The sequence below is a fragment of the Nycticebus coucang genome, chromosome 15 (assembly GCF_027406575.1).
Source record: "Nycticebus coucang isolate mNycCou1 chromosome 15, mNycCou1.pri, whole genome shotgun sequence".
NCBI classification, from domain to species: Eukaryota; Metazoa; Chordata; class Mammalia; order Primates; family Lorisidae; genus Nycticebus; species Nycticebus coucang.
In genome coordinates this window covers 31,955,635-32,027,723 of record NC_069794.1, presented here as the reverse complement: position 1 = coordinate 32,027,723, position 72,089 = coordinate 31,955,635, and positions in this window count along the sequence as shown.

The following is a 72,089-nucleotide window of genomic DNA, read 5'->3' as shown; positions in this document are numbered from 1 at the left end:
CTTTACATTATATCAGAAGACATATAATGTATGGTTTTTATCACTTGCAGTGCTTGTAAACATTATATTGGTTCTTGCCAGCCTGGCCCATACATCGCAAATTTCTTCATTGTCCAAATGCAGAGGATGCCAAAAATATATACATAAATTTTAAGAAAGAAAAAACTGTACTAAATTTGTAATACTCAATATATACCAATAACAAAAGATAAATATGAGTCAAGTTTAAGCACCTAGTATAACTGCAGAAGTCAAACATGACTTGAGTATTACAATTTTAACACTTTTTTCCTTCCTTAAAATATCTGTACATTTTTTGGTACTCTCTGTATGAATTTTGGTAGTCGTCGATTACTAATGCCATCATACATTACTTCATTAGGAGTTCCAAAATGGTGCATTTGTAATTCTATCATTCCTTCTGCTTTTATTAGTCAAAATTCTTCAATATAGAATAATTTTATTTTGTTAGGTCTTTGTTTACTATAAAATATAGTTTATATAGGAGCATTAGTACAAATGCTCAATTCTTCTTCCCACTGCAACTTTTTCTTAACCACTTTTTAGAATAATAAGCTAGTACCCTAGCAACCTCTAGTGGTCATCAATGAGGTTTTTTTTTTTTTTTTAGATAATTATGAACTTGTAAATTTTAAAATATTTGACATTTTTAATTCATTGTAGATATTATTCTTTTTGATGCTTCAGTTGCCTCATGTATGACTAGTGAGAGCTTCTCAAATAGGCTCTTGCCTTCCTTGACATGTCCCAAGTAGTCTTACATCTTCTTCCCTTTCTGACATAATAAGATGTCTCAGATTCATTTTGTATCTATCTCATCTCAGACCTTCCAAGAATCCCTCTTGTATGGGAATTGGTCATTAGATATCTTGGTCAAACCCCCCTTTTGAGTGTTTCTCCATTTTTGACTGGAACCAATAATGGCAGAACTAGTTTTTGGCTCTTCATGTATCAATATGCTATCGGCATCAACTAGTGGATGTTTTGTGTAAAGGGCCAGAAAATCAGCTTTAATTGTCATTTGGCAAATCCTACCAAAGTGCATTAAGTAGGTATGGTAGTTTATGTTTCAATAACTAGTTAACCCTGGTATCCCAGTGAATACTAGCACACTAACAGTTTATCTCATGTTCATGTTATAATAATCCTTTATGGATTTAAGGAGTGTCAGCTCCATATAATCTCCCAAGGCCTAGGCTGACACATGCACTTTCATATTTCACTGCACCCTTGAAATGGATAGCCTTCTTGATTACTTACATAGAGGACAGAGTACTTCACTGACGATTGAATGGTTTAGTACGGAATTAACTCACATCACTCCATTTCACAATGCTGTTACGTGGCTCCACCTAACTGCAACAATTCACAATATTGAATCCTCCCACAGGCTCAAAAGAGAATTGGATATGGGTGAGCACTAGAAGTTTTCATCATAGAAAGGTAGTTTAAGCTGGGCTTTGAAGCATTTTTGATGACACTGAAAAATCATATTAGAAGAACTGGGAATATATTCAATGTATGCCCCCTTGAAATGCGTAAAAATAAGGTTAGAAATCTTATATATGACCCCGATTAACAAAGAAGATATATGTATATCCGCTCTAGGTGAAATGTGAAGAACGAAGATGCGATACTCCAAATAGTCCTCCCTTTTCTTCTCCACATCCTTTAGTGGCTCTTGAGGCAGTACCACTAAAATAACTAATTTCTCATATACTGGGACTTACATTTCTTGATATCTTGACTTCTAATGCTTAATGATCACTATTAGGGTATCTGAGACACATGTTTTTAAGACTTCATGGCAAAAACTCAAATCACTATTAGCTAGAAATGGAGAGTAGAATATAGAAAATTCATTCTGTAACTATAAAATGATTTGAATACTTCCTTCTGAGACCCTATTGAATCATGCTTACTTGTACTCTAATAATCCAGCATGTTATACATCTATATGTGGTTTTGTGTGGACACATCCATAAATAGTTAACATAGTGGCAGTGGGGCTGTTCTTAGAAGTTTGGGAACTTAGTCTTGAAAGAGCAGAGAAATTATTATAAAGCACATTCTCACCCTAATAGTTATCATGTGATACCAAACTGGTACCTGTTGGTTGCAAACTACCCTTCTGCCATAGAATGATACAAGAGTGAAGAATTTTCCTGATCTGTAGAACTACAAAGTTTGAATGATTTGAGGGAGCACACAATAACTGCATTTGCACAACTTCATCTCCTATCAGAATGCTGACATCACATAAGAGATTTCTTACAAATTAAATATTTTTAAGTCTTCAAACTATTTTTAGTTTGTCTAAAACTTTATCTCTTGATTTATGTCCTCATATTTTTACTCATTCTCTAAATATATCTTCACAAATTTACAGAGTTCCGAGGATTATACAAGTAGTCTTTTTCTAAATTATTCTTTATTAGTATTAGGTTATGTCCTTACAAATTTATCTTTCAATCATATATCTAATTTCATTCCAAAGTACTTTAGGTTTCATTTTTCTTTGCTATATTTAAAATCTCTAGTCTCGTTCAATAAAATAACCATAGGGATTTTATTCACTTTAAAAACAATTCCATAGGACTACATTACCACATTTAAGTAAATGAGATTTACACTTTCTCATTCTTTCAAAGGAAAATAAGAAAATTCCTTTAAATTATTAAGTCTTTTGTCAAAATGCTTTAAAATTCTCTGTGTTTTACTTATCAGATATTTTTAATTAAAGCTGTTTCTTAGAAAATGAATTCCTTATGAAGAAAACATTGAATTCTCCTTTTATCTATACATTAAACAGCTTATGCATTTTTTATTCCTTTAATTTTAGATGCCAATATTTTACCTCTTGGGTACTTTCTGTGTAGAAGTCTCATAACAAGAACAATGCTCTTTCTGCAATTTTTCATAAAAAGGTAACTATTCAAAAAATGATTACAAGCAGCCAAAGTCTAATAGGAATTGTGCTACAAAGTGTGTAATGACATACTTTGGCATGCCATGCCTGGCCAAGTCTTTTTGCAATTTAAATGATGCGATGAATAAGAATACAAAAGTGTGTAGTTGTGGCATAGAACTGGCACATACAATAAAGCTAGACCTTTGGGTGGCACCTGTGGCTCAGTTGGTAGGGTGCCGGCCCCATATACCAAAGGTGGTGGGTTCCAACCCACCCCGGGCAAACTGCAACAAAAAAATAGCCGGGTATTGTGGCGGTGCCTATGGTCCCAGCTACTCCAGAGGCTGAGGCCAGAGAATCACTTAAGCCCAGGAATTGGAGGTTGCTGTGAGCTGCGATGTCACAGGACACTACTGAGGGCGATACAGTGAGACTCTGTTTCTAAAAAAAAAAAAAAATAGCGCTAGACCTTTATATATAAAGAAGCCTATTTTGTAATCTAATAGAGATAATGCAGTACTCCATGTGGTTGACCATCTAAATTCTGGAAACTATCAAGAGATATGTCTTCTCTTTCATTCCTATCATTCTCATGTAGTTCTTACATTAGTAAAAAAAAAAAAAAATCAAATTAAAACCACCTTAAGCCAAGTTGGAATCTTATTATACCAATTTTTGAACCCACACAAGAATTTAAAATGTAGCCTAGCTCCCATATGTAATAAAGTATCACAGTAAACAACATTTAATAATTTATTTGTTCTCAAAAATGAAGGAAATTGGGACAAGATTACCACCATACAGTGTGAATTGCTTTGTGGGTATGTACCCACATGGTGTGCCTAAGATAGCAGGGTCTATGGCAGTTATTTTATCAATGGTACCTTTTTGCCTGCTGAATAGTCATTTCTATACCATAGAATATCGAACTATACAATATACTATACCAGTAGTATATTGATTTTTAAGAATATGTCTCTATTTAGATGGACTAAGCAGTGTAGCCAAAATTTATTGAGGACCAAAAATGTCCTTAATATTCTAGCATCCTGATATATATTGAGGGGATAAAATATATAGTTTTTTTTTTCTTTCTAGGAGCTTTTAATCTAATTTTAAAAAGTAAAACATTCTCATAAAACAGTTGAATAACAAGTTATGATAATATAAAATTAAGTAAGATAGAGATTTTTTCTTTTTTTATTAAATCATAGCTGTATACAATAATGCAATCATGAGGTACATTGTGCTTGTTTTATGTACAGTTTGAAATATTTTCACCAAACTGGTTAGCATAGTCTTCATGGCATTTTCTGAATTATTGTAAGATAGAGATTTTTAATAAACATCCTGAACTTATGGAAAAGTTACATCTATGAGATCTGGGGTGGCCAAGACAGGAGAGGACTTTTGAGCTTAGATTTTTAGAATAGGAAAGATTTAAATGTGCAAATAAAAGAGAAGACAAACCCCAAAACACAGCTAGCAGCTTATAAAGGAGTCTGAACAAATACTTTTATTGAAAAAAGTAATACAGCAGGAGGCAGAAGGAGGATGCTGTCTAAAATTAGTCAACGTAGTTGAACAGTTCTCAGAGCTTCAGGCCCTGATCTTAACACAGCTGAGTCTTAACATAGCAGATCAAATTCAGATTTAAATGCCAGGGCAATCGTAAGGGCATTGTGTATTTAGGAAGGTCTCTGAACCCTCCAAATGATGACAAAGGTTTGTCATCAGCTCTTCTTATAGAATAAGAGTGACAAGCACATTAGTACATTTGGGGAGGCAACATGAAGATGTCGTGGGAGTTGGTGAAAAGAATTTTCCAATTTTACACTGTTAACATTACTCATTAACTTAATCCATTTCTGGCTCTCAATTGGGAGTACCTCCTGGCAATGAACTTGACACTATCTTGAGTAGTTTATACATGAAACTCTTAGAATCTATGTTTCTGACTTGGTTGGTAGTAATAGAAATTCAATAATATAAGTTTTTCCCATCACCTTAGTAAATAATATCATTTTTGCAAACAATGGCATGAAGATAATTTTCCAATTTAGTAGAAATTTGCAAGAAATTGAAACAATCAAAATTAGTTTCTTTCTCTATAAAATGAAGTGGTTGGAAAAGTGATTTCCAAGGTCCCTTTTTGCTTTATTAAGATGCTGTGACTCTAGGATTTTATTCTGTGAATAAACAAGATCACTAATTTGAACTTACAGCATTTATTTTAAAATATGCATGCTAACGTTTGCATATTTTAGATTTTTTTCAGATTCCTGTAGTTTGTATTATGCTATTTCACCCACTTGCATTACTGATGTAGCTGAACACTAGAATAATTTTAGTTTACCAATTCTCTGGACTATCTCATGATTAAATATGGTATATAAACATAAGATGGATTATTACTACCTATGATTATTGTGAATGAACAACTCAGCACTCATATTCTTAATCAAAATATAGACTTCACAAAATGGTTTTGACCTCTTACTTCACCCTAATACTGGAGACATTCTGAATTAATAACTGCAATCAACATGGTCAACCCATTATATGGGTCAGTTACCAATGTAATGAATATATTGTAAAACACATTTTAATGTTAAGACCTCTGTTCTCATCTGATTGGTATTTTCTTTCTCCTATTTCCTGAAGTGAAATACCTAATGCATATAATCAGCAAATATAGAAATAAATTTAAATATATTTTCCAGTATCTAATTATATGAATCTCCATAGTTGTTGTATTTCTTTCATTCCGTTATTTCATAACAATAAATAAAACACATTTTGAAATGAATGTGATGAAATAGTTTCTGATACTTATATATAGAAGAAAACTAAAATTTATTGGCCAAATAGTTAATTCCTTTCACAGTCTACATGCAGGATGTGTTTTAAGCTTGAATTTATACATCTACTACATATTCCTCACTATGTTCAAACCACAATGGATGTTACTTGTATGCCATTTAGAATTACATAACTCGTGCTGTTTCCTTCCTCTCTCTCTAAATTAGCTCTGTTTTCTTTGTTTCCATTTTATTTTAGTTATGCTCCTATGATTGCATTTACTAGTGTGTGACACATTGGAGTTAATTGTGCCATCAGTATTATTCAGACTTTGCCCCAGACAGCTCTCAAAACTCCCAACTCTTTGGGTGAACTAATAAGAAATGCCTCACATGTGATTATGGACCCAGTGCTTTCAGGTTTTTGCACTACTTTTTATGACCTGCTATAAATTGTTGACAAAGTGATTATATTTAGAATGATAAATATTTATTTCTATGCTTAATAGTCAAATTTTTGGTCATCTATAGAATACAGCCACATTCCTTAGTATGGCATTCCATTATCTAGCTTCTATTTAATTTTCTAGTTTTATATTTAAGCATTCCAGACCTTAAAATTTATACTTTAGAAATATCTATCTACTTATCTTTTCTCCTACACAGCATATACTTTAATCCTTTGTGTCACCATTCGTGTTGTTTCCAGTGCCTGGAATGCCCTTTCTACTCTTTTTTAACTGGTTTGTCTCCTGCTCATTCTTTGCAATTCAGAATACAGATAACCTCTTCCAAGAAGTCTTATGATAAATCTTCAAATGATCTCCATTCCTTGCCTAAGTGATAAAATTTTTTTTTTAAATAATTTTGGTACCAGTGGCTAGAACTTACTAAAACTTAGTTCTAGGTATTGTTCTAAATTATTTACCAGTATACTATTATTTCATCTACACTTGTCAATGTCCATATCAGTTGACTACTACTGCTTTTCTCATTTTCTAAATAAGAAGAGGGAGCTCATATAACTTTTCCAAGACTTATAGATAATGAGTAGAAGGACCTGCTGCAACCTGTTTTCATCTTTAAATGGCACTAATCAAAGAGGGGAAAGATGGCTGACTGGAAGCAGCCTGCAACAGAAGCTCCTTTTCAGAGAGAAGGATAACATCCAGAAAGTACCCAATTAAGCTGAAGACTGGGAACCGAGCTGAGAGAGAAGTGAGATAACTGCAGGCCACCTCTGCTGAGGCAAGCTGCGACTCCAAGAAAGCAATCTTCAGCTAAGACTTCACCAGAGTCACTGATCTACCAGGATGAGATAAGACCCAGCTGAATACAAGACAGAGCCACCTAACCCCACCATACAAAGCAGGTTTACTCAGCCTCAGACTGTAATACTTTACAGGTCCTTTGCAAAACTAAAAAGGAAAAAAGCTGCAGTCATCAGTCCCACATCCTTAACAAAGGGCTGGTTAACCACAACTCCAGGAAACCCCAATCCAATCTCACCTTACCTGACCACCTAGCCTATACTGAAAAACAATCATGAGGTGGAATCAGCAGAAAAACTCTGGCAACATGAAAAATCAGAGTAGATCAACTTCCCCAAGAAACAATAAAGCAGACACAGCATAAGATCCCATCACAAACAAATAGCTGAGATGTCAGAAATTGAGTTCAGAGTTTGGATAGCAAATAAGACCAACAGAATGGAGGAAATGATGGAATTAGAATTCAAAGCAGAAATTCAAAAGATTTCTCAAGAATTCAACAAATTTAAAGACAAAATAACCAAAGATTTTGACACATTGAAGCAAGATTTTGCAGCCCTCAAAGATCTAAAAAAAATACAGTAGAATTCCTCAGTAACAGAATGGAGCAGGCAGAAGAAAGGATCTCTGACATTGAAGACAAAGCTTTTGAACACTCCCAAATGCTCAACGAGGAAAAAAAGTGGAGAACAAAAATGGATCATTCTCTCAGAGAGCACTAGGATAATTCAAAGAGATCTAATATTTGCCTTATTGGAATACCTGAAAGTGATGAGGTTTCTGCAAAGGATACAGATGCTTTGCTTCATGAAATAATTAAAGAGAACTTTCCAGACATGCCAAGAGATTCTGAAATTCAGATAGCAGACAGTTTTAGAACACTGGCATGACTCAACCCAAATAAAAATTCTCATAGACACATTATAATTAACTTCGCCAAAGTTAACATGAAGGAGAAGATTCTGCAAGCTGTAAGATGTAAGAAAACCATAACATACAAGGGGAAGAACATTATAATGACTGCAGATCTCTCTGCTGAAAATTTTCAAGCCAGAAGAGGGTGGTCATCAACCTTTAATCTCCTTAAACAAAATAACTTTCAAGCCAGGATCCTGTATCTAGCTAAACTGAGTTTCATCTATGATGGAGAAATTAAATACTTTAATTACATTCACATGTTGAAGAAACTTGTCATAACTAAACCAGCTCTTCAGGATATTCTCAGACCTATCCTCTATAATGAACAACACAATCCTCCACCACCAAAGTAAACTCACTCAAAAATGTTTGATCAAATTCCAACTTCCATAGTGGCGAAAGGATTAAAAATGTCCACTGGACTTTTGAAAAATTCGATACCCAAAACTCTATCTGGCTTAACGTTACTCTCAATTAATGTGAATGGCTTAAATTGCCCTCTAAAGAGACACAGGTTGGCTGCCTGGATACAAAAACTCAGGCCAGACATCTGCTACATTCAAGAATCAAACCTTACCTTAAAAGATAAACATAGACTTGGGGTGAAAGGATGGTCATCTATAATTCAGGCAAATGGAAATCAGAAAAAAGCAGGTGTTGCAATTTTATTCACAGATACAATAGGCTTAAACCAATTAAAGTAAGAAAAGATAATGATGGTCACTTCTTATTTGTTAAGGGCCACATTCAACATGATGAGATTTCAATTATCAACATTTATGCACCCAACCAGAATGAGCCTCAATTTATAAGAGAAACTCTAACTGACATGAGCAACTTGATTTCCCCCAGCACCATAATTGTTGGAGACCTTACCACTCCTCTGGCAGTGTTGGATAGATCCTCAAAAAAGAAGCTAAGCAAAGAAATTTCAGAACTAAACTTAACTATTCAAAATTTACATCTAATAGACAGCTACAGAACATTTCATCCCAATAAAACTGAATACACATTCTTCTCATCAGCCCATGGATCATCCTCCAAAATTGATCACATCTTAGGTCACAAGTCTAACGTCAGCAAATTTAAAAGAATAGAAATCATTCCTTGTATTTTCTCGGACCATCAAGGAATAAAAGTTGAACTCAGTAACAACAGGAATCTCTACATGCATATAAAAACATGGAAACTAAATAACTTCATGCTGAATGATAGCTGGGTCATAGATGATATGAAGAAGGAAATTACCAAATTTTTGGAACAAAACAATAATGAAGAAATGAACTACCCTGTTTCCCCGAAAATAAGACATCCTCCAAAAATAAGACCTAGTTACAGGAAAGATAAGACGTCCTCTGAAAATAAGATCTAGCACCTCTTTGGGAGCACACCTTATTTTCGGGGAAACAGGGTATCAGAACCTCTGGGATACTGCAAAGGCAGTCCTAAGAGGAAAATTTATAGCATTGTAAGCCTTCCTCAAGAGAATGGAAAGAGAGGAAGTTAATAACTTAATGGGGCATCTCAAGTGACTGGAAAAGAAAGAACTTTCCAACCCTAAACCCAGCTAAAGAAAACAGATAACTAAAATTAGAGCAGAACTAAATGGAATTGAAAACAAAAGAATCATACAACAGTTCAACCAATCAAAGAGTTGGTTTTTGAAAAGGTCAATAAAATAGATAAATGTTTGGTTAACCTAACCAGAAATAGAAAGTAAAATTCCTAATTTCATCAATTAGAAATGATTAAAGGCCAAATAACAACAGACTCCTCAGAAATTCAAAAAAATCCTTAATGAATACTACATAAAATTCTACTCTCAGAAGTATGAAAATCTGAAGGAAATAGATCAATACTTGGAAACATGCCACCCTCCTAGACTTAGCCAGAAAGAAGTGGAAATGGTGAACAAGCCTATAACAAGCTCTGAAATAGCCTCAACTACAAGAGATCTCCCCCAAAAGAAAATCCTCATACTATACTATAAATCGATAGTGATCAAAACAGCATAGTACTGGCACAAAAACAGAGAATTAGATGTCTGGAACAGAATAGAGAACCAAGAGATGAATCTAGTTACTTACCATTATTTGATCTTTGACAAGCCAATTAAAAACATTCAGTGGGGAAAAATTCCCTATTTAACAAATGGTGCTGGGTGAACTGGCTTGGCAACCTGTAGAAGACTGAAACTGGACCCACACCTTTCACCATTAACTAAGATAGACTCTCACTGGATTAAAGATTTAAACTTAAGACACAAAACTATAAAAATACTGAAGAGAGTGCAGGGAAAAACCATTGAAGAAATCAGTCTGGGTGAGTATTTTATGAGGAGGACCACCCCAGGCAATGAAGCAGCTTCAAAAATACACTACTGGGACCTGATCAAACTAAAAAGCTTCTGTACAGCCAAGAACACAGTAAGTAAAGCAAGCAAACAACTGTCAGAATGGGAGAAGATATTTGCAGATTATGTCTCCGACAAAGGTTTAATAACCAGAATCCACAGAGAACTCGAATGTATAAGCAAGAAAAGAACAAGTGATCCCATCACAGGCTGGGCAAGGGACTTGAAGAGAAACTTCTCTGAAGAAGACAGGTGCATGGCCTACAGACATATGAAAAAATGCTCATCATCTTTAATCATCAGAGAAATGCAAATCAAAATTACTTTGAGATATCATCTAACTCCAGTAAGATTAGTCCATATCACAAAATCCCAAGACCAAAGATGTTGGCATGGATGTGGAGAAAAGGGAACACTTCTACACTGCTGGTGGAAATGCAAATTAATACATTCCTTTTGGAAAGATGTTTGGAGAACACTTAGAGATCTAAAAATAGATCTGCCATTCAATCCTATAATTCCTCTACTAGGCATATACCCAGAAGATCAAAAATCACATTATAACAAAGATATTTGTACCAGAATATTTATTGCAGCCCAATTCATAATTGCTAAGTCATGGAAAAAGCCCAAGTGCCCATCGATCCACGAATGGATGAATAAATTGTGGTATATGTACACCATGGAATATTATGCAGCCTTAAAGAAAGATGGAGATTTTACCTCTTTCATGTTTACATGGATGAAGCTGGAACATATTCTTCTTAGTAAAGTATCTCAAGAATGGAAGAAAAAGTTTCATTAGTATGAAACTAATTTATGGCTTTCACATGAAAGCTATAACCCAGTTACAACCTAAGAATAGGGGGAAGGGGGAAAGGGAGGGGAGGGAGGGGGGAGGTGGGTGGAGGGAGGGTGTTTGGTGGGATTACACCTGCAGTGCATCTTACAAGGATATATGTAAAACTTAGTAAATGTAGAATGTAAATGTCTTAACACAATAACTAAGAAAATGCCAGGAAGGCTATGTTAACCGGTGTGATGAAAATGTGTCAAACGGTCTATAAAACCAGTGTATGGTGCCCCATGATCACATTAATGTACACAGCTATGATTTAATAATAATAAAAAAAAGTTGTAAAAAAAAAAAAAGAAAGAAAGAAAGAAAGAAAAGTCCAGGACCAGATGGCATCACATCAGAATTCTACCAAACCTTTAAAGAGGAACTAGTACCTATATTACTTAATCTTTTCCAAAACATAGAAAAAGAAGGAATACTTCCCAACACATTCTATAAAGCAAATGTCACCCTGATACCCAAACCAGGAAAAGACCCCAAAAGAAAAGAAAGTTATAGACCAATATCTCTAATGAATATTTATACAAAAATATTCAATAAGATCCTAGCAAACAGAATCCAACAACACATCAAACAAATCATACACCACAACCAGGTGGGTTTCATCCTAGGGTCCCAAGGATGGTTCAGTATACGTAAATCCCTAAATATAATACCTCACATAAATAAATTAAAAAACAAAGACCATATGATTCTCTCAATTGATGCAGAAAAAACTTTTGACAATATCCAGCATCCTTTCCTAATCAGAATGCTTAAGAAAATAGGTATAGAAGGAACATTTCTTAAACTGATAGAGGCCATCTATAGCAAACCCACAGCCAATATCATAATGAATGCAGTAAAATTGAAATTATTTCCACTCAGATCAGGAACCAGGCAAGGATGCCCATTGTCTCCACTGCTTTTTAACATTGTAATGGAAGTCTTAGCCACTGCAAGCAGGCAAGAGAAGATAATCAAGGGGATCCAAATAGGACCAGAGGAGATCAAACTGTCACTCTTTGCAGACAATATGATTATATATCTGGAAAACCCAGGGAATCAACTACAATACTCTTAGAAGTGATCAAGGAATATAGTAACGTCTCACCATACAAAATTAACACTCGTAAATCTGTAGCCTTTATATACACCAACAATAGTCAAGGGGAAAAAACAATCAAAGATTCTATTCCCTTTACAATAGTGCCAAAGAAGACGAAATATCTGGGAGTGTAACTAAGGACGTGAAAGATCTCTATAAAGAGAACTATGAAACTCTGAGAAAAGAAATAGCTGAACATGTTAACAAATGAAAAAATATACTATGCTCATGGCTGGGAAGAATCAACATTGTTAAAATGTCTATACTACCTAAAGCAATTTACAGATTTAACGCAATCCCTATTAAAGAACCTCTCTCATATTTTAAAGACCTGGAAAAATTAGTACTTCGTTTTATATGGAAACAGAAAAAACCTTGAGTAGCCAAGACATTACTCAGAAATAAAAATAAATTGGGAGGAATCATGCTTCCAGACCTCAGACTATATTATAAATTGATAGTGATTAAAACAGCATGGTACTGGCACAAAAATAGAGAGGTAGATATATGGCACAGAATCGAAGACCAGGAGGTGAACCCAGACACTTATCATCATTTGATTTTCAATAAGCCTATTAAAAATATGAATTGGGAGAAAGATTCCCTATTCAATAAATGGTGCTGGATGAATTGGCTGGCAACTTGTAGAAGACTAAAGCTGGACCCACACCTTTCTCCCCTAAAAAAAAATTGACTCTTACTGGTTAAAAAACATAAACTTAAGACAGGGAACTATAAATATTCTTAGACAGAGTGCAGAGGAAATGCTTGAAAAAAAATTGGCCTGGGAGAACACTTCATGAGGAAGACACCCCAGGCAATTGAAGCAACATCAAAAATACGTTACTGGGATCTGATCAAATTAAAGAGCTTCTGCATTGCCAAGAACACACTAACTAAAGCAAATAGCCCTCAGAATGGGAGAGGATTTTTGCAAGTTATACTTCTGACAAAGGTCGAATAACCAGAATCCACAGAGAACTCAAACTTATTACTAAGCAAAAACAAGTGATCTCATTTCATTGTGGGCAAGAGACATGAACAGAAGCTTCTTTGAAGAAGACAGGCGCATGGCTTACAGACACATGAAAAAATACTCATCATCTTTAATCATCAGAGAAATGCAAACCAAAACTACTCTGAAATACCATCTAACTCAGTAAGAGTAGCCCAAATCACAAAATCCCAAAACAACAGATGTGGGTGTGGATGTGGAGAAAAAGGAACACTTCTGCACTGCTGGTGGGAATGCAAGCTAGAACGTTCTTTTTGGAAGGAAGTTTGGAGAAAACTCAGGGATCTAAATGTAGACCTGCCGTTTGATCCTGCAATTCCTCTTCTAGGTGTATATCTAAAGGACCAAAAATCATTTGGCAATAAAGATATTTGCACCAGATTGTTCATTGCAGCTGAATTCATAATTACCAAGTCATGGAAGAAGCCCAAGTGCCCATCGACTCATGAATGGATTAATAAATTGTGCTATATGTATACCATGGAATACTATGCAGCAGTAAAAAAAAATGGAGACTTTACCTTTTTTATGTTTACATGGATGGAGCTGGAAAATATTCTTCTTAGTAAAGTATCTTCAGGAATGGGAAAAAAAGGATCCAATGTATTCAGTACTACTGTGAAACCAATTTATAATAACTCACACTTGCATATGAAAAATGAAACACAACTTTAACCTAAGATGAAGGAGGGGGTGGGAGGGATAATGAGGGACCACAACTATGGAGCACATTGCAAGTACAAGTTGGATCTATCATGTGTAGAACACAAATGTCTTAATGCTATAATTGGCTAAATGAAGTGAAAGCTATGTTGATTAGTATGATATAAGCACTCCAATTTGTACAAATAATCAACACAGTGAAATGGCATAGATGTATTTATGATCTATGTACAAAAAACTTAATAAAAATAATAAAACAGTAAATGTAAAATTATGCCATTAGCCATTTGATAAACTTGAAAAGGGAGAAAAAAATAAATGGCACTAATCATATTTTATGAAGTGATCAGTGAATGTTTGTGTCCTCTGTACACATTCTTCTTCCTCAATAGTACACTTGTTAGAAATACAATACTAGAATTCAAAAAAAAAGCTCCCGATGGCAGGCATAAAATTAAACGTGGTGCTAGGCACTGTCATAGGCACTGGGGATATAGCAGTGGTCAAAAGTGACAGAACCTCCTGTCTTCATAAATCTTGCACTCTGGTGTAGTTTCTAGTACGAGGAAAACACACAATAAAACACCAAGTACAATCATACATGAAATGATTATTTCTCATGTTATTGAGAAAAGTAAAGCAATCAAAGAAGAGAGAAAATATGGAGGTGGGGACCAAAATTTTTAAAAAGGTGGTCAGGGTAGCCTCAATAAAGAAGGTGACAATTAAGGAAAGTCTTTGAGGAGAAGTGGGGATGGAGGTAGCTGCATGGGTCCTTCAGAGCAATAGTGCTGCAGACCATGCAAATAGCAGATGCAAAGGCCCTTTAATGGATGAGTGCCTTGGGGATTTGTCTGCCTCTTTCTGGATCTTGTGGACCTTAGACTTTTTTAAGCCTATTCATCATATCTCCTTCTCAGCTGACCAGAATTTGCCTTATTGCATGTAAATGGTCTCTTAAGCTTTCCAGGTTGTACTTAGCCAGGTCTCCAGAGCCTGACCTTTTCCCCCAAAGGGCAAGATCACGCCAGCCTGAAGCTCTGTTGAGCTCAGGGCCTTGGCAGAGCAGCATGTGCTGGACAGCAACAGGAGCCAAAGGGAGGTAGGTAGCGGATGACATGTTTTCTGAAGTCCACCACTTCAAAATGAAGAGAACCTACCCTTGTTCTTGATTTACAGCTCAGTCAAGGGCAAATGGGGGGAAAAAATTAAGGAAATTGTGAAGTATATCCTGAGTAGGGTTTGAGGTTAAGGAATAATTTTCTAAATGAGATAGAGGACATTTTGCTACTTTCCTAATTATAAGGTGATTGTGCAGAAGCTAAAACCGGGACTCTGCTGATCACTGTGCAAGGGTAGCACAAGTCCAGGAGAATTTTCCTGGCACTGTCCTTCATTTTGTTTCTGGAATCTTCAGTAACAGAGTTATCCTATGAGCAGCGCCTGGTATCAGCTGGTTTGCTACCGTCCAGACATTTATTCTACCAACTACCTTGAAGAAAGGAGCCATTGTTTGTTTTTACTCAAGGAACATCCAACATGATACTTCATTCAGGAAGAAGAAACTCCAGAACCTTTGTGATAATGCCTTTTGTCTTTTGCATCAATATTCTAGATCAAGTTCTGGGTGTGACTCCGTAAACAGCTTCCTATCTGAATCATATGAGAAAACCAGTTTCAGATGAAAATAATGCTACCTCTTACAACTTAAGCCCCTGAAAGGAATCTACCCTTAAATACCCAGGACAGGAGGAGAAATGGATAAAGTGAGAGTTTTGTTTTATAAAATAAGGGCTTCCCCACAATGGCACCTGCATATATATTGAGTAACTTCTACGTGATGTAGCTAAATATTAAATCTTAAGATAAAAGATTTTAGATTAATTTTCTAACATCTGAAAAAGAAGCTTAAATTTATATCCCATTAATTTTTTCTTCAAAATGTTTTTAAAAATGTAAGCTGATGCTATAATGTGGTTACTTACACTCTTCTGGAAAATATTTACATTGTAATCTCTGACATATCCAATCAAGTTCATTATAAAATTTTCTGATGTCTCATATCTATGATATTGCTTTAAAGAACAAATTACACATTGCTAAAAAAGTTAAAGAGCAAATTGATAGGCAATATATCATCCTTTTAAAAATAGTCAGGTAGCTGATGCTGGTTGTGAATTACCGATAAGCCTTTTTTCCTTATGAAAAAAATCAAGATGCAATGCACAATGGGTCTAGAGAGAGTTTTTGACACATTTCTGCTGTGAAGTGGTTTACTATAATATTAACATTCCATGTACTGGAAGAGTTGGTGGACAATTTTTATCCAGAAGTCTATTCTAGTTACAGTTGGAACTTTAAAACCCAAATCGAGGTGGCATAGATGTGATTCAATACCTCACACAGCTTTACCTCTTCTCTGAATATCTGTGAATATTCAGGTGTTACTCTATTAAAGCAGAAAACAACAACTTAAAAAAAGCCTAACTGTGAGGAATGCAGCCAAAGACTGGGACCAGGGTAGGGAAAGTGACGGAGTAAGGCAGCTTTCTGCCAGGGCTTTGGAGAGAGACACTGCAAGAAGCAGCCAGCCACACAGCTGGCAGCTCAGGGGGAAGGGGCAGGGGGAGGCCTGCAAGAGGTGGATGATTAAGTGAAACTAAGCTCTCCTTGGGTTAGCAGATGGATCACCATCACGGGTATTGAGAAAATATGTACACATATTGAGCATACTGGGGGCCAAATTTCTCATTCTCACAGAAGGGAGTTACAAATATGACAAAGAAAAAACTGGAATGAACCGTACGGTGTTATCTTGGAATTTGAGACATTATATGAGGTGATTATTTTCAATACACAGAAAAAGATGTACAAATAGATATAAGTTGTGTTATGTACATAAAAATGTTTCCTAGCTCTGTATACTGAATAGACCTGAATAGAACTTTCTGTCTCCTGGATGGAACAGCAAAACCCCAGTGGAAATGAATACACATGGTGCACACATCTTGGTTTTTAAATATCATCCTTGAATAAAGGGACCTAGGGAATTCTTGGAGAAATTCCTGATTTCAAGACCTGGCAGGAAATGTACAAAGTTAACCATAACATTATTTTGTGACAGAAAGTAAAGAAGTAATAAATGAATTACAGTGATGTGTCTAAAGCTTGTAGTGGGTTCACTAAAGAAATATGGGAAAATCGGAGTGTCAAAATTAATAATGATAGGAATAGGTTATGTCTCTTTAAGTAAAATAGTCCACAATTCTACATGCTTATAAATAGACAAGTGAAAGGAAAAATAAAGTAGAAGAGAAAACGCTTCTTATAGTAGAATGTTAGGAAAAGGAAGGGAAAGAATGATGGTATAGGTTTCCATTGGGCTAAAACCAGTGGGTGAGATTGGGTGAAAAAGGGGATAGTCACATAGTCTCAACTTACTTCCTCACAAAATATTTATTTAATCACCAAAGGACAGATACTAACCTTTTCAGTGAAGAAACTAGGCAAAGCCATCTTCACTCAAGTGATCAAATTCAACATCACCAGTGATGGGACAAATTGACACTGTGTATCACCCAATGGAAAGCAGTGAGGAGGGCTCTAAATCACTTCTGTGCTATCCCTCTCAAAATGTGCACTTAATAATCAAGTTTGGGGACATTCTTGTTTAGTTATTCATTTTCATATGTTTAAATGTGCATTTAAAAATACATTTATCCTTCTTGGAATTCATTTGAATTTTTGAACCTGAGTATTGGTGTCTTTCCTTAGTTTTGAAAATTATCAGTTACTATATTGCTTCCGCTCCATTTTTAAATGTTATTTTCACTTTCCTTTTACATATTCACTGCGATCACACACACACACATTATATATATATATAAAGTCCACCCAACTTAAAGTAAACTTTATGGGATATAAATTTAAAGTTTTTTAAAAAAAATTTGCAAAGTTTTGCAATCATAACCATACTTTTATTGCAGAACTTTTTTAGCACACACAAGAAAACTTTTACCTATTAGCAGTTACCCTCCTCCCCTCAAGGTTGTCTTTCCCCTTCACCCCGCTTCAGCCCTAGGCAATCACTAGTCTACTTTCTATTTCTATAGATTTGCCTGTTCTCGAAATTTCACATAAATGGTATATCATATATAGACGTTTGTGACTGGCTTCTTTCAGTTACCATAATGTTTACAAGGTTCATGCTATAAGGTTGTAGCATGTTCAGTACTTCTTTGCCAAATAAAATTTCATTATATGCATATGTCACGTTTTGTTTATCCACTAACCTGTTAATGGACATTCGGGTGTCCTTTTTGTTATTATGGATATGGTTCTGTGAACATTTATGTAGCCTGTGTTTTTATTTCTGTTGGATACATACCTACAGCTGGAATTGCTGGATGATAACAATAAATCCATGCTTAACATTTGGAGGAAATTACAAATTGTTTTCCAAAGTTCTACCCTGTTCCTTATTTTTCCTCTCTTGAAACCAATACAAGAGACACAAGACCTCACTCTTTTCTCTGTGTCTTAACTCTTTTTCTTGTTTTCCAAACTTTTAGCTCTCTTCGATGACTACAGGGAAATTCCTTCACATCTACTGCCTACTTCTTTTATTCTTTCTTTAATGGTGTCTAATTAATGTCGTCCATTGAACATCCAAGTGGAATTACTCAATTTTGCAACTTTATTGCCCCATTTGTAGACTTCTATTTTCATTTCACAACTTAATTTTGAAACACATTAAGTTCGCTTATTTTACATATTGAATATTTTTATCTTAGGACTGGCAGTTTTTTCAGGTCTGATTCAGCAGTTTCTTGCTTTGTTGACTTATTCATAGCAATTCGGTTCTTAGAGAGTTCTGTCATTTTTATTGTGAGATCATATTCTCTCAAGCTTTATTTGTGGAAATTCTCTAAGTCCTATATTTAAAGTTTAGTTCTCTAAAGATGAGAGTTGTTGATTTCTGTCCAGTGCCTACTGTTTTAAACATAATTTTCTTCCAGGGCATTCTCAAACTACACAAATAGAGTGAATATTTTTGCCAGAAACCTCAGGATGTGTGTATCTCTTTAGTTCTAGGAAATTTTTGGATATTATGAACTTAAATATTTTCCGTTCCTTCCCTCAATTCTTCCCTCTAGCATTTTAAATGTTGGGCCTTTTAATTACCTCTTACATGTGTCCATATTTTTCTTTCATATTTCACCTATCATTACTTTTTGTCTTGTGATTTCATTACACTTAATTGTAATCTTATAGTTTAAGTATTTTATTAAATCTATGTACTGCATGCTATTTCAATGAGCATATATATTACATGTACATAAAACATTATGTTCTCATTTTTCATGATTATTCTCATTTTATAGTTGTGATTAACTTCTTTATCTTTCTGATCATCTGAAATATACTTGTTCAAAGTTCCTTCTAATTGTTCCATTAATACCATGCAGTATGTGCTAGGTCCCCCATATTTTTGTGGGGATTTTTATCCTTCTCTCCCTGTATTAGCCTTCCTGGAAGATTAACTGATTCCTCATTACACATATACCTTCTGTGCCAAATATGTTGTTTAAGCCTCAGATTTTGCCATATATTTGTTGGGAAAAGGCCCTTTGTACCTGCGGTTGTACCCTTAGTTTATTGCCAGCACTTCATATCTGCTTCCTTCTTTTAGGTGTATATTAATCCCTTAATTCTTCAGCAGGAGTTTTCCTTATTGTTTTCAAGTATAGTTGTATGTTTATTTGTTCAATTTTACAGACATAATTTGTGAATTGTGGGAGAATAGACTTAATTTACTATAAACTCAATATGTGGTCCCAAAATCAAAAGTTTCAACAGGTGTTGAAGTTTGATAGCTAATGACTTTTCATTAGGAATTGGTGGAATTTAATTTGGAGGAGTCTCAAATGCTTTCTATTTTTAAGGAGACTCCCCTTTCTCCCCTCCTGTTTTCCATGAGAACACATTTTCTCCAGTCTTTCTTGGCCTCCTTTCATGTCCTCTCTGACCCTGCATCTGGAGACACATAGTATCTATTCACTGATAAATTTTGCCCTTGCATTTCCCATCTACGTTCAGAGTGAGCCTATATCCAGAAAGAATGACTTCTTTTCTGTTCCTTCAGTTTCTAAGTCTGATTTATTTTGTGGAGTGAGACCTGTCCAAGACTTGCTTAGAAATGAGGTGTGCTGTTTACAAATCCCTTTCAGAAATTGCAAAAGTATGATTAGGTGATAGCATTTCTTTTTGAATATTGTTGGGAGCAACTAGTTTGGTGTTTTAGATCTACATATAGTAAGGACATTACCACCTAAGATAAAATCAATCTCTAGGACTCGACAGCATTCTCAGGAACTATAATTAGCTTTCATTTTGCCCTGATACATAGCTCAGAGTCTAAATTACTACAAGATCATAAATATTTGTCTCACGGATGGATGGGTGGATGGATGGATGGATGGATTATTCACTATCACTCTCATTTTACTGAATAGAGCTCCAGAAGAAACAATAGAATCAGAACAACTGTTTGTGTATTTACACAGAATCTTATTGTCCTTATTTATTGTTAATTTTCCTCCTGGGAACTGTTCTCCACATTGCTGTTGAACTAAATGCCAGACAAGCCATCTCTCTCTTCCAAATTGTTTTATTTAAATAGAACAAAGTGGAGAGTTGCCTTTTAAGAATAACAGTCAAAAGAAGCTTCTTTATTGATATTAATACACAGTTCATAGTGTCTATATAACATGAATGTGCCAAGCCCAACCCTGGATACTTATCATACACATCTTATTTAGTTCTGGCAATAAAACCTATATAATATTTTTCAGTATAGACCAGAAAAATTGAGATTCAGAGAAGGTAAGGAACTTTCCCAAGGGCACACAGAAATGCCAATTTATAAGACAAGCACATTTTAATTTAGGCAAATGATACTGAAAGGGGAGTGGAAAAAATGGCTTTTCCTCTCCTTTCCTAGACACAACATTCCCAGGGCAAGTCACATTGTGCAAAACCATTGTAGATTTCTAATAACCAAATGTTCCTTGTTTCCACTGTCTGGTGTTGCCTGCACAGGTGGTCAGCAGAATAGAAGAAATAGGAGTGTCTTCTCTGGGTTCAGTTTCCTAGAAGCAGCCTGTGCTACTATGATCTTTCTACCATGAAACTATTTTTTTTTTTTTTTTTACCTGAACTCCAAATAAGGTCCTCACTGGGCTGACTTGGAGAGCTTCCAAGATGTTTTCTTTTAAAAAGTACACACAAAATGGTGGGAAAGATACCCTCAAACCCTTCAGAGGAACATATCCTAGAGTTTAGAAGTCAGTCAGATCCCCAACCTTCTTTTCAGATGGTGCAAATAAATGAATCTCTGTCTAATTTCAATTACTACCCATGGCATACATCCACATGAGTGATTGGACAGGAGAAAATACTGTGTTCTGATGCCAGGAGCTGCCTGCTACCCAAATAATGTTTCTTTCTTACACTCTGTGCACTCAACATGTACTAAGAAACCACAGTATTAGTTAACTCCTTCGAAGGTGTTTAAATTATTCAACTATTTCCTGAGAGTTTTTTTTTAATTTTGAGATTAAAATGGTCAACTTTTTGGAGAGCCATTTGTGATAAGAAAAATCTGGGAAATCAAGATTCAAAAAGTACATTCAGTGTTGGATCCTCCCTCCATAATATCTTTCCACCTCCTCTCTTGTCCTCCTACCCCCACCTCCAAGAAAGAAAGCGAGGTAACTGCAATGTGCAGACCTCCTCATTTCCTCTGTAGGCGCGAGCACTGCGGCAGGCTGGAAACCTCATATTCACAAGGCAAACAAAGCATCATTTTTTAATGACTCTTCTGAATACATTTTTGCAGCAGCTTCCCTAGACCTGCTTGTCATAATGGTTTCTTCAAACGTTTTTTAAAGCCTGTGATGTTCAAGGCCCTAGCCTTCCCCCTCTCTTGCTTGTTTTTTTATGTGTCACAGTTGTCAACTAAAATAGAGCACCTAGCCTTTGTTTCAAGATGGTACCTGATCAATATCATCAATCCGTCTCACTCCCTCTCCGTTTCTCTCTCTCTCCCTCTCTCTCACGCTCTCTCTCTCTCCCTCTCTCTCTCTCTACAGCTGTATCCATTTCCTCCTGGCAAAAAGGGACTTTATGAATAAATGATACTGAAATGCTGAGGGTTCAGATACTAAATAATGAATTTCACCACCAAAAACACAACAACTTCTCCAATCATAAAATACCGCTCCTTCCATATTGATTGTGCTTTGGCAACTAGATGCAGTGCTAGGCTTCACTCTGCAAGGTGTTTAAAAAGAAAAACAGGTTTACCCAGGATTTATCATGTATGGAAAAATGTAATCTCTAAGTAGGCTGTCTGCTAATGTCTGGCATAATGTTTCTTCATAATGGTTAACCCTTTTTCAGGGAGTGGAATAATGCAAACAGTGCCTCTCTCTAGATGGGAACTTTGCTTCATGGGACATTACAGTAAGTGTGTCATCTGTTCTGTGCTGTTGTGCGGGTACTAGCTTATAATGATAATGCAAATCTCCTTTTATTATTTTTTTTTAAAGACCTGCTGTGTGCAGGGAATAGAGCATTCTGCAGCAGGACAGGGGCTAGGGCAGAGCACCAGCAGTGCCTGTTCAGTCGCACGTCGCTGGGTGCTGGGTGCGCGGCTCACTCACTGTTGCATGTAGTGGGTCAAGGTTTGGGAGCATTTGTTGTCTGCTCAAATGTGACTTGCTTTCCTATTTCCCTCATGAATGGTCTCTGCTGGCGTATTTCTGATGTGCAAAGCATGCCAGGATCTGCTATCAGAGAGATGACTGGGGGTCAGGGAGGCTGGATTCTTGGCATGTGATTGGCAAAACCTGCCTTCTCTCAAGTTGTAGGCTAACTTTTTTGACTGAAATATTTTGTGTCTGCCTATAAATTTGCTTTACTGCCTATTAATGTCAGAGAAGCTTCATTTTTAATTAGGTAGAACTGAGTAGACTTTGTTTCATGGGGGACGCTCTGCGTTCCAACTACATATTTTGATATATATGCTGTGTAGAGCAGGTTATCAGCTGCTGCCAGTCAGATGAAAGAAACGAAGTAAGTTTTGAGCATTGTCTGTGATGCGTTTATTTCTCGGAATTTTAGTTAAGCTGGATTGCTATGAAAAATTTAATGTCAAAAAGCACAAATGTTTTATCTATTTTTATTTTGGACAATCATCTGTTTATAAAAAAATTCTTTGTTTCTCTTTTTTAATTGTCAAGGGACAATTTAACAAATGTTTACCCCTTTCCCTGTATGCTAAATGTATGCTAAAATAAAATGTATATCTTCATTTAAAAAAAAAACTTAAAGAAAAAATACAGGCATTAATTTAGAGCTACTGATGCAATGCAATGCAGGAATATATTTGAGCTATTAGCCGTTTCAATCTCCTGCCCACAAATAATTGATGAGTTTCTATTAAAGATTGACAAGCTAGCAGAGTGCAACGCATTTTTACTAGAAAATGCAGCATGAGCAGTGAATATGCATGATTCCTTTTATTCTATTGCTCTACATTAATAGTTCTGGAATTAAGCTTTATGTTTCTATAGACCTATTGATTAGCATTTAGCTGGAGATGTACATGTGCCTACTCATGGTTCCCTCTCTCTGTAATAATAATTTGAAGTCCTTCGGCCATTATTCACAGCCTGTTTTCATGTTAGTATTTCAAATACATGAGCTTTTCATTTGCCTCCTTAGGACTGGTAAGGGTCTCATACTATGTTGGAAAATCTTAACTTGCCTTCCTGACAATTAGGGTGCCAGGTAATGTCACCCAGAGTCTTATCAGGACTTACGACTACAATAGTTCCTCTTTGGGGTCCCAACTCTGAAAGTCGATCTCAGTGTCAGTATCAATGAAGGGTGTAGTTCGCTTTATAGATGTGGTCTGTGTATCTTGAACATGAACTGCTTTAAAAGAATATATAGAAATCATACTTTACATGCTTTGTTTTTAATTCATGAAGCAAATCATTTATGGTAAGAAAAATTATTATAGAAGGTAGGCTGCCTTCAGGGTGTGTTGGGCAGCCTGTAGAAGTTTGCTATCAGCAGACAGTTCACTGTGACCTGCTGAATAATTTCATTTGATAAATTTGGCTTTTTTAGGGTTGTTGTGAATTTAAACTGCTTCCACCTTGCCTTTTCGTCCTGCCCCTCCTCCTGTTTGGAGAGCAGTACCACCAGCAGCATTGCTCTGAGAACCAATAAAAAATTATATATTTCCTAATGGGACAGAAAGTGCCATTTTTCAATAACTACTTTTCTTAACCGAACATGCAGAAAATCTATTCTTCCAACTTTCCTTATCACTATTGCTTCCTGAATCTACCTATAAAATGATATAGGCATTCTACACTTAACAAAATCACCAGAAAGAAATTGGATACACATTCAATTTGTACCTCATTTCATTTGGGCTGCTCTGTTACAGCCAAGTGGTAGAAGCTGGGGCAATTGGCATTATTTTCCACAAAGTGTTGCTTTTTAATAAAATTCTGGTAGACACCTCATTTTACCTAGGGCAGTTCTCTGCTGGGTTTGCCTCTTAGGAAATCATATACAACAGCATCCAGTGTGCTGGCTGACATGTCATCTGTGAGGACAGGTTCAATGACATGCATATTTCTTTGTAAACTAACTGACTACATAAATATAACAAGCATTCAACTCAAATCAAAAGTTTCTAGACCTGAATACTTAAACATCAAATTCTGAATCCAGGTGTAGTTTTTTAAGGAACTGAAAGCTATGTTTTGTGATCTATGACTTTCTCCCTTGAACCCCATTATGGTTTTTTATTTCTGGGGTCATTTTTGGAGAACCAAAATCAATCTGACACTCATCTTAAATAAAAATTAGCAATATGCCAAATCCTCAAAAAAATTTCAGCAATCTAATCCCCCAAGCATTTTTTGGTTTCATTTTTATCATATAGTTACATATAGTAGGTGGCAAGGAGTATTAGACCAGGTATAATATTTTTTGGTGCACATTTTATTTTCTTTGGTGTTTATGAATATTTTTTTCTGTAGAAGAATAAATAGCTGAAAATAGTTCACCACCATATGATTTATTTTATCCTTAGGCATTGCCTGAGGTTATTGGAACATCCCTGGTTTTCAGTATCGAAAAGTGAAATGCACAACAATGAAAATTTTATTAAAATGTATGTTAACCCATTAGTGTATGTTCATTTTCAATTCTTTATAAGAAATCATGATGTATTATTTTGTGTGTGTCATTCTTTAAAAAAAAAAAAAGAGATGAGTCAAGTAAAGGAGCAAATTTAATGGGGAGATTTTATGGGAAACATTATACAAATGGCAGAGTGTGTGATTCCCATTATTAAAATAATTTGTCATTGTATGAAAAAAAGGTATAAATTTCAAGAAAGAGTCTTCTTTAGTTATCTGCCCCTTTTTAATGACAGTGGCTTTTGTGTAGTAAAGACAGACACGTTCTCAGGCAAAGCCCATTTCAGGCCAGCATTTCTGAAAGCTCTATTAATGTTTCATGCTAATCAAGGAGAGTGGGAAATAGAGCTGACAGGTGCTTTCTACTCTGCTTATTCCTGTCTTCCTGCATTAGACATTACTAGCTAAAAAAGGACCAATGGGGTTCTTTTCCAATGCATATAGTAAGAAGGGCAAAAATAAAATGATTCTGGGCTTGTTTCCTGTTGTTTTCCTTCTTGGATCAGTTGACAACATTCTTGGTCATATAAGTGCATTGATTATTAATAATTTGTTTTACTCTAAACTGTAACCTCAAAGGGGATCTGCCATTTGGACCCAGCATTCTAGTACAGTGAGACATGCTATTTGTGAGCCTATAAAAGTTCCCTCTGAGCTCCCCATGTTAAAATACTGTACTTAACTGATTGAGCTTTTTGCCTATATCTAGCCTCTTCACTGGAAATTTTCAGAGATGAGTATCATAAATTCAGTCTTCACCACATTATCTAAAGACATAATTGAGATAGTAATGAATATGCTTTTTCCTTTCTTCACTAGAATACTTATAGATAATCACACATCAAAAGTCAAAAGTTCAATGCCAGAATAAATATATTCTATCACATCTGGCTCAAGAAAAAATAATTTATTGATTTCATGTGTGTTGGGAGAAGTAGTTGCTGATTGGCTTTTTTACATATATAATTTTAAATTGACAGGATATTAATTTGTACAGAAGATCTGTGAGTAAATAAAATTAAAGTATTTTTATAGAAAAATTTTCATTTATTCCAATGATTATATGTTTAAAATTGGTATCTTAATGTGACTGATTTTTCTACATCTTTTATTCATAGAGAAACTTTTTTTTCTTAATGTGCATTTAGATATGCCAGGGACTATTACCTTCAACTTTTGTTACTGAGAGCCTGCCATTTTCTGACACCTGGTGTCTATCTTAGGAAGGTCAAGGTGACATATGGTGGCTTTGGGATAGAATAAAGTTATTACTATGCAAAGTTTTCAAGTATCCAGGGCAAGGTCACAAAAAAACCCTGTAAAGATATCAAACTATAGTTTTTTATAATTGAGAGATACAGATATATTATTTTATCCTTGCCTAAAGATGGAAACTCTTTTATGGTCAGTTCCTCAAGAAAAATTACAACTGCCCCATGATTTAGAAAGTGTTATAAAGGTCTAAGATAAGCACATGCATAAAACCAAATAATTATTTTAGATTATGAAGCCTAGTTCATGACAAAAATGAAGTTTCTTGAACTTTCTTTTCTTGTCCCTCAGGACATATTTTATGGCCATGTCCTCAAATCCTGGCTAAAGCAGAATATAGAAACGAACGTGTGCAATTCACAATAATGAAAGTCAACTTTCTATCCTCTTGAATTTCATCAGATAAGAGCAGGTCTTAGTTGGATTTTGTATAGTCTTGGCTTAAAGAAAGTCTTGTACAAAACTCAGAAATATATGTTGATGAAACAGTGTTTTCATCCAAATGAGTTTTTGAAGGCAATTATTCTTAATTTAGGGGAGATATTGCAAAATATAATAAACGTTATAGTTCCTTTCTTAAAAAATTCATTTGCACTAAAAGGTGTTGCCTACACATAAGGGAGTCCATAGATTACTCCTAACCTGTCCATATGGGTTCAGGGACTACAAGTTGAAAACTCCCCATTTCCATCTACCTAATTAGTTTTCAGAACATGATTTGGCTCCAGACTCATCTTGTGTATCTATAAAAACTTCTTTTGATCAGAAGAAAGGCAAATAAGAGCCTAAGCAACATGTTGCTTCAGCCCTTTCTGTCTGATCATAGCTTGTCCGAAGTGGCAGTCAAGGATGCTGTTCCTTCCCAAAGTAGAGAATCCTCATACAAAGTACGCAGTTGTTTTGTGAGGAGCAATAAGAAAAGGATCTGGATATTTGAAAGTAGAGGTGGGAGTTCTTTGTTTTTCTAGAACCCTAGTTCATTATTGTCCTGGACTTCTACTCCCAGGGGTTACTTTAAGAGAATTTATCCCTGACCAGCCCCCAGATTGTAGAAAGTGCAACCACACAAATTATCCTTTTGATGATAAGCCTGCCAATATTTAAAATAGTTTTTATCATATATAGTATAGATCATTATTGAAATAAAAGAATATGAAAAGACATTTGGCTACTAATATTTGCTACAAAATTGATATTATCTGATATTTTGCTTTGCTACTGAGTTATGTCAAGTCTGTCTAGAATTCTGCAATATTGCCAATTACATCCAAGAATGTTGGTTTCATTTCTACATTGGTTTCTCAATTTGGCACTTGCTCAGTCCAGTGCCTGTCACATAGCAGATACCCTGAAAAAGGTCAGTTAATGACTGAGTGAATGAATTAGAACTGACACAAGGTCTCAAAAGTTTTCATAGACTAATAGTCATTTGCTTTAAGCTTGTATAATACTGGCAAAACATTTCAACAGTCCTTTATTTTAATTAGATTCTCCTTTTTTGCCTTTAATATATTTAAGTTTCCAAATATTCAATTTCTACCTCTAGGAGGTTGGCAATTAATAAGATGCAAATAAATAAATAAACAAATCTTACCTTTGGCAAAACTTTGCTGGCAATGGGTGATATCAAAATGATTTTAAAATCTTAACTTGAAATCGTAAACATAAACATAACTCTTTCTTAATAGTTTTTAGAAATGTACACCAAAATTATTTTTGTTTTATTGCATATAATCACGTAATTTTATTAATCAATATACTGAATTTATTTTACAACAGTTGTAATTCTGAGATTATTGTCCCTTGAGTCAAAGGACAATAACTTGGATTAGTCTTCATAAATTGGGATTGGTATTAATAAAAAGTATAATAAAAGTATTACATTCATTTTTTATTTTTATAAAAGTATTGTATTTATTAATGTTAATAAATTTTAATCAGCAATATTTATTTAATTTTCATCCTCTATTCTGGGGCATTTTCAATTGTGTCTCTATCACTTCTTTTCTGTGCATAGGACAGAAACAATTCTGCAACACAGTGGGCTCTCTCTTCAAATTTGGCATTTAAGTTTTAATTTTTTTCCCTATTTCTGGAGACTTAGAAGTGTAATATTACCTTGAACTTACATTAAATTATTTTTAAAAAAGAGACAGATGTAATATAAAGTGTTCTAAATGACATGGGTTCTTATTTAGGATTAAAAATTTAGCAGCTAATTGTAAGATGGTGCCAAGTACAGGAAGATAGTCAAGTGTCATCAGATAAGGTTTATCAGTTTTTCCAAGATTATTGTGGTAAGAATTAGATTTCTCTGTCTTTCACGAGCAGATGTAAAACAAGTGCATTCCTCTGACAACCTATATTTTAAAGCTCTATTTTTAAAAAGGTAGAGAGAAAAGAGAATTAATTTTAGTAGTTTCACCCCTACCACACGCTTGTCATTTTTTGGAAATGAAAAGCCATTTCCAGAGCATTACTGTCATTTCTAAACCAACTAACACAGTCTCCTAGCAGCCACAGACTCCCCTGATAAGGACAAATAGATACATAAAGACAAGCATTAAGATTGCAATGTCACACCCCAGAAGCTATTTCCGTGTAGTTTCCCAAAATGGCAAAAAAAAAAAAAAACCCACCTCTATCTGGTTGTCAGGAACATATCAGAAGATATAAATTGCATTCTGAGAGACTCTAGGCAAATTCAGAAGCAATGACAAGCACATTTGTGATAAGAATCAGTTCCCAGCAAGTGCCAGCTCCCTCACATTTCACAGTATGGACCATCTCCAAATGCATTGTACTATGAAAGGTATGAGATCCCTCTCTCACCACCTGAATAACCAGAAATAAATAGATTAGCTCGACCTAGGTCTCAGGCCACATGAGAAAAGGAGTCTGCAGTCTCATCACTGGCCACCACAAGAGAAAGTCACCTCACCTAAACAAACCTACAGAGGATGTCCACCTCAGGCAGAACTGGGATCAATCTGATGGCAATTTGGGTATTGCAACAAAGAGCAGATTTTAAGATGGGTTGCTGTTGGGTTAGTTGGGTTAATGTCTCTTCTCTCACTCATGGTTTAAGAATACCATGGGGATTCTTGGAGAGAGGAGACCAGACCTGAACTGAAACGGAAAGATCTACGTCTCTCTTCATGTTCAACTTTAGTAGTGAAATTTATATAAACCAATGGGTTAGCTTTCACTAACCAGATAATCAAGATATTTGCTATTCCTGGTTAAAAGGAGATCAGAGTAATCCAACAGAAAGCGCAGTAACCACTACAGTAGAGAAGTTAAACCTGGAAAGGAATCTTAAGATGTCTATTTAAGGCACTCAAAGCTGAGAAACTGTTTAAGTAATTGTAATAAATCATTAATGAGTGAGCAGTAAAACACTGTTTAATCATTAATTAACCATGTATTAACAGTAGAAAATATTAGTGATTTATCCTAGTAGAAAATATTAGTGATTCATCCTTAGTGCACCCAGCAATAACTGCAATATTAAGTGCTTATGGATTCATGTAATTAATTAATGATTAAACTTACTTTCTAATTCAGTATTAATATAGTTATAATTAAATTATTAGAATTTTTGCTTCTATCAACCACTATGTACTATGGTGGTCTACATGAAGACTTCCAACCTAACCTTTCTGTGTTCATGTTTTGCTTATTGCTAAAGTGCTATTTTATACACATATAGTTTGTGTAAATGGCAAAATAGTCCCAAAATGCAATATAATATGATTTTTATATAACCCATTTGTTTTTATACATATATAAAACCCTTTTATTTTTTCATTTTTAAATTGATCACAATTATTTTAACCTAAAATGGGCTTTTGATTTTATTGAAGACAACCACAAAATTTGTAAGTGTTCAGTTTTCTTAAAATAATTATCATATAAATGTTATTTCCACTAGGATATAAAAGATACTTGAAGGGGGTCTCGTATACTTTAACTAAAGCTTTTAACTAATTCTTTCAACCACTAATAAGTGGCTAGCTCAACCATTTTTTAATTATATGGAACAATATATAAAAATGAAGATTAAAATGTTTTAATTTTTATACATTTCATATCAGACGTTCTGCTAACAATATCTCATCTACAGCAATGGAATCCCATTCTTTATTCAGAGAAGGTTATTTGACTCCTTACAAAATGACTTAGAGTAAATAATATATTGTTGCATAAACTAAGGAAGAAGGAGTAAATTGTGGGCTTAATCTCATTTTCTTCTTCGAATGAATTTTACAACAATTATTCTTACTAATCGTATTTGTGAAAAAACATATTAAGTTGGTTGTATGTCAGAACTGACTACTGTGGAGCCATAAACTCAAGTATACATATTTAAAAATGAGCATTCTTAATCAAAAGTTTAAGCAAAATACATATTTTAGTTGACTACCTGAACAATACAAATGTCTGCAATCAGTAATCTTATCTTTAGGGCTCTAAATCAGTTATAAAGGGAGCATAAATAATAGTAGAAGCAAAATCTGAGATGCTTCAAGTTGGGAGTTTAAACATATTGAAGGTAGAAAGCTGTATTTACAGAGCCATCAATTCTCATCACGAAGAGACAGCCCTGTGGCCTTTGTCCTACCTGTCAATCAATCCCCACTGTTATCCAATCAGGTAGTAAGCTGGGGAGCCTAGACTAGAAGTTAAAACACTGAGCAAATGGATTTGTCTGTTCCAACAAAGCTTCATTCAACTGATTGCCACTTCACTAACTCCACCTCCTTTCCCCACAGGCAAAACATTTGGGATTGTCATAAGGAAAATGCCATTGCTGGGATGTCAAAAATTCTTTTTGCCTTTTTTTGAAATTAAATTTTGTATATGTATAAGCATAAATTAACTGGCTTTAATAAAAACTATTCTGAGGGAAAAATGTATGGTGGGAAAATAAGAACTGCTTATCATAATTGGAGTACTTTGTTGTGGGGACATCTGGCCATAGCATAAATAAAGCTATCTGTTGGTAAGCTAAATTACTGCTCAGGGTTCCAAAAAAGAATTGATATGGCCCAGCTATGCCATGATGTAGTGGGAGTGAAGTGCTTCTGCTTTCAGGGAGTAAGAGCGTCCCATACAATGTATCTTTTCCAAGAATGGTGTACTTTCCAACTTGACATTTGAGCCAGATCAATGATCATGAAAGTACAGGGCTAATGAGGCCAAAGTCATAACTATTCCTGACCACTGAGTATACCCCTACTCCTGAATGGCTATGTCATTGACCCTAAGCCAAGTGGGGGTGTTGGACCCCATTGCCAGCGCAACCGTAGCTGGGAAACCAGCTCAGGATGCCTGTCCTGGTGGTTTGGTAGCGGGCTCAGCCTCTCTGTGAGTCTGAGATCCTGATAGTAATGAAGTCTTCCTGAAGTAAAAGGTTAGCATCCAAGTTATCCAAACCCAGTGCTGCAACAGTTTGACGAATCCAGGGAGTTTCACAGAACATTCTCAATGGCAAATGGCTTCTACATTTTATGAATATTTTCCTAATGGAGAGAGCAATTAAAAAAAATTTAATTTTGAAAGTCAAGTCACTGGAAAATATAGTTAGAATTTTTACTCCAGATTTCTCATGTTGGCACTAAACTAAGCTCCTTGAAAGCCAGATCACTGTGGTTTTCATCTTGAAATCCCCTAAGCTTTACCAAAGGAGTTACTACCCTGCAGGTTAACATTGTCCAGCAGAATATAGTATGAATCACACATGTAACTTTAATTTTTTTTGTAGTCACGTGCAAAAAAGAAATAAATGAAATTAATTTTAATAATGTATTTTATTTCATGCAACAGATAAAACATTATCATTTCAACATATAATCAGTGTTAAGTTTTATATTAATGAGAAATCTGGTGTTTATTTTTCAGTTATAGCACATTTCAATTCAGACTAGTCACAATTAAAGTGCTCAAGAGGCATTAAGTGGCAATAGGCCAATAAAGCTATAGATGATCAGTTAACGCTATAAGAATATATAAAAGCATAAACAAATGAGTGAATGAATTAATATCAAGTAGTATAAAAAACAATCACTGAGTTTTATTGCAATGATGGACATTATAAACTACCAAAGTTTTTAAAAAAATTTTTTTAAAGTATATGTTTGTTAGGTGGATGGGCTACTGGAACCAGCATATGTCAAATTCTCCATCACTTGAATTTTTACAATATCTTGTATTTGGATTATCAGCTAATCAATTTTTTTCACCAACTATCTCTATCTAATTTAAAATAGTCACTAATTATGAATTTGAAAATCTGTTGCTACAAATGAAATGCTCTGGAGGCCAATAGAAAAACTAGCTGGCCTGAGCTATATCATTTGCTATAATCTCAAAATAATTCTAAGAGTTTTCACTGCAGGTCGAAAGTACATTTCAGAGAAATTTATTCTAAAGCAGTTATGTAACTTTTGCTTTGGCCTGTTAATAAAGTCCTAGGTCCCCATCCAATGGTGAAGACCTTATAGTAGAAAGAAATGGTTAATATCAAACACCTGCGGTCAAATAACATACTTCTATATCAGTTTTTTCATCCCCTAATAGCAATTGAAAAGTTTATAAAGGAGCTAACTGATATGAAGGAGAAATTTAAAGACATCTTTAATAATATGTTACCCACAAAATATGTTCTGTATAATCCCCAAATGCGTGCCAGATAGAATTCTCTGAGCCATTTTAGAAGGCATTGCATACAAATATTTCAGGGATAAAGGAGAAAATATTTTCCTATTGTGAGAATATTTCATTATGGTTCAGAAAACACAGACCTTTTACAATTAATTCATAAAATGTTCCATTCTGTAAAGAAGTTGATTTTAATCCTTTTATAGAAGGACACGTAGGAGAGTCTTTTGTATTTTACCAGTGTGAAGGTACTTAGTCAGCATAGGGCAATCGTTCCATTTATAATCCAAATGTGTATGAATGACTTAAATAGCCCTGTTGTCCTTCCACCTTCTATTTTAGTCACTAAGCATCATCATAAATATTGAAACGTGAAGCCGGGGATCTAGAAAACCAGTAGGTACACTTCGGACATTATTTCTACATCATTTTATTCATCCTCCACACTCCTCAGTAACTGCTGGAACTTTAAAAGGATGCATTTTAAAATTAAATTTCCGCAGATTAAATAACTTAACATATTATGTCCTAATGAACAGATTTAAGGTGTTTCTGCCTACCTCTAACAGTTTCATGGCCAGCTAAAGTTACTGGTCTAACTGTACCTCCTTTCTTAGAAGCAGCTATTTAACTTATATTAATTTACATTTAGTCCCCTTAGCTTGGACAAGAGTGAAGGCTAACTGCATTTCCCCTACATACATATAGAAGTTCACTTCTCAGAGTCTGAGGAATTGTTGTGATTTTTCTTTTTCATTTCCAAATACACAAGTCATCTTGTGCAGTAAAGCATGCTTGTCAACTCACATGTCAGCCAACTTTAAAAAGAATAGTCGGAGAAAAAAATAAAAAGTAAATTATTTAAGTGGCGTTGTAGAGGAAGCTTGAAAGAATTCTGTTTGGAAGGTTTCTTTGCTTTTCTCTGCCAATGGAAGGGAGACTCTGGATTGCTCACTAGTGAGTGTCTGTCATAACGAGGGCTGACAGTTCACATTGAAAATTCTGTTTTCTTCCTTCCCAGGAAAGCAAGTCAAAGTTAAGCCAACAAACTGTTGTTGGCAAGTACCTGACTTTTGTTTCCTCTTCTTTAAATTAGCCATTTGGGTTTTGTATAGTATTTGTGAATAAGTTTCTATGATTTGGAACCACAGATGTGAGTGGATACTAAACCCTTTTTTTAAAAAAGTGGAAGGCCTCTGTGATGAAAAATATGGTCACATGGCAGGCAGCATTTGGGATGAAGAGAGAAAACTAACACCGTCTGGAGGAAACACACTGGGAACTACCTAACCAAAGCCACTGTTAAAATACCATTAACATTTTTTTGAAGCTACAATTGAAGTTGGGGATGAACTGTTTCAGGGGTGGCAGATTCCATCTGAACTGTCAAATTTATTACAGCTAACCAAATTCTTTTGACTTTGGTACACTGATGATTACAGAGAATTCAAGAGTAAGTAAAAATTCTATTGTACAGCAGTTTGCTGTTATGCAGAAACTTGCTAAAGTGTTTGTGTCTCTATTTTAGTTTTCAATGCTATCTCCTCGATGTACAATTTTTAATCACTGTAATGAGCTTTTCCAAAGTAAAGCTTTTCCAAAGCTTTTCCATACATTTCCAAAGTATGTAAATTTATGTGTCAGTTCAAGGAGTAGGACTTATTTTATGACAGCCAAACTCAACAAATCTCCAGACCTAAAAAAATAGACGAACAAGTGTGGAGGTGGGGTGATAGTCTTCACAATAACAAAATAAGTGATTATTATACAAAAGATCCACTTTATATTTAGAAAAACCCTCTGTTTATTAAATTTAAAAATTGTACTTTCTAACTGTCAGTTACTTTCTTACTGTTGGGGGATGTTTTGATTAGGCTCTGGCTAGGTTACAGACAATTTTATACTGTATTAAATCACTATCAATTACATTATAATCAGAGAAGTGACTAATTGTATCTATATTGTATGTGACATGCAAAGAGGCATGAGAGATGGATAAACATATAAAGCACCCACAAACAAATTTTGTGTTTAATACCCAAATATAGATATACATGTTCACCACATGTACACGTAACAGTACTGTTCACTGACTGACTTATCCATAGATAATACAGTATTTGCAAGACCAGTTCATTAAGGTTAATTTGTTCAAAAATATTAGAATCATTAATTTCTGGCTCATAGCTAATGGCTGTTCTCAGCTAGTGTCTTGCTTCATCATTAGTGTCACTGAGATTATAACTCACACCCAACTGTTTTTACACTATCTAATAGAATCAATTGATGCAATGGTTGACAAGATGCTGTTTTGCATTTTGTCATCACACTAATGTACATGGCTTAAAGGCATTGGCATCCATAATGTGGGGCAGTTTTGTAGGAGACTGGAATAGGCTGAAGCTGCAAGGGCCATTTTCATAAAATATTAATGAAATTGAAAAATACACTAGGGTTGAAGGCTTGTCTGCTAAATGTAAGGTAAAATCTATTCTGTTCTGCTTTCTGATGACTGTAATTAGCAGCCCTAATTAAAAATTCAAACCTTGTGTATATTTGAAAGCATGAATCTTAGCTCGCATCGTGTTTATTTCCTTTACAAAGTATTTTATTTTACAACACTAATTGAACAGGATCCTTCCTAGTCCGACAGCCGCAGCTGGCTGGAGCCAGTTTATGTATCCAGTCTCTCAAGACTACTTCCTTTTGTAAGCAATAAAACATCTTTAAAAAACATGTATATGCTCTCTATGAGCCATTAACTCTGTGCCACCCAGCACCAGCCTGGCCCTCTCCCCACACATTGTTTTTTTTTCTTCACTTAAATGTGACCTCTTTGAAGAGGCTGCTTTTTTCTGATCTTCAATATTTAATGTGGATTTACTTACATTAAATGACCACCTTACCAAAGGAGCGGAGGCCCACTTCTGACATTATTTATGAACAGCCTATGATGTGCAAAAATACAAAAGGAATTGCCCAGGAATACCTATTAGTTCTGGTAGAAAGTCTACTTTTGATCACTATTTCTTTAACTTATTTTTAAATTTGGGGTCAGAATGTTGACTCCTCACTGGGAAATGCATAACATCAACTGAAATCCAAATTGATTAGAGTTATGTTACTTCGAGAGAAAAGAGATCAGTCAGAGGGCAGGGTCAGAACTGGAAGGGACCCAAAGCCAGGATCTGAATAGGACAGAGATTGAAGAAAATTATTTTTTTCAGTAGTAGTTTTGTTTGAAATCATACTTATTATTGATGAAGAAGGGGGAAGAGGAGGATTAGGAGGAGAGGGAGGAAGAGAAAGAAGAAGAAAAGGAGGCGGCGGCATGTGATTATGCTTAAAACAATTTAGAAAAGGTTGCATCTTCCTTTTGTTTGATCTGCATATCATTTCTTCTCTGGATTTTAGTTTCCTCAACTGTAAAAATGGGAATGCTTATAAATCTTTTACTTAGAGGTTCTATCGACCTAAGAGAGTTCTTCTAAAGACCCAACAGATTAGGCTTAGGAAAGCACTTTGACAACGCTAAAATGTCATGCAAATACCAGGGATTGGTTAGAAGTGTACTTCTTCTCTATAAGTGGCTCAAACCCCTAAAGTTTGTGCACCCTGATTCACATAACTCATTCATTAAATTTCACATGGGACTCAAATAAAATGTGTGGAGAACAATGAAATAAGTCTTTTCTTCTACACCTTAATGTAGTTTTGATCTCGTTTTTCTAGAGATTCTATTTCCAATATGTTATTGGAATTCACATGAGTGAAAAAGTTGACTATTACATTGTACTGAAATATTGTAATTGCTTATTCATTGCTTTCAATGATTAAATGAATAAATAAGCAACTGTATTTGATGGTAAAAGGTTAACAGCACTATTAAAAACCAGTATTTTTCAATTCTGGGAATGAAACAGTTTATTTTGTACAACTACAAACTATTTGGATTATAGAATCATATAGTCTTTGCCTCAGGCACAGGATCTATATTCCTTACACATGGAGATTTCTCACAAAAGGAAATGAAAGTTTTTCTGGAGTAAGGAGTATTGAACATGAAGCTATTAAGAGGATATGAGGCCTGCTAATATTTAGATTATTGATTTCTCCAACTGACAAATGTTATGTCCCCCCACCCCAAATATACATTTACTTAATCTATTGAATGGAGAGCTGCATTCTTTTCTATTTGGAAGGGGAAGACAGAATTAAAATGTTTTATTATGGGAGAGAATCAAATCCAGTAATATAGGAATGGCTGGGGTATGTGAAAAGGAGTAGGCTGTAGAAGATAAGGAAGTGATGGAAAAAGAAGCAGCTAGAGGTCCAGAACTAGACAAAGCCTCTTGCTGAGCATACTCCAGCCCCAAAGGCAGAGGCTGAACAAATGCTGCTTTCACAAAAAATGAACAACAGATCTCAACACATATTTTCATCCATCCCTGTGCCACCTGCCCTTGGGAGGCTCAGGGTGGTGAACAGTCTCATCTTCTCTGCTGAATGAAGTGAGCCAGACAGAGTGAAATTCTGTAGGCAACAGGACCTAGGAAGATGCTTCTCTCCTCCGGGTGCCCAGGAGAAAGGCAGTATCACCTTCCCAGGAATACAAAGAACCAAGATGCATGCCTTCTCCTTCCCATCTGTGCCCCCAAATCATTCCAGAGTCCTGGCCATAGAAATCTGTTCTCAGTTCTGCCCTCCAACAAAGCTGTACTCTGCTGCATGCACAAGGTTTGTCCTCACCTGACTGTCCTCTAGGGAGCATCCCTATCTAGCTCCCAGGGACATTAGAAATCCTCCTGCAGAACTTCTCTTTATTGTTGCTACTCAGTTCACCTGGAGCCCATCTCTGAGAAGGCCACCTGGTTACCAAACAGCTAAAATATGATGACAGTTCAGGAGTTCAGAAGGTGGGTTACTCCTCCCTCCAACCCTGGTCATTAGCCCCTACTCTTTTTCTTCAGAGCAGGAGGCTAGAGGAATGGTGGTAAGATGGTTGGCCAGAGTTAAATAAAAGTTTAGAAAAATCCATTACTGATGAAATAGAACAGGGCTTATTTATATGGGAGTTCAAGTGAAGCCCTCCCCTCTGGTTTGTAGGTTTTAAGGGTTAATCCTGATTCTGGACACAATTTCAAACCTTGTCAACATGGCCTTGGAGATTTCATACTTCCGTTTCCAGCACTTAACAGCAGAACTCCTATGCCTGGCAAAGGTCTATGTAAATTTGGATCAGAATCTAATCCTTTAATATAAATAGATGAGAATATAATTATATCAGGAGAGATTCAAGAAAGCTAGGCTTTCTATTCACTTCCTCAATTTGCCTTTGTTCCAAAAATTACCTTCCCTTGTTTTTCCCTCTTTCTTCTATCAAAAATTCTGTTTTTCCAATGGGGATGAGCTCAAATAGAGCTAAGAAAGAAGCAAGTTAATTGGTGGAACTAACTCCTCCAAAAAGGTGAATGACTTTCTCTGACTGTAGCTTTACAAAGGTACTTCCACAAGAGAGACGCTAAATGACTCTGGGTTTGCCCCAGTGTCACAGCCATATGGATTGATATAACTAATCACAGACTTTGCTTCTGAAAAATCTGGATGGAATCAGAAGAAAAAGCACTATTCATGGAATAAAACCTTCCAGGGCCCCTAACTGAACTTAGTTCATGCCTGGTCTTCATGGGGTATTTATCCATTTTGTATGATTATATGCTCATTTAGCTGGGTTCTTTGCTCACAGACGATGAAAGATTGAAGGGAGTAATGTTAACCGTTGTATGATGAGGAAGAGGACATTTAGTTTCTGTTACTTTTATATTGGTCCATGCAGAATGAAAATGTGTTTTATATTTATGAATCTGTATTTGGTGATTACATAGTTATGTTTATTTTAAAGCTACTGGGTAAAAAAGACATATCTTTTAAAAGACATTCGGGAGGGGACTAATGAACTTTCAAATTAAACCAGGGGTGAGGACATAGCCCATACACAAGGAATAGAACCCATAATTCACGACACAATCCCTATGAAGTTCTAGAAAGGTCTTTTTAAATAATAAAAAGGTTAAGAATCCACTGTGTAGATTATCTTGCTGTTCTGTTTATCTCCCCCTCTTCAGATTAAGTCTTAAGAGCCCTTCTCCTGTAATGTGTTGGACTTATCCTGTGAACCAAGAATAGCACGTATGCCTTACCTCAGTCACTCACTCGCCCACCCACAGGTGAAGAACTAGTAGGATCCAGGTAGGACTTGAAATGACAGATGTACACAAACTACAATTGACTAGCTTGTTATTATTGTATTATTTATTCTTTATATAAGAATACTAGAGGAGGGCGGCGCCTGTGGCTCAGTCGGTAGGGCGCCGGCCCCATATACCGAGGGTGATGGGTTCAAACCCAGCCCCGGCCAAACTGCAACCAAAAAATAGCCGGGCGTTGTGGTGGGCGCCTGTAGTCCCAGCTACTTGGGAGGCTGAGGCAAGAGAATCGCTTAAGCCCAGGAGTTGGAGGTTGCTGTGAGCTGTGTGAGGCCACGGCACTCTACCAAGGGCCATAAAGTGAGACTCTGTCTCTACAAAAAAAAAAAAAAAAAAAGAATACTAGAGGAAAATGCAGGGAAAACTCTTCTAAATATCAGCCTAGGCAAAAAATTTATTAAAAAGACACCAATGACAATCATGGTAATAATAAAATAAATGAGATATAATTATATTAAAAGGCTTCTGCTCAGCTAAGGAAATAATCAACAGAGAGAATACACAATCTACCAAATGAGAGAAAATATTTGCAAGCTATATATCTGATAAAGGGTTAATAACCAGAATTTACAAAGAACTCAAACAAATCAGTGAGAAAAAAAACAAGCAACCCTATTAAAAAGTGGGTAAAAGATATGAACAGAATCTTCTCAAAAGACAAATGGCCAAGAAATACTCAGAAAATGCTCAATGTCACTAATCATCAGGGAAAGGCAAATTAATACCATGATGAGATATCACTTGCCCCAAGTAGAATGGCTTTTATTAAAAATTCCCAAAACAATGCATGTTGACATGGACACAGAGAGAAAGGAATGCTTACACACTAATGGTGGGACTGCAAATTAGTACAACCTCTATGAAAAACAATATGGAGATTCCTCAAAGAACTAAAAGTAAACCTACCACTTTATCCAGAATTTTACTACTGGGTATTTACCCAAAGGAAAAGAAGTCATTTTATGAAAAAGATGCCTACAACTAAAAGCTTATCACAACATAGCTCACAATTGCAAAGATGTGGAATAAACCCAAGTGCCCATCAGTTCATGAGTGAATTAATAAAGTACGGTATATGTACACCATGGAGGACTACTCAGCCATAATTAAGATGAATTAACACCTTTTGCAACAATCTGGATAGAATTGGAGATAATTATCCTATGTGAAATGTCATGATAATGGAAAAATAAACATTATATGTATTTAATATTAAATTGGACTTAACTAATGAACACACAAAGGGAAGTAAAACTTGGTGGAAAGCAACAGTTGGGGCTGGAATGAGAAGGGAAGGGGAATAAACCAACCTAATGGGTACTAGGAATGCCATCTGGAGGATGGGTGCAACTAGCATTACCAAAATGATCTATCTAAACTAAAATATTTGTACCCCTTAATATTTTGAAATAAAAAATAAAATTGTTAAAAGATTTAAAAAATTATTCTCTATCTCAGGTATTTCTTCTGAGATACCCAAAGTACTTTTCTATATACTAAATAAACGATAAGCCATCAGATCCCTGCTATGAGGCAAGCGGATTTGCGACAATGACGGGGCAAGAAAACTAAATCCCACGTGTGGAAAATAACTCATCACACAGGTGAAGATCACCAATTGCTGGCTCCAATAGTGTAGAAAGCAGGAAATGTCAACTGATAAATTAGCTATCTTGAATTACACTCTCTTCTTCCTCCCAACCTTGGATACCCATCTTATCCAAAGTATTTTCATGTGTCAATCAGTTAGGTCCCCTGTCATTGCACAAGGAGGAACATATATGATAATTATGTTCCTCCTTGTGCATAATTAAATATGAAATGTTAGATTTCATATATGATAATTATGTTCCTCCTTCATAATTAAATATGAAATGTTAGATTTCAAAGCAAGAGTGTAGTTTATTATATCCCAAACAAAAAGCAGTACAATTAATCAAAGTCTGGGTCTAAACTATTGACACAGCTTTGCCATCTTAACGGTAGCTTGTTTATGTCAGCAGTGAAGAAGCCTGGAGAGTGAATGACGATGAAATTGCAAAAGGCGTTTTCCACAAGTATTCAAAAATAGAATATTTTTTCTTCAAAAAAGTGGTCCATAGCCTGGAAGAAGTGGTAGTCTGTAGGTGAAAGGTCTGAGGAATATGACGAATGGCAGAGAGTTTCCAAGTCCAGCCTCTATAGTTTGAGCAGTGTTGTTTGTGTGACATGTGGCTGACGTGACATGACATCTTGCAAGAGGATTGGCCTGTCTCTGTTGACCAATCTCAGCTGCTTAATCACAAGCATCCTCCTCATTTCTTCCAATTATTTGCAGTAGACATTTGCTGTAATTGATTGACCAGGTTTCATGAAGCTGTTATGGATAATACCAGTGCTAGACCATCAATTAGAAACCATTAGCTCTTTTTGGTGACTACTTGGTTTTGGAGTGTGTTTTAGCACTTCATTTTTATCCAGCCACTGTGCTGAATGCTTGTGATTGTCAAAGACAAATACTTTTTTCATAACATGTAACAATACAGTGCAGAAATGGTTTGCCTTTATAATGTGATAGCAAAGAAAGGCAAGGTTTGAGAAGATGTCTTTTCTAATACTTGTTGAATTGGTGCAGAACCCATCTATCCAGCTTCTTTACATGCTGATTTGTTTTAAATGCTCCAATATTGTTGCAATAGTAACATCACACTATACTGTTAATTCACAGGTAGGTTGAGTTGGATTTCTTTCCATTCGTCATTTTCCACCTTAGTCTCAGGTCGCCAATATGGCTCATTTTCAAGATTAAAATCATCAGAACAGAAATTCTCAAAGCATCAGTATATTGCACATTCATAGCCCCATTCTTCCCAAACAATTCACTGACATTTGAGCTGTCTGTGCTGTATTGGTTCCATGATGAAACTCATATTCAAAAATAAAAATTCAAAAATAAAATTTTAGACTTATCCATGGTTTCACAAAAATAGCTCTAAACATAAATTGAAAGACAATCGTTAAGTCGAAACATGCATTTGAAATAATAAGGATGTACTTTCATAGTAAAAATAAAACAAGAAGTGTCAAAGTGAAATGTCAGAGATACGAACTATTTAATATAGTACTTAATGACATTGTGCATTTCATACTTAATAACCCAATATAAACATAATTGCATTTTCCTAAACATTACCACTGGCCTAGTGTCATTGAATTGGCTAGGCTGTACAGGATTTTGCCTAAATTAATTGGCTGCCATAAGACTGAAATGATGCTGACACAGAAGTCCAAATGGAAAAGAATTGCCTGCTACTTTAGCTATAATTATTTTAATTAAAAATTCAGAGAATTCTGCATTTTTCTTCAGTCTTGAATCACTTTAGATAATTTAATTTGCTGCATTCTTTTGTGGCCTGACTTTAGTTGATCAAGAACATACCCAAACAAAGAATGTACCTCTGATCATATCATTCCCTTGCTTAAAACTTTTTTAAGGGGCTCTATTACATCGAGAATAAAATTCTAATCTCTGGGTCCTACTCAGATCTCCAACCTCAACTTGAGCTACACTGCCCCTGGCTCAGTGTGTTCCGGCCATTCCCTCAGAGCCTCTGCCTGGAATACATCCCTTCATTTTTGCCAAGACAAATCCTTACATATCAAGTTAAGAATCATGTACTTAAAAAATAGCAATAATAAGAACAACAACAACAAAAGAAAAACCTCATTTTTTCAGTCAATCAAATCGAAGGAACATTTCTTGACCATTCATTAAATTGTCCTCCCACTTATTTATTCTCATACGTCCCTATAATTTTCCTTCCCAAATTTTTAATAATTTATATTGTTATACTTATTATGTTTATTTGCTTTATTTGGCATGATTTCCCCCAAGTTCTATATGGACAGAGGTCCAATCTTTTTTCCAAGCATCTAACACAATGTTTGGCACATATTATCACTCAATAAATATTTGTTTAATAAGCAAATAAATGAATGAATGAATAGAATCATAGATCTGTGATTAAAACAAATCTAAATTTGATTCCTGATTTACTTTTCAGCTATGTTACCTTAAGAAAGTAATTTAATTCCTGAGTCTGTTTCTTCTATAAGTAAAGCTAATAGCATCTATCTTATAGGCTATTTAAGAGGTAATGAATTAGGTAATACATGATAGATTTTAAGCACTCAAGAAATATTAGTATACTTCAGTTTAGGATTTGATTTCCCCAATTCTTAGATTTTTTTTAAAGAGATTATTTTATATATCAAAACTCAAATAATTATGTAGCCATCACAGCTATTTCAAATGCAATTTTAATATAGACATGGAATTTTATCTGATTCAGTTCTGGGATCCACATAACACAAGGAATTATGGGTTGCATTAAAAAATGGGTGCAACAAATGTGTATTGAGGGAAGTAACTAATTTTATATATTTTTATAGAAACTAAGCCCACAGTGAACTAGAGATGTGCCTAACACCATATAAGTAGTGAAAGAAGGACCAGAACTGGCTTTTTATATCCTGATCCTCTAACCTAACGAACATAGTACTAAAGCTCATTGCCTGCATTTAATCACAAATCAAACATCACATTTAATAACCTTAAGGATAATTCATTTGAGCACAGTAGTCAGCTATCACTCATGACCCCAAGATTTTATTCTTTGGACATTTCCAGTAAAGAGCTTAGGCTTTTGAGAAAAAAAGAAGAGCTAGTTTCAAATCTCAATGGTGCCATTTCCAAGCTGATATTGAAAAACATACTTATTTCTCTGAGCCTTAATTTTCTTCTTCTGTAAATTATGGATAATACATTTGGCTTATATAATTGCTCTAATAGCCATGTCAGATCATATCTGTGAAGCATATAACACTTCCTACGATGTGGTATTCAATCATTGAACTAACTGGGGAGGGGGAGGTGTTAGCAGTGTTTACTTTCATCTAGTGCTTTCTTTCTTCACCAGCCAAAAATAATACTTTAAAACAAATCTGTCACTTTCATTTTGTCTCTTTCTCTTATCTTGCAAAATTTAAGTTTCTTCTTCTTTTTTTTTTTTTTGTCATCTACTTGACCATTTCTGTTTTGCTTCCAAAAATACAATGAGGCCTCTGTATATGTGGGTTCTGTTATTGTATTCAACCAACAAAAATTAAAAAAAATGTTTTTTAAAAATCTAATAAAACAATAAAATAACACAAATTATAAAACAATGCAGTTTAACAACAGTTTACATAGCATTTACATTGCATTAGGCATTATAAGTAATCTAAAGATGACATTTTATGTGTATGGCAGGAAGTATTGAGGTTAGCCCCAAATTCTAGGCCCTTTTATATAGGAACTTGAGCATCCTTAGATTTGGAAATCCATCAGAGATATTGGAATTAATCCCCTGTGGATACTGTTGGACAACTGGGTAGCAATTTTGATAGCTCCACACGTCTAGCCTTTTCTTAAAGTATATATAAATATAAATTAATAGCATCTAATAGTGTACATAATGAAAGCTGTAGATCACTAGAGTTGCCCTCAGATATTTTCCTATTATTTCCATTTACTCCATTTTCCCTGGTGTAATTAATTGTTGATAGAATCCTTTTCATCCTCAAAATGTGACAGCATGAACCAGTGATAGACCCTCCTACACAGTTCACTTCTTAGCATGATTGGAGTTTCAGAAGACATGACTATTGTTTCAGTGACAATATTGTTTTACCCATAGTTTGCTCTATTATCTGATATTTGTTTCCTAATTTTACACTTGTCATTTACTTGATGCAAAGGAAACAATTTGCATAATAACAAATATCTCCTTTTTTGGGAAATCACCACAGCTGTGAGTATTTAAGGTTAAAAACTATGTAAACTAAGGGACCGCACAAGGATTCTTCCAAATTCGAGTGACTTCACTGGTGAGAATAGTGTTAATTTACAAAATATTCATTGTATACATCTCTTAGATAAATTAGGATGCATACTAGTCTGTCCCCTGCCTCTGGGTATGAATTCTTGCTTCACCCCTTACTAGTTCCTGTGTTTGTGGGAAGGTTTCTAAATTATCTGAGCTTCAATGACTATTTTTAAATAAACTTATCCATAGAAATAAACTGAAGGAGAAAGAAGTCAACTAGTCATTTTAATGAATACAAAATTGCCAGGATACATATTTAAATCCTCTAAAGATCTATTCACTTATCTCTAATACGCCATTTTGGCTCAATTCCACAACTGACTTAATCTGTATAGACAAAAATGAATTAAAAATTTTCTATACATATATTATATTTAAATACATACATGTATATTTAAGTACATAAATGTATATGTACATATTCTCAGACTTATTAAAAGTTTCTATCAAGAATTTTCAAACATCCCTACCTGGCTATCTAGATAGCTATTATTTATTTTTCCAACTATGTTAAAATTGTTGATACCATACCTATAATACAAAAGATAATATCTAATAAGGAAAGAGAAATTATATAGAAGAAAGAAGTGGGAAGAAGATTGAACCAGGCACCTAGAGGATGATGCTTCTGATATTCCAAATGGCCTTTGGTTTTCCAACTCGGAAAATGTATATGCTGCTTTCTCAACACAGATGAGTTAAGAATTTGATGTGCAGGTGACCTAATTGATGCTTTGCATTACAACATTATTCCATAATTTATTTAATTATCAAAAGTTTTAGAATTTCTTTCAATCTAGTTTATTACAAATATTCTAATTCATTCAACCTTTATTTTGGGATTAAAATGATTTTTTTTCTCCAATTCTTTATAAGAATTATCTCTCATATTTTTATAAAGATAGATACAGTATCAGAATAAATTATCCTTTTTACATACATGGTTTCCTTGAAGCTATTCTCTTTTTCACTAGTAGTCATTGAAATTTGTTGCCATTTACATCATCAGATATAAGTGGCATTGTATTATGTCCAAAAAAATTTAATTTTGAACCAAATAAGTTTCTGCCTGATCTCAGAGAAGAATAAATGCTATTATTTACTGATATTTTAATAAACATCTCTAAAATAAGTGACATAGAACAAGTATTTTAGATTCAGAGGTTTTTATGTCAGTCAGTTAAAAAGGGTAGAGAGATTGCTGTATTAGACAATGCAATATGAAGACTATCAGGGAATTTGAAGGGATATTTATGTGTTAATCACACATCATATTTATAGTATTCTCCTAAGTCTAAGTTTACAGGTTCCATTTTGATTCACTCAGTTTCTCATTCTCTGTCTTGGATCAACCAAGGGTGGACTTTGGAGAAACATTCCTGGCATGATGCACCATGGTCTCCACGAATCTAGCACTTTACTGCAGTGCATTCCCTAACAGTGAACACAAAGTGTCACTGTGACTACACGCTAATAGTCAATGCAAAAAAAACTTGGCCTAAATTTGGAATTCATTTACTTGTGAGTGGGTGTTTTATTTGAAATTTCTATGATTAATTTGGCTAAGATTTGAATTTGATTATTTTTATGATTATCTCCTGGTCTTTTGTATACTCTAACGTGGTACTTTTATATTCTTCTGATGACATGAGAAAGACAAAAAACAAGAGAACAGTGATCCCCAATTTCTCAGTCTTTAATGTCTGATAACATGTGAGTTAATATGCAGTGAAGACAGAAATAGGTCTTGGAAGTTGACAATGACCTCACTGCACACATTTCTGGTCTGCAATACACCATATGCTTTATCATTGTGCTGGAGAAAAGATGTTCTGCTCAGAACACAAAAAGAATGCAAATTCCTAAATATATGTAAAAGATGAATGCTTATATCAAATTATAACTGAATCCTTGAAAACTATCATCTCTTTCCCTAAAACCCTGGTCTATGTAAAATATCGGCCAGCAAGCAGTTGCTGCTTCTGAATGAATTTCCCAGTAGTAAACAGAAAGATTTGTCTTTGTTTTACTTTTCTGTCTTAATATTATTAATTTTCTCATAGTTTTGGATGCATAAATCTCTAAAATGAATATCTATAAATGGTTGTATCTTTTCAGACACATAAGCACGTATATTCTTTCAAAATCTACTATAGGTGTCCAGATTATTGAACACACCAATTATTTTGATCACAGATCAGTATTTATTCCCTCAAATACTTAAAATTAGATTTTAAGTTCTGGATTTATCTAGAAAAATTACAAAGATGACATCGTGGGCTTGTACTTTAAGCTCCTTTATGTGGAACTGTGCTTGAAGCAATTATTTCTACCTGCTCTGTCTTACATTATTTCTTCATTTATTTATCTATGGTAGTTTTCCTTCAAGCCAGTCCCTTTAGATAGTTTTCTCCAGCCTTACCACTACCATTTTCTAAATGCATGATTTCCCATGATAGTTTTAATACAGTGTTTTATGGATTCGTATTGATGTATTAGGAAATGAAGATATGATAATGTGTTGTATTCATCTTCATCCACCAGCCAGCATGTGCTTTTGTAGCATTCATAAACATCTAATGAAACCTCTCCCATCTCAACCTTCGTATCCCTGGGCAAACTATTTAGCCTTTTTTTTTTTTTTTAAAGTAATGTTCCCCTGTAAGGTACAGTGTAAAAGTTAGTTGAAAACAATGAATTTGTCTAGAAGGTAATTGTTAGTCATTACTACTAAACTTTAAATATAATTTGTAGTGAAATTGAAAGCAGATAATTATTTCAGCATATCAGAGGAGCTCTGTTTAGTCCCTATGCATAGTTTAAGAATCTGTACCTAGAGCTCAGTTTGACTTTGCAGAAGCTATGTGTGATCTTTTTTTTAATATGCTTAAATTATCAGATGATTTATAGAGAGACTCATTGGCTACAGTTTTAGCTGTGAATTTATGGTTTTTGGGTATATGGTGAATAGAAGATTTTAGACCTTATTTGGGCCTAAAATTGAATTTTGATTTGGGGAAAAGGTGATATTATAACCTCATTCTTTTATTCTGAACTCATTCATTAATTGTATTTATGTGCAAAATGTTACGCTTAGGCCTGCAAGTTCAAAACTTCAGCCTACTTGCTCTCATTAGCTATAGGTCTGCAGGAAAAAAACAAATACATAAGTAAACACTACAAGTCCTGTGGTGCAATCTACAATACAAGGGTAGGGATTTGAGGGTGTGGTTGTATCCCACATACCTGAAATGCTTCTTCAGATTCTTTCAGCTTCATCTGTCTTAGTTGCCCACATCAGCTGATATCAAGGCTTCCTTGTAGGTTCACAGATTCTGGGGCCTGAGATAGTTTCTACCAGCCTGGTCTTGAGGCTTTGGCTTTTCCAACCAATTTTAAAGTAGATGAAACCCCACACGTACTGACTTCCAAACGGGGCCACAGGTTACAATCCAGAAACACAGGGACCTTGACAACTCATGAGACAAATAGATCACTCAGAGACAGGACTGACTAGATTCATTCAGGAGATAAATTCCCTCAAGTGGACTGTTCTGAGTCATGGCTTTTCCACTCATCCTGTCTAGACACATCCTGAAGCGTTGTTCAGCCAGCACCATAATGCATTACGTGGCATTTTCTTCTCATCCTTCTGGGACTCCTTCCCTTTTCTCCCTCTGCTTGGAATTTCACTTCCCTATAAAGCACTGCCAATTTAGCCTTGACTCACTCGCTACTATTTAGGTTAACTAGGCACAGGTGGGAGTGGGCCTAGGGTGGACGGGGTGGGAGGCACTGATCAACAAAGATTGCAAAAGAAGGTGAGTAGTTAACTTCTTTATATGGTTACAAGCTCTCAGAAGTCTTTTACCCATTATATATTATAACTAGTTGGAGACACAGAAAATCTAAAAGTGAGAAAATAGTTCAAGTTCATTAGTTTATCATCCCAGAGATATGGCCACTGAGCTTAATTACATCTCAAATTCTCACCTGGAAGCATTATCAATGATCTTCAGTCTCTTTATCCATATTATTTATCACCTTTTGAGAATAATATCAATGTCCATCTTTCATCAAATTCTGAAACATAATTTTTAATCTGGGATTTGTTCTAACATTGCAATCAGAGACTATTAGCACATTTTAACTAATTATGGAGATACAACAGATACCTTTGTAAAGGCTTTCATATTTCTCACATTTCTGGATCTTCAACTTCAACCTGTGTCTCCTCTAATCACTAGAGCCACTGCTGACTAGTGAGTTTTCCATCCTCTCTTGACTTCTCTCATTTGCTTCAATTTTTTCCCCTGAGAAAACATTTGCCATGTTAAATCCAAATCATTCACATGGGTTTCAAGTTTCCTTCTCCCCCTTCCTTTAAGTATGATGCCTGCTTTGCCTGCTTCAGTGCTGATTCATCCTGAAGCCTTCGAGGCATCTCCTTCACTTCAGTCAACAGCCCATTTCTCCATCAGAAGACACAACAGCAACAAAAATACTTCAACCCCTTCATTAAGCCTCCTGACATCACAACTAGCACAAAAACAAACAAACAAACAAAAAAACCCGGCAGCTCTCCAAAGAGAACATGGAAATCATCTCAACACCAACATTCCTTTCAGAATACACCCATTCCATAGGAGAGAAGTGTATCTGACTACATACCAGAATTCAAGAATCTGTATTGGTATAGTACAAAGGTATTCCATTTCTGGAAAATGTGAACCCAATGGTCAAAGTATCAATTTAGTCTTTGTCCTTCCAAATGCAATTTTTGTTCTGATTTAAGGTAGCCATACAATTTATTATGTGACCCAGTACATATCTGAGGATGAAAAGAGCTAGAGGTAGCAGATATAAGCCAGAACTGTGTCCAACAAACAGGGGTGAATAATGTTATGAGCCTTCCTTTTAAATGATAGAAGCTCAGGGAATCAATCCTTGAGATATTTGTGGTTTTTAGATGCCCAGTCAAGGGCAATTAGTTTTTATTTAAAAAAGGTACCCGAGGGCATGTAGATGTAACCTGAACATAGGGCTTCAGAGTAAAGACACTGTTATTGTTAAATCCTGGCTCTGCTTGCTCTATGAGCTTGTGCAGTCACTAAACCTCTCTGTGTCTCAGTTTTCTTATATGTAAAATGGGAACAAGTACAGTCCCCACCTCATAGTGCTGTGAGAGCTAAATGAGCTAAAGCACTTGCAACAGATTCTTACATATAGCGTGAAATAAGGACTAGCTACTATGACAGTGGTAGCAGCAGTAAGAGTATTCCCTGGCCTGAGAAGAGGCACAGAGAAGGACATCTTCCAATCTTCTGGGTAGTCAGATTTTCATGAAAGTGACTGATGGGTCAAATGCAAATATCCTGTAACTTTCCACTTTTTTTTTTCTTCATTTTTTAGAGACAGAGTCTCACTTTATGGCCCTTGGTAGAGTGCCATGGCATCATACAGCTCACAGCAACCTCCAACTCCTGGGCCCAAGTGATTCTCCTGCCTCAGCCTCCTGAGTAGCTGGGACTACAGGCGCCCGCCACAACACCCGGCTATTTTTTGGTTACAGTTTGGCTGGGGCCGGGTTTGAACCCGCCACCCTTGGTATATGGGGCCGGCGCCTTACTGACTGAGCCACAGGCGCCGCCCTCCACTTTTGCATATGACATAACCTTAAAGATTAACTTATGAACTCCTTAGAACATTTAAGGTTAAAAAAATGAATGAACTCCTTAGAACATTTAAGGTTAAAAAAAAAAGAATTTCACAGGCTGGAAGGAGACTTGCTTTCTTCCTTTCTTTTCACTTTTGTTGGGGTAGGAAATGGAAGACACCCAAGTATTTCCTTGCATTCTGTTTATGGGGGAATTCCAGAAAATAATTTGAACAAAAAAAGAGAAACTATGGACTTGAGAGAAGAAAAATTGAAGCCCAGGAGAGAAAATGAGATACATAGGTTTGCTAAGATGTGAAAAATCCACGTGCTCAAGCCATTCTCCTCATGTAAAAAGCAAGCAGGCATTTCTTTGCTGGTATAAATGCTCTTATTTATCTCTTGATGAGCAGTTCAGTGGGCTCAGGTGTGGGGAATTTCTTCTGTTCTTGCCCCTTTTATGGCTGCAATGAACTATCAGCACTGGAAAGGAATGTCATGAGCCTAAGGAAACCATTCTCTCCGAATTTTACAAGGTTGACCTTAAGAGGAACCACTGTCTGTTGAGGTGGTTCCCAGAGCTCCAGGGAGGGCCTTGAGTGGCGGGCAGTGAAAAACAACTACAAAAGCCACTTTCAAAAACCCTAAACATCTCTCAAGCCAGCAAGAATCCCAAAGACTCTTGCCTAAGGGCAGTACAAGCCTAGTTTTATCATAGTATCTGATATGAATCCAGGAGAACCAAAGACACTTTTACAGAAAACAAAAACCATAAATTCTTCTGATAATGAATAATTACACTAGATAACTCCAGCCATCTAGACAAGCTTATAACTTTACTTCTTTGTTCATAAGCCACTGCCCTCAAACTGAACTTATTAATATTCACAATCAAAATTACCACTGAATTTTTTTCTTAATCTACATCCTGTGGGTCCAGGTGAAGGGGAATTGAAGGTTCTTTTGCTCTCTAAATAATTATCGTTTTCCAATAGGTGGCTATAAAATTTCCTAGTCTGGGTAATGGGGAAACTATGGACTCTAATATTCTAGGCCAAATGTAGGGATCTATTTGTTAGCGTGGACAGATGTACATGATTAGACATCAATGTACCTTTGTTGAATGTTGTTGATGAACTTAGGGTAAAATTGAAGCAAAATGACATAGAATGATTGTACATTTAAAAACATGGGCCAGGCACATGGCTCACATCTATAATCATGGGCCAGGCACAATGGCTCACATCTATAATCCTAGCACTTTGGGAGGCTGAGATAGTATGATCAGTTGAGGCCAGGAGTTTAAGATCAGCCTGGGCGCCATAGTGGGACCCCTAGCTCTTAAAAAAAATTTAATTAGCTGGGTGCGGTGGCATAAGCCTGTACTCCAGTGTTTTACAAACCTTTTTCATCTTGCAGTACCCTTGAACCTATAGTTCAATTTCCACTGCACACTTCAATTATGTTGATCAAAAGAAAGAGTGAAAAAAAGAACATACTTACTGTATTTTGAACTTTTTTCAAAATTATTTAATTAACGATCAGTAAAAATTATTGTAGCACACCTAAGACTCTCTCATAGCACACTGGTTGAAAAATCACTGCTATAGTTCTGATTACTTGGGAGGCTGAGGTGGGAACATCAATTGACCCAAAGAGTTCAAAGCTGCAGTGAGCTATAATTATGCTACTGTACTCCAGCTTGGATAACAGAGTGAAACTCCAGCTCTACAGAGAGAAAAAAGATTTGAACTTAAAAATATTCAAAAAATGTATTTCAACTATTGTCAATTAATGAACATGCTGTTTTTATGATATCATGAAGCATGGATAGTAGGTACATGAAAGAACCTCCAGGTCTTTGGTCTACTTCTGTATTTTCCATGAGAGAAAACAGAGGAGCAGAGAACTCAGGTCTCGCCTAGTCTCAGACCTAAAAGAACAAGACAAGACAAAGGTCTCCTTACTTCTAGACAAGTGCTCTGCATAGAAAATGTTGCCTTTATTTGTAATGATGAGTGAAAAACCAAAGCATGTTTGCTCCCTTACTGTAATAAAATCACTAAGTTAGCTTGTTAGAGAATGCACTTCCAAGGACAGGGACTGGGGGTGGGGGGGTACATGATGGGATGACAGATTATTTGGACACACTATTCCCCTTCACCTTGTCCTGGGCCCAGTCCTCTAATAGGTCCAATCACAGACCCCAATCTGACCTTTGCTACCTGAGAAGCAACACATGCTCTAGGATTATTTGTCCTTCTCCCCTTTCCCATTAGCCAAGCCACCATCCTCCCAGGGCTCTCCCCCAATCCAGAGAAATGCATTCCTACTGCCTTTAAAAAAATTATCCCCAAAATAAAAATTCAGGCGTTAACAAAACAACTAAATGTATTATCTTTTTAAAAATATTTCTTTCTTTTGAATTTCTTTTTATTATTATAATTGTTATTATTTTAATCTCTGAATATTACAGGGGTACACATGTTTTGGTTACACGATTTGTTTTGTAGATTTCAGGTTAAAGTTACAAACATGCCCTCCACCCAGAATGTTCTATATTTGAGAAAAGGGGCTGTTGATAGTTATGTTTCTAACAGCTGATCTTTTGGGCATTTAAAATATGTACTGGAGAATTGAAAATATTTCCAAAACATGCCCCAGGTCCTCCATGTCTATTGAGTTTCACGTGCAGCTGAGGAAGTTTCCTGCCAGACCAGACTGTATTGTGCTGGCTCTGTAACTCCTTTTGTAACATAGAGCCGCTGATTGCAATAATGAACTTTGAACTAAAAGACCTGAGATACAAGCAAGGAGGTGGGCCTGGACTCCATCCATATTTTCCCCTAGATGTTATTATGTAAACTGAAACTTGGAATGAAAAATTCGAATGTGTAGGATTTTGTACTACTTTTGAAGATTGTAACTTCTAAAACTATTAGGAGTAAATCTTGGATACTTCCTGTGACATAGTAAGTGTTCAGTACCTAAAATGTAAGGAATTCTATAGATGTGGATGATGGTACAGTTGGGAAAGTGAGAGGATGAAGGAAAGGCTGCAGAAGAAAGCCAGGAAGGAAAGGACATCATAGCATCTTAAGACATCAGGGACAGAATTCATACTGGAGACTTCCCAAGGACATGCTTCTACCTCCTAGCTCTGTCTTATAGAAAAGGTGAGAGAAGTCCTATACTAGATCCAAAAGGTATGGTAAGCCTGCTCAGCAATAACTCAACACTAGTCACCAATGAAACACTCTCACCTTGAATTACCTTTCCGAAATGTTTGGACATTGCTAATATCTGTCTACGAATGCCCACAGCACTCGCATTATACGATAAGTAGGAGCAATCATCTCTTAATAATATAATAAAATGTTGATGGCTTAGAAAGTAAATACATTCCAAAATGAACAGCTCTAGTCTTGTTTGGAAGCTGTGCTTTTTATAATGGGTAGCACAATGAAAAATTCCTTATTAGATTTATTGTGGCTTTTAATAAACTGGTCTCCAAATATAAAAAGTCTGCATTGATATACTGATATTATGAGACTGGTAAAATAAAAGGAGTGCATGTTTAATTCTGAAAGATAATAAGATAGATTAGGCCATTATTTATTATAAAATGTGTCTGTTCCAACATTTATAAGAATAAGCAGATAAACCTGCCAACATCTGTTCCATTTATGCAAAGAACTAGCTACAGTAAAATTTGGGTTATACTATTACAAGATTTTAGCACAAAAATGGAGATATCCAAGGCAAAATGATGACAAACTCACCATTAAATCCTCTTCACTAATATGCCTGAAATCCTAATTTCACAACTATTGAACCTGAAATCCACAAATATCACAACTATTTAATGTGCCTATAGTCCTGAACATTTGACAGCTTTTACATAATATTCTAAGCAAGGGTGACCTGATCCTCCTTCAGTGTTGACAGTACAGCTGAAATGACCCTCCAATAAATGAGGCAGGATTATCCGGCCAAGATGGCAAACAATAGCTTATAATATGAACCAGGAAATTTCCATAGCACATTGGATCTTTGCTGTCAATGACACATGGATCATGTTTGCATACAAAACATACGTCTCCCTAGACACTTGATAAGTTTTAAAGGGTAAGAATATGCAAAGTGGACTTCAGATGTAAAGACCAGTTACGTGTTCCACACTTAGAAGTACAGAAAGTTCCCTTGACGGGAGCTCCAAGAATCTTTCAATGATGTGTCATTCTCCTTGATTATATTCTAATGTGTCATCTCCCTTAATTATATTCTAATGACTTCCATGAGTCTCCAGTTTAAAAATCATAGACTAACACAAGGAACACATTAAATATGAGTTGTAAGAAAACAGTGAAAATAAGCAAGCACAAAAATGTTGTACGGGAGATGGTAAAAATTGTGTAGGATTTCTTCAATATGTTCAAGAGAGCTGTGTTGATGTATCACATAAAGAATGCTACTTTTGCCTCTCAAGTGATGGGAAAATAATTGAAGGAAAGCTTGAGTGCTATTGTTAATTCATAGCCTACAAGTCACCTGTTGTAAATTCAGTTGATAATAGTGTAATTAGCTGCCACATGGCCAGATTTTCTGAATGCTCTTCCTCCTGTTGGAAGCTTGACAATGTGAATGCCGCAGAATATCAATACCAATCTTTTACAGCCTTTTGCCAGAGCAGCCTCGGGATATGTTGAGCTGGAGAGGTAACTGCATTAGAGAATTGAGTTTGTTCTTTTTCAGAAGACAAATATACTATCTTCGAAACTACTTACAAGGAAAAAAACAAACATTAAATACTAGTGTACAACACCAAACCAAACTTGTTAATAATAGGAAGTAACCTGGCAATGTATTATAAAAGATATAAAACCTTTAAACTCATAAGAAGAATGGCACCTAAGAGAGGCAAAGCCCAGCACACATCACAGACAACATGCTTAGAGAAATAAAATCTGGGGGAAAAATTGCAGCTTATAACAGTTGAATCTCATGCAGAATGTTGCCATATATAATAACAATGATCAACTAAATGCAGATGTGTTCGGAGCTTCTTAAATGAGTAAAAATATGAATACAGTTTTTGGGAATATTGTAGAATGCAACAAAATGCAGCTGAGCCCAGAAATAAAAGTTGCACAACTAGTTACCAGAAAAAGAGAAAAAAAACATTTACTGCCCTGTTTAAAGAACACTCGGAAACTAATGGTAAGAAATATAGATTTCTCAATAAATTTATTTCTCAATAAATTTCTTTGAGAAATACAGAAAAGCCAGTTTGTCCGGTGGTATTTTTGTTGTTGTTGTTTGTTTAGTGAAACACTCTAACTTTTGATAAATTCATAGACAAACTGTGAGCACAATTTTAAGAATTGTAGATGTGCACTGAAAATCATACATCTCTAGTTCCCTTTCTAATTTTTACTTTCTTCTTATGATTTTTCTCTGGACTTATGAGTTGGCAGCTCTAAGGCTACATATAGGACATGATTCACCAAGAGCAGACTCCAGATGGCACTGGGACACTCTTGCAGCAATTGTATTCACGTTTTGGCTACCTTATCCATCAACTATGTGATGACTACGATTTGGCTCTTAACTCTGACAATACTTAGGCTATTGCAGACATGACAAAAAAAGAAAAGACTTTGGAAATGTCTATCTCCTATAATATGGAGGGTTTTGATTTTGCTAATTTTTGAAGAAGAGTGTTGAATGGATTGTAAATGTCATTATGTAAGACTATATAGACATTTGTAAAATGAATCCTCAGATGTCCAACGTGCAGTTTCATAGGGCGTCATTCTTTGTTGGAATATTTTGTGTTGTCCTATCAAGAAATATAGAAGATAAGAATAATAACGAGAAGAAGAATCACAATTTTTTAGGTGCTCATTATTTCCCAAGTACTAAACTAGGAATGTGACATGCTTTTCATTTATTTTTCTAACATAAGTAATTATGGTTCAGTGAAGTAAAGTAACTTGTTGATAGTCCAAGATATTATTATCAAACAGGTAGAAAAAGGGCTTGGCATAATTTCTAAATATCTCCTCTCAAGAAAATTTATAAAAATATTTTTGTATATAAAAATGTAGCATCCCATTGCAGGCTGGGCAAGGGACTTGAAGAGAAACTTCTCTGAAGAAGACAGGCGCATGGCCTTTAGACATATGAAAAAATGCTCATCATCTTTAATCATCAGAGAAATGCAAATCAAAACTACTTTGAGATATCATCTAACTCCAGTGAGACTAGCCTATATCACAAAATCCCAAGACCAGAGATGTTGGCGTGGATGTGGAGAAAAGGGAACACTTTTGCACTGCTGGTGGGAATGCAAATTAATATATTCCTTTTGGAAAGAGATATGGAGAACACTTAAAGATCTAAAAATAGATCTGCCATTCAATCCTGTAATCCCCCTACTGGGCATATACCCAGAAGACCCAAAATCACACCATAACAAAGATATTTGTATCAGAATATTTATTGCAGCTCTATTCATAATTGCTAAGTCATGGAAAAAGCCAAGTGCCCATCGATCCGCGAATGGATCAATAAATTGTGGTATATGTACACCATGGAATATTATGCAGCCTTAAAGAAAGATGGAGACTTTACGTCTTTCATGTTTACATGGATGGAGCTGGAACATATTCTTCTTAGTAAAGTGTCTCAAGAATGGAAGAAAAAGTACCCAATGTACTCACCCTTATTATGAAACTAATGTAGGACCTTCACATGAAAGCTATATCCCAGTTATAACCTAAGAATAGGGAGAAAGGGGAAAGGGAGGGGAGGGAGGGGGGAGGGAGGCGGAAGAAGGGGGACTAATGGGATTACACCTGCGGTGCATCTTACAAGGGTATATGTGAATCCTAGTAAATGTGGAATGTAAAGGTCTTAGCAAAATAACTAAGAAAATGCTACAAAAGCTATGTTAACTAATGTGATGAAAATGTGTCAAACGATATATGAACCAAGTGTATGGTGCCCCATGATCATACTAATGTACACAGCTATGGTTTAATAAAAAAAAAAAAATGTAGCAAATCAGAGTACATATGTAACTAGGAAACTTATGTGACCATGTGATTTTAAATGTATTCTTCTCCTTTTAATCATATGCACTCTGGGAGGTATGAAAAGACTGAGGAAAAGAAAATGCATTATATTTTAGGCACAAAAGTGAAATATTGATGTGAAGTTCTCACTAATGAGTAATTGTCATTGCCCTATTTAAAATTCTCTTTGCTTATTCACGCAGTAATCATGGAAGACAGACACAGAGTGTTAGTCTTCTGAAAGATAACACCCAGATTAACTCAAATTTCCTTGATTTCCAGTGTAGGTTCTAGAAATCAGTTGACAGAATTCCAGGTATCTCTTCTACAAAATGTGCTTTTATAACTAGTTAGGTGTACATTTTCTACAGATAGTATAGCTATAGATATAAATATGCCCTTTTATTTTTCTAGGATAAATCATTGTTATCAAAGGGATAAAATGAATGTATATTTTTAATTAATATTTTATATACCTACATACAGATATGCATATTTGTAAGGTTGTTTATTCTTTCCTAAGCTAAATTATTTTAAAATAATATTTTAAATTTATTTTATCAATAATTTCTAATTATATTATTAATAATTTTATTAAAACTATTTAAAAATTAAAATATTTTCCTAAACTTTGTAATAAATAAAATAGTCTCCTTCACACAACCCCTCCTCACCTCAGTGATTCACTAATTGAAGTAGTCATTTTGAACACCTTTAGCTGTTACTTCTGATATTTACTCCCACATTTCTAAATGTTTATACAGCCGTTGCTTGATTTTTTTCTCTCTCTCTCTCTTTTTTTGTAGTTTTTGGCTGGGCCTGCATTTGAACCCGCCACATCCGGCATATGGGGCCGTTGCCCTACTCCTTTGAGCCACAAGCACCGCCCTTCTCTCTCTTTTTTATTATTAAATCATAGCTGTGTACATTAATGCAATCGTGGGGTTGCATTAATGTGGTTTTATATACAATTTGAAATATTTTCATCAAACTAGTTACCATAGCCTTCACAGCATTTTCTTAGTTATTGTGTTAAGACATTTGTATTCTAGACCTAGTAAATTTCACATGTACTCTTGTAAGATGCACCATAGATGTGGTCCCACCAATCACCCTCCCTTCACCCATCCTCCCCCATCCCATTCCCTCCCTATCCCCTTTCCCCATATTCTTGGGCTATAATTGGGGTATAGCTTTCATATGAAAGCTATAACTTGGTTTCATAGTAGAGCTGAGTACATGGGATACTTTTTCTTCCATTCTTGAGATACTTTGCTAAGAATATGTTCCAGCTCCATTCATGTAAACATGAAAGAGGTAAAGTCTCCATCTTTTTCAAGGCTGCATAATATTCCATGGTGTACATATACTACAATTTATTAATCCATTTGTGGATCGATGGGCACTTGGGCTTCTTTCATGACTTAGCAATTATGAATTGGGCTTTAGTAAACATTTTGGTACAAATATCTTTGTTATAATGTGATTTTTGGTCTTCTGGATATATACCTAGTAACGGTATTGTAGGATCGAATGGCAGGTCTATTTTTAGATCCCTAAGTGTTCTCCAAACATCTTTCCAAGAGGACCGTATTAGTGTGCATTCCCACCAGCAGTGTAGAAGTGTGCCCTTTTCTCCATATCCACGCCAACATCTCTGGTTTGGGGATTCTGTGATGTGGGCTAATCTGACTGGAGTTAGATGATATCTCAAAGTAGTTTCAGAGAAACTACATTTCTCTGATGATTAAGGAAGGATGATGAGCATTTTTTCATATGTCCATAGGCCGTGCACCTGTCTTCTTAGGCATATCTCTTTCATTCATTCAATGAAAGATGAGAATTTTGTAATTTACCCTGACTCATTCCTTCCAATCAAACTATATCACAGGTTTTAATACAACCAATATTTAGTGTTTGTATTATTATAAAAACATGAATATTATTCAACCTGAGTGTATTTCTAGTCATCTACATTTTTCCCTAGAATTAATGAGAGCCCAGTCTTTTCTTTGGTTTAGTTTTCTGAGTAACTAATCATTCCTTCCATTCCTCTATAAAACTAAATTTCTTCTTAATATACTGTAGACAGCAACACCTATCATCATCTAGCAATTCCATTGTTTCTTGAAGCTGTCCATTCCCTGCACCATTCTGGACTCCAGACTCTAAGGATTCCACTCAGCTATCAGGCCAGGACTTCTCTAGCATCATCCTAAGAATCCCCTTTGCCCTCCTGTGTGGTCCTCTCTGCTCCTGGATCTCATGTCTTTCCGTTTTGCAGTGCACATTCTCATTTCGTTCCATTCACCACAGTGTGGTTTCTAAAGGAAAAGGTCATGAGCATATTTTTGAAGACATTGAGGGTCTTAAAATGCTTTTACTCTGCCTACAGAATTGAATTTTTTTTATTATTATTAAATCATAGCTGTGTACATTAATGCGATCATGGGGCACCGTACACTGGTTTTATATACTATTTGACGTATTTTCATCACACTGGTTAACATAGCCTTCCTGGCATTTTCTTAGTTATTGTGTTAAGACATTTACATTCTACATTTAGTAAGTTTCACATGTACCCTTGTAAGATGCCTCTTTCATGTTTACATGGATGGAGCTGGACCAGATTGCAGAATTGAATTTTAATATGCTTGGGTATAAAATTCAAAGTTAGGGAGAATTGCTTTCATAATCTTGAAGGTAGTGAAGCACTGCTAATTTTCAGTGCTGCTTTTAATGAATCTTATGCTTGTTTCAGTTTCTGGCCTTTTACATATGGTGTATTTTTCCCTATATGAAAGCTTTCAGGATTTTTTTTTCTCATTTAAGAATGTTTATTGAAGGTCTTTTGTGTATGTGGTACTGACATAGACACTGGGGTTTGTGTAATGAAAATAATAGAAAAAAAATCCCTACCTTCATGGAGCTTATATTATATTAGGGATGATGAATAATGATCAAAAAATAAGTAAAACACATATTATGTGAGAGAATGGCAAGTACTAAGGACAGAAGAAAAAGCAATAAAAATATATGAAATGTAGTTTTAAATAAGGAAATCACAGAGAAAATGACTTCTTAGTTTAGAGCTAAAGAAAGTGACAACAAGATCTATGTGAATATTGGGGGAGAAATAGTCCTTCAGCAGAGAGAATAACAAGTAAAGAAGCCTGAGGTGAGGGCATGCCTGGCATGGTTTTTCTTGATAATTTTACTCTTAATTTATCTGCTTTTTAATTTTTTGTAGTTGGCATATAACACGTTTTGATCATGTACAGCACAATGTACTGGTGTGTATATCGTGTAAAATGGTTAAATTTAGCTAATTAACAAATGCATTTCTCACGTGTTTATTGCAGCATTATTCACAGTAAGCAAGATATAGAATCCCCCTAAGTGCCCATAAATGGATGAATGCATGAAGAAAATGTGATACTTACATATAATAAAATACTATTCAACCAGAAAGAAGAACAAAATCCCATCATTTGTGACCACATGAACCCGGAGGATATTACTTTAATTGAAATAAGGCTGGCCTGTTTAATGGGGAGGAAGGTGAGCCATTGTGACTGCAGCAGAGAGAAAGAGGAACAGAAAAGGAAGTCAGATATCTGAACAAACTACGCCTTTTTCTTTGAGTAAAGGAGAATCCAGAATAGGGTTTTGAGCAGAGTAAAGATGTAATACAACTTAAATTTTAAGAAGATCTCTTTGGTGATCAAATTAGAATGAAAAGAGGAGGGGGCGGGAGCAGAAGCCAGAAAGGCAGTTAGGAGATGTGGCAACAATCCAGGAGAGGACTGGTGGTAGCTGGGAAGCAGCTGGTAGCAGTGGTAGGTGGTAAGAAGTCATCAGATTCCAGATGTCATTTTAAAGTAGATTCAATAGAGTTGGATGACAGGTTGTGAGGTGTAAAGGAAAAAGAAAAGTTACGTGTTTACACCACTATGTTTGGCCTGAGCAACAGAAAGATGGTGACAGCATTAACTAAGATGAGGAAGGTTAGGAATTCACACCAAGTGGAACTGAAGGAATGAGGTGAACTGGTCTATGGTTTCAAAACTTTCTGCTGTTGTATGTTAAATGGATTTCAGCCAATTAGGGCATGGAAGCTGGAAATTAGTCAGAAATCTGTTCATGTAGACCAGTCCACCTTTTTCCTATCATGGCACACTTGAACCTGTAGTTCAACTTCCATGGCACACTTAAATTATGTGGACCAAAAGAAAAAAAAGGAAAAGGATATACTCACTGTGGTTTAAACTTCTTTCAAACATAATTTAATTAATGATCTTGGAAAGTTTTCGTGGCACTCCTAAGATCTTCTCAGGACACACCAGTCTGATTGAAATTTACTGGCACCTTGATTGAAAATTACTGGTATAGACTGAGCTAGCAATGCTGGTGCTCAGGTCCAGGCTGATGACGGCACAGGGAGTGAAGAGAAATTCTAAATGTGAACTTCTAGGCTGAACCCACAGACCTTAAGAATGGGTTGAATGTGAGGAACTGGGAGGGGTGGAGGTGGGAGAGAATGAAAAGAACAAGTCATTCGTTTTCAGCTTCAAATCATGCCATTTACTGATGATGGGGGAGTTCGAGAGAGAAAAGGAGACGGAAAGAACATATTCAATTTTAAAACATTAAGTTTGAAATTTTTTTTAGACATTGAAGTGGACAAGTGAAGAAAGTAGCAGGACAACAAATAAGCTTATAACTTGGGGAAAAGACTACATTTAGAACAGTGGACTTTTTAAAAATTCTGCATCATTTCTCAGCATTGCGCTGATTTCGTTTCGAGAATTATTCCTTCTTCTTTTATTGTGGGACAGTGAACGCTTGCAGTCCACGACCCCCAAGTGCCCAGTGTCCTACCTCACCAACCTGTGCGCTCAGTGGGTGAACCAGGTGGTGATGTGTCGGTAACTACTGGTTCTCTGGGGGAGAGGGCAGAATAAAAACCCCTGTTTTTTGAACTTTTGTGGAGTAAATGCTTCCACCATGGCCCTTTCAGGCTATGAACATGACATCGCTAAACACAGATTTGGGAAGCCATACGCAGTAGCACCAAGAGACTCAGTCAACATAACTTCAGAGCACAAAAAGGAGTTGAGTGTAATAAAACGATTAGAGAGCAATATGACTTAAGTATTACTTGTGTTTTAAATGCATACAAAATTTACTTATGTGTAAATGTAATTTGATTTTTCTTATAATGATTGTGTTTAAAAACCAGCCCACAGATTTCCTGACAATCTATCTAATCATCAGCTCCTGAGAGCTGGGCTGAGCTACACCCAGCACAGTACTGAGTACACCTCCAGGACTTTGAGTCTTGAGCTTCTGACTCAGCTCCAACCACATCTCTCATCCCAAGCCTGGAGTCCTGAGCACTCTACCACAAGCCAGACTATTCCCATTTTCCCTGCTTTTTTGACCCTGGAGCTGTTTAGTTCTTTCCCTTTTCCCAGACTAGTTCTTAAGCTTTTCTATCTACTCTGTGATTTGCCTGAATATTCCACGTGTACCGTTTAACCATATATTAGACAAATTCATTTATTTGTCTTATAATGAAGAACCCTAACTGTGTAGCTGGGGACATAAATCTGGAGACCATCAGCCTATGGGTCCTATTTAAAGCTAAGATGTTGGTCAAGGATAAAAATATATCATGTGAATAAGGCAAAAGATCTAATGTACAACAGGAGGACAATAGTTAATAATAATAGTTAATAATAATTTTTTTTTTTGAGATAGAGTCTCACTTTGTCACCCTGGGTAGAGTGCTGTGGTGTCACAGCTCACAGCAACCTCAAACTCCTGGGCTCAAGAGGTCCTCTGGCCTCAGCCTCCCAAGTAGCTGGGACTAAAGGTGCCCACCACCATTCCCAGCTATTTTTAGAGACACTCTTGCTCAGGCTGGTCTTGAACTCCTGAGCTCAAGCAATCCATCCACCTGAGCCTCCCAGAGTGCTAGGATTATAGGCATGAACCACTGCTCCTGGCCCTATATTCAGAATTTTTGCTAAATGAGTAGATTGTAGTTACTCTTGCTACACAGAGGTAAAATGGATAACTATGTCAGATGAAGGTTTTAACTATTAGTTATCCATTAGTTATTAATAACTAATAGTTATTTTTAATAACTGTTTTGCTATATATGTCTTAGACCTCATGTTGTTTCCCTTAATTACACACAAGACATTTTATTTAACATTTTTATTTCATTAAAAGACAAACAAAATAAAGCCAAGAAAAGGAGTGAGATTCCCTAGGGATAGGATGTAAGTACCCAGGCTCTGTAGCACGGCGGGTATAGGAGATGTCAGGAATTAAGAGCAAGACAGAGCCAGCAGCGTGGTATGGGGAAAGCCGGGAGGAGGTTGTAACAATAAATCCAGGAGGAGACGAAAGTGTTTCTATAAGGCGGTGTGAGTCCGATGAAGACAGAAGTTCCATGGTCTTGCTAAGAACGGTTTCAGTGGAGTTGTAGGAACTAAAGACCAGCAGGCAAGTAAGAGATCAGGAGATGAAATTGGAAACCGCAGCTCATCCTTTCAAGAAGTTTTGCAGAGAAAGAAAAATTGGAGCTCTGAGCATAGCTGAGGGGGAGATGTGATATCAAAGAAGCTGTTTGCCTTTTTTGTTATTTTCCGAGATAGAAGATAGTAAGATACTTTTTATATTTATGGGAAGAAAAGGAGAATAAGTGACTTATGAGAAGAAATATAAATAAGACAGTAACGTTCTGGGGCGGCGCCTGTGGTTCAAAGGAGTAGGACACCGGCCCCATATGCCAGAGGTGGTGAGTTCAAACCCAGCCCTGGCCAAAACTGCAAAAAATAAAATAAAATAAAATAAGACAGTGATGTTCTACATGCAGATGCTAAAAGAAGTTGAGAGTCACAGGAGAACCTATAGCTTCATGTGACTCTAAACTTTTTTCTTCCCACCTGCCACCAGCATTTCAACATGTGTTGACCCGGGGAATCGAGTAAAATCTATCTTTATAAGAGTAAAGGGAAAATCTCAAGCTATAGAAGGCAGTTTCATAAACATTATTAGAAACCTATTAAGTAATTCTCCCTGTGCTTTGTGTAGCTAAACATGCAAAAACTAAGACATAGTCTCAATTTTGTTTAAAAACATATGCACTGAAAATGTCTGTTCACAGTGAGATCCGCTCAGTTTGGCTGGTAAGGCTAACAAAAAGCAGGGAGCTGGCAGATCGAAAAGCTCAACATCATAATAACATGCTACATTTCTTAATATTTGGGGTCTTCCTTAGCTCCCTCCTAGACTATCCAAGTTTATCCTCACTATAGTAGTATATGGGTAAGGCAGAGGTAATTGTACCTATTTTGTAAATGAGGAGACTGGGGGCTTAAAAAAATAAAAAGGTATTCACTTATGATCATGGCACAAAAAAGCCTAGTCAGTTACACTCTGTTAGTCATTAGTTTGTTGTCAGATTAGAACTCAGACCTCCGCATTGTGTTTATTACCCAAACCATGCTGCCTGGGTTTGGTTTCCACCATTATTTCTTGGTAAGTGTTGTTGCTGCGGTAGTAGTCTTTTTGTTGTTGTTTTTGGGGTTTTGTTTTTTCTGTTTTGTTTTTGTTGTAGTTGGAAACTCTGGTCATTCATCCTATCTCACTGTGCTAGTCTCAGCAGGGAACGTCTCTCAAAAACTTTCCGGGAAAAAGCCACTGGATATGTCATTGTTCTGTCCTTTCCACAAAATGTTATTTCTTCTGCTTTCCTGGTCTATGAGAAGTGTAAAATACTCTCACATTTTCTAGGGATTATTCTCCAAAAAACTTGCCCTCCACACGTCACATACTTTGGCCACTATGGTAGCCATGATAACCCTGCAGTGGAGAAACAAAACAAAACACCATAATCTCCAATGGCGTGACACAACAATTTACGTTACTCTCACACATATATTATTACTGAGAATAGGAAGAGGTACATCTGATGACTGAGGGATCTAGGTTTTCTCCGACCCACGATGCTACTGTTTAAGACAGGAATCATTTCCAAGGAAACCACTCTAGAAAATGAGCAAGCGTAAGAGGTGGCCTATCAGCGCTTGACTTTTTTAGCTTATAAGTAACATGTTTCATTTTATTTTCATTGGTTGAACACTTCTCTCAGCTAACTCCAAGGGAACAGGCAGCAGGTCTTCCCACGTGTTTAAGGAAAGGAGAGCTAACCAAGGGTGAGCACCAAGACCTTCCTGTACCCACTTTCCTAAGTTCTTTGTCCAAGGCTTTTTATTATTCTGATTACATCAGAAAATACTAGTTAGCAGCTGATACATCTGAGATGTTTTTAAGTAAGAAGTATCTGTCTCTGACAAATTCAGAGAGATAGGAGACCAGTTTGAAAGTTATTTGAAAAAAAGGAAGTGATTGAACTCCTGTTAGTGTACACACAGCCCAACATCTTCAAAATGTGATTGCCTGAGTCTTCAACCTTAGGGACCTACTGCAATGACCTCTATATTACTTGGGGTAATTTTAGCCATCTCTCCAGCCTAAACCTTAACACAGGAAAATTTAACACATTCCCAACTCATATGACAGTGCAGGTGTTACTGATCAAGAGGTAGCTTTTTCCAGTGTGCAATTTTCATACCCTGGGCTCCTCTTTTTTTTTGGGGGGGGGGCTCCATCATCCTTCTAGGATCTTGGGGTCTATTACATACAAAGGGAAAAAGACAAGTCAAGCTCCCTGTTTAACAGCCTTCCCTCAAAGTGACACACATCATTCCCATTGAATAGTTGAGAACAAGCCAACCTGGCCCTATCTAGATAAGAAAGAGGCCAGAAAATGGAGTCTCTAGCTGGGCAGCCACTTTCCAGCAACAACTGGATAATAGGGAAGAGGAAGCACAAATTTTTAGTGGGAATCTCTGGCACACATCCAAAACATAAACTTACACAATGTTGTGTAATATTTAAAATTAAATATTAAAGAGTAAATATCACATTTGTCAATTCATATTCAACACTCAAAGTATGATAGGATCAGCACGAAATCTCTGCCCGATAGAAACCTAGTCTTTGAGGAGCTGCCTTCTAAGGGAAGATGTGTGCATAACGGATGTAATTTGCCAAGGCAGTGCAGAGTAGTGGGAGGAGAGAATGTAATACTACTGGATTTTTTGCTAGCTCATTTTGAGATCCTGTTTGAAAAATTGCACTCTCTCTAGGCTTTTGATGTACCACAGCAAATAATCTCTCCAGTTGTCTTTCAACTCCAAAACTGTTTGCTTCTTCAACTATGAATTAGTCTGCAAATAATATGCAACAGTACAAACACACAGCCTTTATGCACTAATCTCCATATTTTACAAATTCATGTAACTCTTTAACTTTTTAAACTGTGCCTTATCAGAGCAAGTTATTTTCTCTCACCTTTACACTGACTGAAAAGACCCATAGTTCTCAAGTGCGACATACTTTCTCATGGGTAATTCACATGTGGAATCTTCAGAAACAGGAAATATGGGCTTATCCAATTTTTCATCTCCGGCTCCTGCTGTTTAGAAGGCCCTTATAAGTGTTTGTTAAAGTGAATTGAGGAAATTTTTGTGGAAATCTTTGTTGAAGTGGTGAGATGTCGTGAGGTTACCATAAGGGATGTGTGTGAGGTTCTTTCAAATTCAATATTTATATTAATGTGCTGAGGGAAGATGCAGATCTCAAAACATACTCATAAAATTTTAAGATGATCCTACCTTGGGAGGGAGTATCAAACACCAGGGACACCAGAAATATAATCCAAAGAACTTAGAACTGTCTACATAAAAAGAAACTTGGCCTTCAAAAATGTAAATGACTATTTGAGGGAAAAAAATAGTATGAATTCTTTCTAGGCAAGGGAATAAAGAAATCTGGAGTCCAAGGGTGATAATAATTTGCAAATTGGATCTGTGTTTAATATGAAATAGCTATAAACAGAGCCAAAGCTATCTTGGCCTGAATTTAGGGAGCTGTGTGTAATAAATGGGCCAGGAAATTAGTTGTCCTTCTTTGTGTGATGAAGATTTTCTAAATTTAAACTGCTAAAATTTCATTAGAAATGAGCGCTAAAATGTGAGCATGAGTAAGATCAATCACTAACAATAGGTTTTGTAGAATGATCACCAATTATTAGCTCCAGACTGACACAAATACCTTAAGTCTGGTTTACTGCATTACCTATAAGATTTTATTTAATTCTCAGGACCATCTTCCAAGTGAATGTTTGCTTCATCTTACCAATAATGAGACATTCTAACGGTTCAAATAATTTGTATGTTAATCTATCCTACCAATCCCAACGTTGCCCTGCTTTTGAATTTCATATTTAGGTGAATACAAAGAAAATGAGAACTTATCATTTAGCTAAGAATGTCAGAAAACATCTTCTTTGACCAACTTGAGCTATGCACTTACGAGAGGAAACACATGATAACAGTGTACTATGTGTCATCCCATGATACCCACTTGCCTTAGACAGAGGCACCTTCTCACCCTGAACCACTATGTCAAGGTGAGATTTAAGAGCATTCACTCCCATTCAGCCTATTTTCAACCTCAAAAGCATAGGCCTCCCTATTGACTTGCCACTGCTGGGCCACTAATGTGCTAACAACTTAGCACATTAGCTCCAGCGTTAAACTGATACCAGATTTATCCGTGTTCCTCCACCTCTTGGCTATGATCATGCACAGATTGATCTGTCTCTTTGGGTGCATTTTCCTCAATCAAGTGGGGCTGATATCACCTATCTCTTAAAGTGGCTAATAAGAGTGATATGACATAATGCCAGGGACATAGTGAGTGCTCAGCAAATGGGAGTTATTGATTGAGTGATGAGCATTGTATGTATTCCCACAGGATAACACCAGTGTTTCCACTTGGAAAAACAGATTGAGAATTTCTATGCAGTGTGGCAGTGAGGCCAGGCATCCCTCCACTACACAGTCCTCACTCTACGACTCATCTGTGCCTCTTCCCCTTGTCCCTTTTCTCCCTTTCATTCTGTCCTTGTCTCTACCCTCTCACACTTTTGAATTATTTTTATATTAATCTTTCTATGCACTCAAACCTCTTGTCCATTAGGACAAGGAAAATGCCTTATTCAACTTTTGATCCCCTAACACTTTACCAGCAGTAAGACTTAAACAACAACCTGATAAATAAATAAAATTAGGACTACTCCTTTAAGCAATAACAACAATAACAAAATACCCTCAGTTTTAGAAAAGTAAAACTAACAAATACGAGGCACGCATTGTATTTATCTGTTTCATATTTATGTTCTAGATTTAAGAATTAAGGCAGTAACTGATATATTAAAAACCCCGATTACTTTTAATCCAGAATGAAATCTTCAATAATTTAATAAGAATTACATAGAAGACAGAAAGTAAAGTCTAACAGCTATTGTATTTTATGACGCCTTGGGCAAAAATCACATTCAGATCAAAGGAGTTTTCTGTGAAGGAAGTAAAAGGTAAAAATAAGTGTCTTTGGAAAGTGCTGGTAAAGTCAGAAGCTGTCCCCAACAGTCTTCTTCCATTTAAGGCATTATCAAAATTTGTAATAGAGTACACATGCAATCTTCACTTAAATGGAATGCACTTAGAATCTTTATTTGCTTCCTAAATGTTTTCATTCCATTTCTCCTTCAGTGATCTTTGAAATACAATGAGTTAAATGTCTTTAACCAATATTGGGGTCCAAGAATGGAAGAGGAGAGAAATACAGTTATGGTAAGACATGAGGTGAATGTACAGGCGTGTGAGCATGAACACACGTAATTACCCCACGCAGCCTTCAGTACTTAGTCCATTTTGATAAGGTTGTTAAACTGGCCTTTCCATTTTGACAATGAAACCCACTGCATGACACCTTCCAGTGTAAAAAGATATGTATTAGCTGTGATATGTGAAAATAGTAATTGTCAGAATGTTCTTTTCAAAGATCAGAAAGTGAGATGGTTCCAAGTACCAGTCACTAACATTAGAGTATACGGATGAATGTGGATTTTTAGGAATTTGAAGGATTTGGGATCAAGAACTTCATAAAGAAAATGTATTATATATATGTACATAAGATAAAAATACTGGAATATGTTTGAGACTGGCTTTATTGTTTTTACTTGTTCATGGTTCTTTCTCTGAATTGCTTCAAATATCGGTCTTCATTGGTTAAAAGGTTATTTTAAAAAAGGTTTGTCCTGCATGTTAAGACACTGTGATGACATTTAGAAAGAATTTAGGAATTCCATAAAAGGACAGACCATGCATTAGTAGTAAAGCTGGTCAATGAAGAAAGTTTTTTTTTTTTAATTTAGATTGATTGCAGAATTAGCTTTTTTAAAATTTAGGCTATTACTAATCCTATATAAATTTAGTTTAAAATAAGAAAGATAAAAAGAATGAAGAGGATGAGGAAGAGGAAGAAGAGGGGAAAAAGAGATATTAAGCCAAATTCTTACCTCAACTCTTCTTATATTATCCTTATTCTACATTATTTTTTTAAATTATTTTTAATTATTATGGGCACACAATGGTTGTATATCTTTATAGGGTGCGTATGATGTTTTGATACAGGTATACAATGTGAATTAATCAAACCAGGGTAACTGAAATGTCCATTACCTCAGGCATTTATCAGTTCTCTGTGTTAGGATTTTTTTTTTAATTTTAGTTCCTTGCTTATTTTTTATTTCTTTTCTTTTGTTTGTTTGTTGAGACAGAGGCCCACCCTAGGCCCCTGAGCAGAGGGCAGTGGTGTCACAGCTCACTGCAACCTCAGAATCAGTCTGTGGGCATCCCATTGCCTCAGCCTCCTGAAGCCGCTGCGATTACAGGTGCTTGCTGCAGCATCTGGCTGGGTTTTTCCATTTTTTTCATGAGTTGGGGTCGCACTCTCACTCAGGCAAGTCTATAACTCCTGAGCTCAAGCAATTCTCCCTCCTCGGCCTCCCACAGTGCTGGGATTACAGGTGTGAGCCACCACGCCTGGCATCTGGGTAGGATTTTTAACAATTCTACACTCATGCAGGATATTCCAGTCACTAACTTAAAACCTTTCTATTATAATTTTGCTATACTTAGAAAGATGGATAACCAAGTTGTAAAGTGTGGAGACACACAGATTCTCTGGAAAAGAAAACATTTGGAACAATGCAGGTGAAATTTTTAGTAGTAACATAATTATATTTTAGTAAAATATGAACAAAGAGGCCCAATATCATGATGAGATCTGCAAAGATGGAGTAATTTATTTCTAAAATCAATTTTCAATAGTTAAAATGAAAGGGTGGTGCCTGTGCCTCAAAGGAGTAAGGTACTGGTCCCATATGCCAGAGGTGGTGGATTCAAACCCAGCCCCGGCCAAAAATTGAAAAAAAAAAAAAATAGTTAAAATGAATATACAATTGTCAGTACAGCAAAGAGAATAGCACTACCACCATAACATTAATATAATATATCCATGAATAAAATGAATAATATATATTCATTTTCATATATTAGTGTGTAGCAAATATGTAGGTGATTCTCTAATTTTCAACTTGATTAAGCATTAATTGTAGTTAGTTCTCTGTAAAAGAGAGAATATAGCTTCTTTTTACTTGCACATTCGTTTCTGCACTCATCAATGCATTCATACATTTATGCATTCACAGAAGACATTTTTGGATAACTCTTATTTGGCACTCCTCAATGATGGGAAGATTTTTAAATAATTAAGTAAAAGTTTGAAAGAACTCATCTCTTTTATAATCTCCTGATAGGAAGACATGCACAAGCAGGTTGCAAGGTGAGTTTAAGACTCAAGACTCACTGAGCATCTTAGATAGACACCAGAAAATATTATAACATGGAAAATGCCGTCGGGGATAGCCAGGCTTACCACACAAAATGCCTCTAGGAGTGATGGTGTTTCTTCTCTTTAGGTTGCATAAATATCTGATTCAAGGCAATAAATCAAAAGTCACATTGAAGTTGGCTGTTTGGCTCTCTCAACTTCTTGACCCAGCCCTTTAA